This window comes from Hemiscyllium ocellatum (assembly GCF_020745735.1).
Source record: "Hemiscyllium ocellatum isolate sHemOce1 chromosome 27 unlocalized genomic scaffold, sHemOce1.pat.X.cur. SUPER_27_unloc_12, whole genome shotgun sequence".
Classification (NCBI taxonomy): domain Eukaryota; kingdom Metazoa; phylum Chordata; class Chondrichthyes; order Orectolobiformes; family Hemiscylliidae; genus Hemiscyllium; species Hemiscyllium ocellatum.
The window spans coordinates 794,793-866,881 of NW_026867479.1; the positions used below are offsets into that span (position 1 = coordinate 794,793).

The 72,089-nt window shown below is 47.3% G+C and overlaps 2 pseudogenes; one reads left to right on the forward strand and one right to left on the reverse strand.

Annotated features, from left to right (window-relative positions):
- Positions 1–11,386: 11,386 nt before the first annotated feature.
- LOC132807289 (zinc finger protein 91-like) lies at positions 11,387–59,121 on the reverse strand (annotated as a pseudogene).
- On the forward strand, positions 32,983–35,920 carry LOC132807271 (zinc finger protein 835-like; annotated as a pseudogene).
- Positions 59,122–72,089: the final 12,968 nt, after the last annotated feature.

Below are 72,089 nucleotides of genomic sequence, written 5' to 3' on the forward strand. Positions count from 1 at the left end.
AGGGCCCTAACCTTATCTGGACAATGCTGCCCTTCCTTGTTTTAGCAAAATGTAACCCCTTGCTTGTATTAATACCTCTCTCACACATGCTCCCCCCTCAGACATGCACATTTTTCCCCCCAATACTCTCTCAGGCTTTTCTCCATCACAGTCACATTTTACCAAGCATGTACACATTCTCACACACAAACTCACATGCACGCACACACAATTCTTTGGGGTGAATTTGTATTGGCAGAATTTATTTGCAGATACATTCAATTTTGCGCAAAAAGCACACAATTTCCAGGCAGTCAATCCATGTAATATTTTATGAATTCCTCCTTTGGAAATAGAACCAGTCTGATTCAAGATTGGAATACTAACAGACTCAAATCTCACACCTTTAAATGCATTGTCTGAGCTGAGATATTATCTTTTTTATAAAACCTTAAGTCGTCTCAAGAATGTGACTTAAAAGATGTTCTGGCAGTTACTCGTTAATGAACCAAAACCTGCACCCATTCTAAGAGATGAAAGACTTGACAGCAATCTAGGCTTGTTCAATATATTCGATCAGTTGCATGATACTGATCTTTTGAGATACGTTCTGTCTTATGATGCTGGTCCACAGCTGCCCGATGAAGGGGCAGCACTCAGAAAGCTAGTGCTTCGAAATAAACCTGTTGGACAATAACCTGGTATTGTGAGATTTTTTTAACTTTATCAACCCAGTCTAATCCCGACACCTCCATATCATTTCTAGTGACCACAGCCCACACCTCCTGGTGCTGCCAGTAAACTTTACAATGCTCATGAAGCAACGCAGTACCTGAAAGATTTACAATTTCTAATGATACTAGCTACTCATTCACCGCTCCATCTGATACATGACATTGGAAACTCTGCAGGAGGCTGAAAGAAAGGAGCAGCTTTAAACAAAAAACCTCTTGGAGCTGAAAGTTTTCAATGAGAGTCTGTTCCTCGTGGTAAATTCAGGTAACCTTTACTGTGACAGCTTCAGATCCCGCCTGCAAAAAGGCATAGACAAAGTAGCAGCTTTTTAAACAGCTCAAGGTCAAAGCCCACACACTTCACACACACCCCAATGTCTTTACTATTGGGCAGCACCAGGTTGTGCCTTTGTAATTGGGTCCCTGTTACAGCCGTCACCCGGAGGAAGTATTGCCTCACTCAGCAATTTCAACCCATTCGCTCTCTCCTAGTAAGTTTCTCCCCGCTCCTTTGCCAGTGGGGGGAGGGCAGTGTGGAGTCAACCAGACTGATGTGGGTCTGGAGTCACGTGTAGGCCAGACTGGGTAAAGGATGCAGCTGGGACGACCGAGTGAATCCTTTCCCACAATGGCGGTTCCCTTCCCTAACAAGGGAGAGAGGGAATCAGATGGGGGCTTTCTCCTCCGAACCACCCCCTCCCTGAAATGGTCTCATCGTTAGATTCTGAACTCCACATTTCTGACCGAATACCAATTCTGCCATCTGTCATGGGGGGATTCGAACCCAGGAATCCACGGAACCGGGTTGATAGTCCAATCGATAATGGGACTCGGCCGTCACTTCTTCAATCCTCCTGCGATGGCACATGAACTCGCTGGTGCTTCTGCAGGTGGGAGGAGCGGGTGAAGCCTTTCCAGCACCGAGGGCAGGTGAACGGCCTCTCCCCCGTGTGGATCTGCTGGTGCCTCAGCAGGGTGGAGACCTGGGTAAAGGCCTTCCCACACTCGGGGCAGCTGAAGGGCCTCTCCCCCGTGTGCACACGCTGGTGGGTCTGGAGGTTGGAGTAATTGCTGAAGGCCTTCCCGCACTCGGGGCAGCTGAAGGGCCTCTCCCCTGAGTGAACCCGTTGGTGCCTCAGCAGGTCGGAGGAATAGTTGAAGCCCTTCCCACACTCAGAGCAGCTGAATGGCCTCTCCCCCGTGTGGATTCGCCGGTGGGCCAACAGGGCAGAGAAAAACATGAAGGCCTTCCCGCACTCTGGGCAGCTGAAGGGCCTCTCCTCCGTGTGGTCCCGCTGGTGGGCCACCAGGTGGGAGGAATGTCTGAAGGCCTTCCCGCAGACAGGGCAGGGGAATGGCCTCTCCCCGGTGTGACTGCGCCGATGAGTCTCCAGGGCAGATGGGAAACGGAAGCCTTTCCCACAGTCGCCACACTTCCATCGTTTCTCTGCAGGGCGGGATTCCTCAGGTTTCTCCATGGCCGAAGCTTCAGCTGCACACAAACACGTGTAGAGCCCCTACCCGCTGTGAATTCCTCTTCCCAGACTGTATAACTTTTTCAGGCTCCACACTCAGTGCTGCAATAGTGGGGTCTCTCATCCAGTCCCACTGATGCTGAAAACATACTCAGATAGGAACCAAAAAGCTTTGATCCCTCTCACAGAAATCACAGTCAAAAATCGTTGCGGTCCTGGTGGATTGAGTGACTGTCAGACATTGATGTTGAAGTGAGGACCGCAAATGCTGGAGAGTCAGTCGAAAAACGTGGCACTGGAAAAGCACGGGGATGTCAGACAGCATCTGGGGAGCAGGAGGGTCAATGTTTCGGGCATAAGCCCTTCATCTGTTGATTGAGAAACTTCTGCCGTCAGATCTTCAAATACGCTGTAAAAATAGATTACAAAAGTCACCACTGTCAGTCCCAGGGTAGAAACTCTAAACAAGCAATTCTACTTTGTGGAATTTTCTTTTCTTTTATTATTCCACAAAATTGAAAGCACCATCCCACTCTCTCCCTCTGTTCTCACTCCGTTCTAACTCATTCTCCTGAAGGTGCTGATTCAGGATCTTACAGGGGCAGAGAAGCAAAAACATCAAGACTGATGTCTCTCTGAATTTTGGGTACCTCCACCTGAAAGTGAATATCTTTCCCAACACTGGGAACGCTGAGAGTGAGCAGGTCTGATTTTGGGAAGCAAATAAAATGTGGGTCAATTCAGGATGAAGCTGCCACGCAGCTTCTTTCGGAACAACCAGACACAAAATGGTTACCATCCCTGGGAAGGGGAAGCAAAATGAGACATCAAGGTCTTAACACTGACACCAGAGAGAAACTGAATATACTGACGTGGCAAACGTTAGTGGAAAGCCAGAGTCATAGAGATATACAGCACAGAAACAGTCCCTTCAGTCCAACTCGGCTGTACCGACCAGATATCGTAAATCAATCTGGAACCATTTGCTCACACGTGGCCCATAGCTGGGGTCATCCCCACCCCCTGTCCCGAGTCCTTGATGCCTCCAAGCTGACCCTCAAAGGTTCGGTTTGTCCCTCCATCCTTTCCCAGTTGTCTTTTGCAGGTTTTGAAAACTTTCCCAATTCTCCGAGTATAGGATTTGGGAAGTTATGTTGTAGCTGTACAGGACATTGGTTAGAGCTGAAAATATGTTGCTGGAAAAGCGCAGCAGGTCAGCCGACATCCAAGGAGCATGAGAGTTGACATTTCGGGCATGAGCCCTTCTTCAGGACATTGGTTCGGCCACATTTGGAATATAGTGTGTGCAATTCTGGTTTCCTTACTATCAGTAAGATGTTGTGAAACTTGAAAGGGTTCAGAAAAGATTTACAAGGAAATTGCCAGGGTTGGAGGATTTGAGCTAAAGGGAGACTAGGGCTGTTTTCCCTGGAGCGTTGGAGACTAAGGGGTGACCTTATAGAGGTTTATAATATCATGAAGGGCATGGATAGGGTAAATAGGCAAAATCTTTTCCCTGTGGGGGGGGGCGGGGGGGGGGGGGGGTTCCGGAACAAGAGGGCATAGGTTTAGGGTGACAGGGAGAAAGAAACAAAAGAGATCTTGGGGTGAACCTTTTCATACAGAGGGTGGTACATGTATGGAATGAGCTGTAGGAGGAAGTGATGGAGGCTGGTACAATTGTAAGATTTAAAAGGCATTTGGACAGGTATATGAATGGGAAGAGTTTGGAGGGATATGGGCCAGGTGCTAGCAATTGGGACTGGATTGGGATGGGATATCTGGTCGGCATGGACGAGTTGGACCGAAGGGTCTGTTTCCCATGCTGTATATCTCTATGACTAGTTGGACATAAGGGTCTGTTTCTGTGCTGTATGACTCTGGAACTGTTCTTAAAACCATGTTCTTGCCTTCCCCCACAAACATCACTTCTTTGTTGTTCAAAAATCAGATGAACTCAGCCTTGAATATATTCAATGACCCCCTAACTGCAGGAAGACATTCCTACTTCTGAACTCAATTCCTGTTGCTAATATACCACTTGCCTTGCTGATTGCTTGCTGCACCTGTCTGACAACTGGCAGTGACTGGTGTAGAAGGACACTGAGGCCCCTTTGTCCATCCACACATCATTCCTGATGAAGGGCTCGTGCTCGAAAATTCAACTGTCCTGCTCCTCGGATGCTGCCTAACCTACCGTGCTCTTCCAGGAACACACCTTTTGACCCCGATCTCCAGCATCTGCAGTTCTCACATTCTCCACATCCAATTACATCTCCATTTAAACAATGCACCTCCTTTCTACATTTTTGCCACAGCAAAGGCTATAACTTCATATTGTGGAACTGCATTTGCCATGTGTTTGCCAGTTGTGGTCTTCTCTATATCGGAGAGATTGACCTCAAACTTGGGGAATGGTCCACTGAGCATCATATCTGGGTCGACAGAGCCGACCAGAGTTCCCAGTCACCACCCATTTCAATTCCCCTTCCCACTCCCTTTCTGACATTACCATCTTTGGCCTCCTCTATTGCCACAACGAATCAAATTGGAGGGACAACACCTCATCTTAATTGGGAAGGAAGTAAGCAATAAATAATAGATCACTACAGAGTGCTCAGGAACAAAGGGACCTTACTGTCCAAGTTCAGAGATCCCCGAAGGTATCAGTACAGGTCAAACGGGGGATGAGGAAGGCATAGATTGGTACTTTTTCACACAGAGGGTGGTGCGTGTGTGCAATGAGCTGCGAGAGGAAGTGGAGGCTGGCACAAATACAACTTTTAAAGGGCAGCTGGATGGGTATGTGAATAGGTAGGGTTTAGAGGGATATGGGCCAAGTGCTGGTAAACAGGATAGATTAATTTCAGATATCTAGTCAGCATGGATGAGATGGACTGTTTCTGTGCTTCCACAGAAGCACGGTGTTTCTGACCATCCACTTCATTTTGAAATGTTTTCACTACCACTTGGAACACCCTGTTAGGGTTCAGAGTGTGCCAGGTCCTGACATCTCCTTCCTCACGTCTCCTGTGTATTTTAAATCAATTATACCAGTCGTATGTTACTGGGTTAGTACTTTAAACCCACAGACACATACAATATAAACCAGAATTTCTATTCGGTACGGAAAGTGATGACTTGTTTCAACTTTGCTGACAGGGTATCAGAAGGGCAGGATCTGCAAATTCCATAACGAGATCTGACAGGGTCACTCAATATCATTGGGGGGGAGGGGTTGAATTTGGAAAGAGAAATCCATTCGACCTGCTTCAAAAGGTACTGGACATCAGTGTGAGCAGAGAAGCACTCAGAAAGGAACCACCAGTGAACTGAGATTTAACTGGTTACACAGAATGAGTGTATGTGTCCCAGGGAGCTGACTATGGGAAGGAGCTTTAACCAGTTACACAGACTGAGGGCGGAACTGGGGCATTTATTTTACCCTGGAGCATCCTGGGGGGTGACCGTGGAGAGGTTTATAAAATCATGAGGGGCATGGATAGAGCAAATAGCCTAGGTCTTTTTCTCCAGGGTGGGGGGAGTCGAAAACTAGAAGGCATAGGTTTAAGGTGAGAAGGGAAAGACTTAAAAGGGGCCTAAGGGGCAACTTTTCATGTCGAGGGTTGTACATGTATGGAATGAGCTGCCAGAGGAAGTGGTGAAGGTGGGTACAATTGCAACGTTTAAGAGGCATTTGGATGGGTATATGAATAGGAAGGGTTTGGAGGGATATGGGCTGGGTGCTGCCAGGGGGGATGAGATTGAGTTGGGATATCTGGTCGGCATGGGCAGGTTGGACCGAAGGGTCTGTTTCCATGCTGTACATCTCTATGACTAGCACTCGCTGCGTGGCTCCTTCATCAGGTGATTGTGGAGAATAAAATCATAAGGCACAGAATGGATGGAAAAACATTACAGTGCACCGAAATGATATATCGAAAAACCGTGGATTGTTAAGTCTTTCATCTTTTAGTATGGGCTGCTCGTATCGTTCATTTGTAAATCCCAGAATTTCCTCAAAGACATTTTCTTGAGATAACTCAAAGTTTTATAAGAAAAGGTGACATCTCAGCTCTGACAATGCATTAAAGGTGTGAAACCAGGGTCTGTCTGTATCACAATCTTGAGTCAGATTGGTTCTATTTCCAAAGTGGAATTTACAAAATATTACATGGATTGAACAGCCTGTATATTGTGCATTTTTGAGAAAAAATAGAATGTCTCTGCAAATACAAATTTACCCCCATGGATGTATGTGTGTGAATAAGACAGAGAAAAGTCTATTTTGTGCTGTATATCCCTATATCTAATTGATAATCGATGCTTTATTTCTGTTGGTGTAAATATTATTGTAAACCATAGCTGCGTATAAATAGTTAGATATTAGGGAGAGAGAATGCCTCAAGTTGGGCACTATAAGAATCCTAGGAGAGCCCTATTTCTGGTTTACTTCCTCATGAACAAACATTAAGCATGAGAATGAGCATTTATTGATTTCTAATTTTGTTCTTTTCTTTTGTTTGATTCCCAGCTAGGACTACACTCCGTGCCTGGATGGTTGACAGGCTGGGGGATTGTGGCTTGAGTCTTGCATAACTGAATGTTTTATTGTTCCAGAAGGTGTGGGGGTGGGGGTCAAGGCTTCAGCAGAAATCTAGCAGAGCAGAGAACAGACCAATATCTTACTCTGTGGGAAACTGAAATCCGAGCTGATCATGGCTGATATATTCATTGTCCCAACTATCCTTAACTCCCTGACCATGAAAACCCATCCAATTGTGTCTTGAATATACTTAATGAAGATGCCTCTACTGCTTCCTTGGGCAGAGAATTCCAGAGATTGATTACTCTCCAGGAAAAGCAATTCCTCCTCATCTGTCCTAAATGGCACTGTGGCACAGCGAGCAGCACTGCTGCCTCACAGCGCCAGAGACCTGGGTTCAATTCCTGCCTCGGGCAACTGTGTGTGGGTTTCCTCCGGGTGCTCTGGTTTCCTCCCACAGTCCAAAGATGTGCAGGTTAGGTGAATTGGCAATGCTAAATTGCCTGTAGTGTCAGGTGAAGGGGTAAATGTAGGAGGGGGGGTTGCTCTTCAGAGGGTTGGTGATGTCTTGGGGTGAAGGGCCTAAGTAATCTAATATAATCTAAAATCTACTCCCTTCAACTTGAGGCCTGGTCTCATCCACCAGCAGATTTGACTGGATAGGGTAGGGCTTCATTCCCACAGTGCAATGAATTCCCACTTTCCACCAAACTCCCAGATGTATTCCCTCACTCAGTTGCTGTCTCAAATGAAAGACTTCATTGTAACTTATTTTGTTCCCAGTAAGAGCAAAACATCTTGGGAAGCTGCTCTGAAAGTCCAACCACACTTCTGCATTCACCAAAGACAATTCCAGTATTACAGCACAGAAACAGATCCTCTGGCCCAACTCGTCCGTGCTGACCAGATATCCTAAACTAATCTTGTCTCAGTTGCCCACATATGGCCCATATCCCTCTCAACACTTCCTATTCACATACCTATCAAGATGGGTTTTAAATGTTGTACTTGTTCCAGCCTCCACCACTTCCTCTGGCAGTTCCACACATGCACCACCCTCATGTTGCCCCTCATGTCCCCTTCCCCGCTCACCTAAAAGCAAGTACTTTAGTTCTGGACTCTCCTACCCTGGAGAAAAGACCTGGGGTATTGACTCGCCATGCCCCTTAAACATTTATAAGGTTAACCCGCAGCATCCAAATAGAGAAATGAGACCTGCAGCTGCTGGAATCAGAGTCTAAAAGTTTGGGGTTGGAAAAGCACAGCAGGACAGGCAGCATCTGAGGACCAGGACAGCCAACATTTCCAGCCCGAGCCCTTCATCAGGAATGATATGTGGATGTACAAAGAGGCCTCAGTGTCCTTCTTCACCAGTCACTGCCAGTTGTCAGACAGGTGCAGCAAGCAATCAGCAAGGTAAGTGGTATAAATCACAAAATGAACTGGGATTAGAAGTGGGGATGTCTTCCTGCAGTTAGGGGGTTATTGAATATATTCAAGGCTGAGTTCCTCTGATTTTTGAACAACAAAGTGTGGGTATTTATGTTGTGTGGTTGAGGTGAGGTTTTTTTTGAGTGATTTGTGTGTTGGAAGCAGGTACAGTAACCGCGTTTAAAGTGGAAGGCAAGAAAATGGTTTTAAGACCACAACAGAACAGTTACGGTCAGACAGCACAGAAATGGACCCTGCAGCCCAACTATTCCACGCTGAGTATGTTCTCAAGCTAAACTAGTGCCACTTGCCAATGTTTGGCCCATATCCCCCCGCACCTTCCCTATTCATGTACTTATCCAAGTATCGGTTAAACGTTGCATCTGTCCGTGCATCCACCACTTCCTCTGGACATTCATTCCATACATGAACCACTCTCTGTTTGTGAAAACCTTGTCCCGAATCGGTCCACGCCGTGCATTCATTTGCAGCAACCGAAAGGAAAGGGAAGTGAAAGATTGAATCCAAGAATGAAATAAAAGGAAAAGGAGTTGAGAAGAGAGTGCCGTACTCACAGATGGGTGACGGAGTGAGGAGGTTACAGTCTGGAGCAAACTCAATCTTCATTCAGAGAGAGGAGCAGCAGCTTCCGAAGCTCGTGTTCCAGCTTCTGGATTCAGACAATAGGAAGGCTCTGATTGGCAGGAGGACTGGTATCCTTCCGGTCCTCCAGGGCTTCCGATTGGTCCACCAAAAGAAAGTCGTGACGCGTGCTTTGCGAGGAGCATGCGCAGTTTCATCCTCGTAACGGCGAGCATGCGCAGTATGCTCTCTGGAGATGCTGTTACTGACAGAATTGAAGTGTCCAAATGCCAAGAGAAGTAAAAAAGAAGGGGAGATGCACCCTTTCTCCCCCCTGTGATATTTACCTTTCCTACACGCCCCATGGCTTTATCAATCGAAATAAGGTTACCCGACAACTTGTGGTCGTCGATAGGGCGACCAGAAGTGTACTCATTACTCTACACGTGGTCTCACCAATATCCTGTACAACATCAACGTGATGTCCCACCTCCTGCACTGAACGGCGTGAACAATGAAGGAAAGTGTGCTAACCGCCTCCTTCACCACCCTGTCTACCAATGATGCAACTTTCAAAGAACTATGTCCCCGATTTGGAGATGTCGGTGTTGGACTGGGGTGTACGAAGTTAAAATTCACACCACACCAGGTGATCCTCCAACAGGCTCATTTGCAAACATAAGCTTTTGGAGCGCTGCTCCTTCATCAGGTGGTTGTGTCTTATGATCCTGCTCCACAAACACCCCATGAAGGAACTGCACTCAAAGCTCATGCTTCCAAATAAACTAGTTGGACGATAACCTAGTGTTGAGAGATTTTTAACTTTATGTACCTGAACCCCTCCCCCACCGTGTCTCTGTTCTCCAACACAACGCAGAGCCCTACCATTAACTGGACAAGTTCTGCCCTTCCTTGTTTTAGCAAAATGCAACACCTTGCCTTCATCTGTCACGCTCTCTCAGACACTCACACACACACCCTAACACTCACACTGTCTCACAAGCTTATACTCCAAACACACATTTCATTAGCATGCATGTACAAACTCACATGCGCGCACACTCTCGTGCATACACAGTCTCACATAAGTCTATGGGGTGAAATTGCATTTGCAGAATTATATTTGCAGATATATTCAATTTTGTTCAAAAAGCACACAAACAGCATGTAATATTTTATAAACCATGTAATATTGTATAAATTCCCACTTTAGTTAATAGAACCAATCTGATTCAAGATTGGGATACAGACTCGAACCTCACACCTTTTGTGCAGGATCTGAGCTGAGATGCCACCTTTTTTTATAAAACCTTAAATCATCTCGAAGGTGAATTCAAAGTAGTTCTGGGGTTTACATATTAATGAACTGAAACCTGCAACCCATGGTAAAAGATGAAAGACTAATCCGCAATCTAGATTTATTCAATATCTTAGCAGTTGCATGACACCATCAGCTTTTGCTATAAATTCTGTGTCTTATGATTCTGCTCCACAGCTACCTGATGAAGGAGCAGCACTCCGAAAGCCAGTGCTTCCAAATAAACCAGAAGGAAGATAACCTGGTGTTGTGTGATTTTTAACTTTATCCATCCCAGTCCAACACCGGCACCTCCAGATCGTTTGCAGTGAACACAGCCACCACTTCCCAGTGCTGCCAGGAAACTGTACAATGACAATGGGATGATATAGTACCTGCACTCCTGAAAAATTCACAATTTCAAACAATAGTGGCTACTCATTCACTGCTGCAACTGATACACAACATTGGAAACATGGTACAGGAGACTGTCAGAAATGAGCACAACAGGTAAGGCAGCAATCTGAGGAGCAAAATCAACATTGCCCGAAAAATGTCGATTTTCCTGCTCCTTGGATGCTGCCTGACCTGCTATGCGTTGACAGCACCACTCTAACCTTGACTCTGATCTCCAGCATCAGCAGTTCTCACTTTCACCTGTAAGAAATGAGCAGTTTTAAAACAAAAACATGTTGCAATTCCAAGCTCTCAATGAGAGTCTGAGCTCGGTGGGAAGTTCAGGTAATCTTTATTGCGACCCAACTTTGTTACAGCTTCAGAATCTCCCAGCAGAAAGGCGTAGAAAAAGTAGCAATGTTTTAAAAACAGCTCACAGTCAAATTGCACACACTCCCTCCAACCCTTCACTTTCTTCATTATTGGTCACCACCAAGTTGCCCTTTGGAATTGGATCCTTGGTACAGCCTTAACCCGGAGAAAGTATTGCCTCACTCAGCATTTTCAACCTGTATCCTGTATCCAAGTTAGTTGGATGGGCAGTGCAGAGTCGATCATACTGCTGCGGGTCTGGAGTCATGTGTAGGCTAGACCGGGTAAAGGATGCAGCTGGGACGACTGAGTGAATCCTCTCCCACAACGACAGTTTCTTTCCCTAAAAAAGAACGGGGACTTCTTCCACCCCCACCCCACCGACAATGGTTTCACCGTTAGATTCTCAACTCCAGATTTCCGACCAAATTCCAATTCCACCATCTGTTGCGGTGGGAATCCAACCCGGGAGTCCCCAGAACCGGGTTGATAGTCCAGTCGATAACGGCACTCAGCCATCATTCCTTCAATCCCTCTACCATGGCACATGAACTCGCTGGTGGCTCCGCAGGTGGGAGGAGCGGGTGAAGGCCTTCCCACACTCGGGGCAGCTGAAGGGCCTCTCCCCCATGTGGACCCGCTGGTGCCTCAACAGGTGGGAGGAAATGCTGAAGGCCTTCCCGCACACGTGGCATGGGAACGGCCTCTCCCCTGTGTGGACCCGCTGGTGGGTCAGCAGGTTGGTGGAATGGCTGAAGGCCTTCCCACACTCGGGGCAGCTGAAGGGCCTCTCCCCGGTGTGGACCCGCCAGTGGGTCAGTAAGTGAGAAGAATGCCTGAAGGCCTTCCCACACTCTGTGCAAGGGAACAGCCTCTTCCCAGTGTGGACCTGCTGTTGGCTTAGCAGGTTAGAAGAATTGTTGAAAGCCTTCCCGCACTCAGGGCAGCTGAAGGGCCTCTCCCCCGTGTGGATCCGCTGGTCCCTCAGCAGGGCGAAGGAATTACTGAAGGCCTTCCCACACTCAGGGCAGCTGAAGGGCCTCTCCCCCGTGTGGACCTGCTGGTGCCTCAGCAGGTGGGAGGAATTGCTGAAGGCCTTCCCACATTCAGGGCAGCTGAAGGGCTTCTCCCCCGTGTGGACCCACTGGTGACTCCGCAGGGTGGAGGATCTGCTGAAGGCCTTCCCACATTCAAGGCAGCTGAAGGGCCTCTCCCCCGTGTGGATCTGCTGGTGGGTCAGCAAGTGGGAGGAATTCCTGAAGGCCTTCCCACACTCGGGGCAGCGGAAGGGCCTCTCCCCGGTATGGACCCGCCGGTGGGTCTGGAGGTTGGAGGCCTGGGTAAAGGCCTTCCCACAGACAGGGCAGGGGAATGGCCTCTCCCCAGTCTGGCTGTGCCGATGAGTCTCCAGGGCAGATGGGAAACGGAAGCCTTTTTTGCAGTCGCCACACTTCCACAGTTTCTCCACGGGGCGGGATTCCTCTGGTTTCTCCATGGCCGGAGCTTCAGCCACACACAAACGCAGGTAGAGACTCTCTCCACTGTGAATTCCTCTTTCCAGGCCAAAAAACTGCTTCAGGTTCCACACTCAGTGCACTGCAATGGTAGGGTCTCTCATCCAGTCCCACTGATGCTGAAAACGTACTGAAACAGGAACCAAAAAGCTTTGCTCCTTCTCACAGAATCATAGTTGTGGTCCTGATGGACTGAGTGACTTTCAAAGTGAGCGCTGCAGACGCTGGAGAGTCAGATTTGAAATGTGCAGTGCTGGAAAAGCACAGCAGGTCAGGCAGCACCCGAGGAGCAGGAGAGTCAACATTTTGGGCAAACAGCCTTCATCTGTTGATTTTGAAACTTCAGTCTTCAGATCTTCAAATACTCTGTAAAAAGAGATTACAAAGGTCATCACCGTCAGTGCAGGGTAGAAATTCTGAACAAGGAATTCTACTTTCTGTGGAATATTCTTTTCTTTTGTTATTCCACAAAATTGAAAGCACCATCCCACCTCTCTCCCCCCCCCTCTGTTCTGACTCCACTCTAACTAATCCCCTGAAGGTGCTGATTCAGGATCTTACAGGGGCAGAAATGCAAAAACGTCAAGACTAACATCTCTCTGCATTTTGGATAACTCCACAACACTGGGATACAGTTGACAGTGAGCAACAGTCTGAATCTGGGAAGCAAATATAAGTGTGTCAATTCATGGGGTAACCTGCAATGCAGCTATTTGTGGAACAAAATGGTTAACGACCCCAGGAAGGTGGGAGCAAGTTAAGACATCAAGGCATTAACACCAATACACTTCAGTGAAACTCTTCTGCTCCCAGTCAGGGCAAAACATCTTTAAAAGCTGCTCTGCAAGTCCAGTCTTCACAACCACACTTCTGCTTTCACCAAAGACAATTAGAGTCATACAGCACAGAAACAAACACTTTGGCCCAACTTGTCCAAGCTGACCAGATATCCTAAATTAATTTAGTCACATTTGCCATCACTTGGCCCCTATATGGGCCGGGTGGTGGCAGCTGGGACTAAATTGGGTTGGCTATCTGTTCGGCAAGAATGAGTTGGACCAAAGGTCTTGTTTCCGTGCTGTACATCTCTAAGACTCCAGTCGCATTTGCCATCACTTGGCCCCGATCCACTAAACCCTTCGTATTCATGCACCCATCCACATGCCTTTTAACTGTTGGAATTGTACCAGACCCCACCACCTCCTCTGGCAGCTCATTCCATAACTGCACTACCCTCTCCATCAAAAATGTTGCCCCTGAGATCTCTTTTACATCTCCCCCCACTGGCCTCACCTGAAACCTATTACCCTCTCGTTCTGGACTCTACCATCCGAAGGAAAAGACCTTGAGTATTGACCCTATCCATGCCCCTCAGGATTCTATAAAAAGTCTGGAATGTCACCCTTCAGCCTCTGTGGAAAACAGTCCCACGCCATCCTTCCGTCCCTCCTCGCCCAGGTTATGAAGTTTGCAGAATCTGCTCCCTCCCTGGATTCACTCCAGCTGCTACAAGTGAACAGATTCCCCCCTCTCCCGTCTCTCTCCTTCCCAGGATGAACAGTTGTCCAGAGGGAGGGAGTTTCACTGTGAAACTGACAGGGCCACTTCCGCGCATTGTGACGCCATCAATGGGTCGAAGGTGGGGGAGGGTATGGGAGGCGGGGCAAGAGATAGGGGCGGGACGAGACGCGAGACTGGACCGATAGCGGGACCCCGCACTGCGCCTGCGCTGCCCTGCACAGTTCGCAGGAATTCCTTCCCTTCAGAGAATCCCCAGTGCAGAAGCAGGCCACTCGGCCCAACGAGTCCACACCCACCCTCCAAAAGGGTAACTCACCCTCAACCATTGCTCAATATTAATCCTCCTGACTAATACACCTAACCTGCACATCCCTGGGCACTATGGATAATTTAGAACCGCCAATCCACCCTAACCTGCACATCCCTACGCACTATGGATAATTTAGCATAGCAAATCCCCCCTAAAATGGATAAAGTTAAAAATCACACAACACCAGGTTGGAGACCAACAGGTTTGTTTGGAAGCACTAGCATTTGGAGTGCTGCTCCTTCATTAGGAGAAGGGCATAAGACACAGAATTTATGGAAAAACATGACAGTGTCCTGCCACTGAAATGACATGTTGAACAATCCATTTTCGAATGGGTTGCAGGCGTCATTAACATGCAAATCCCAGAACTACCTGTAAGGCACCTTCTCAAGAGAACTGAAAGTTTTATAACAAAAAGTGACATTTCAGCCCAACTTTGCAATTATAATTCTGCAAACATACACAAACAAGTCCACGGGAGTGAATGTGTGTGTGTGTGTGACAGAGAGTGTGTGGTGTGTGCATGCATGAAAGAGAGAAAATGTCTATTTCCATTCTGTATGTCTCTACCTATTTGAGAACAGATGCCTTACTTCTGTTGGTGTAAGTATTGTTGTAAATCATAGCTGGGTACTAATAGTTAGATATAAGGGAGCAGAGAATTCCTCAAGTAGGGCAGTATAAGAATCCTGGGAGAGCCCTATTTCTGGTTTACTTCCTAATGAACAAACATTAAACACAAGCACCTACCTATTTATTTCAAATTTGGTTTCATTTTTCATGTGTGATTCCCTGCTGTGACTACACTGCCTGGATGGTTGACAGGCTGGGAGATTGTGGGTTGGGGCTTGATTGGCTGAATGCTTTATTGTTCCAGAAGGTTAGAAGGGAACAGGGAGATCAACAGTGGACAGAGAAATCAGGACCTGAAATCCGAGGTGACACCAGACTACCCTGTGATCAGTGCTTTCAGTAGCAGTGCCAACCCTCCACCTTTACCTAGCTTCCCATTTGAGGACACCCTCAGTATTCAGGATCCAATCCTTGAAATCCTGAAGCCATGTCTCTGTAGATCACAATCATTCACTTCAATGTGTGTAGTTAATTCCTTCACTTTTGTCACAATGCAGCACACATTCAGACACACCATTTTTAATTTCAATTTTTGTGATGTTTAGAATCCAGTTTTGATTGCTGGTACATTTACTCCCCTTGTCCCTTTCTATTGCTCTCTGATGTTCATTTCCCACATCACTGCATTACTCACCAGCCTTGATTTGGATTCGCCATAATGTCCTGGGAAGGTTAGGTGGGTTAGCCATGGGAAATGCAGGGTTATAGTTTCGGAGTAATAGAAGCAGGAGTAGGCCATTTTGCCCGTCCAGCCTGCTTCACCATTCATTATGATCATGGCTGATCTATCCATTGTCTCAGCTCCTCCTCCCTGCATTGTCCCAACTACCCTTAGTTCCCCTATCATTGCAAAAACCCATCCAACTTGAATATACTTTACAAAGTTGCCTCTACTGCTTCCTTAGGCAGAGAATTCCGAAGATTCACTACACTCCAGGAAAAGCAGTTCCTCCTCATCTCTGTCGTAAATTTACTCCTCCTAATCTTGAGCCTGGTTTCATTCACCAGCAGAAAGGACTGGATAGGGTAAAGCTTCATCCCCACAGTGCAATGAATTCCCACTTTCCACAAAAACCTCGGATGTACTCACTCACTCAGTTGCTGTCTCACAAATGCAAGATTTCATTGTAACTTCTGCTCCCATTAAGGGCAAAACATCTTTGAAAGCTGCTCTGAAACTCCAGCCTTCACAATCACACTTCTGCTTTCACTGAAGAAGATTAGAGTCATACAGCAGGGAAACAGACCCTTTGGTCCAACTTGTTCAGCCAAACAGATATCCTAAATTAATCTACTTCCAATTTGCCTGCATGTGGCTCATATCCCTCGAAATCCTTCCTTTTCATGTACCCATCCAAATGCTTTTTAAAATTCCCTCTCACCTCAAACATATGCCTTCTAGTTTTGGACTCTGGGGAAAAGACCTTGGATATTCACCCTATCTATGCCCCTTACGAATGTCTATAAGGTCACCCCTCAGCCTCCAATGCTCTAGGGAAAATATCCCCAGCCATTTCAGCCTCTCCCTATAGCTTGAACCCTCCAACTCTGACAGCAGCCTTATAAATCTTTTCCAACCCCTTTCAAAGTTTCACAACATCTTTCCTATAACAGGGAGATCAGAAATGAATGCAGTCTTCCAAATGTGGACTAACCAATGTCCTACACAGCCACTACATGACCTCCCAATTCCTGTATTCTCTGCTCTGACCAATAAAGGAAAGCATACCGAATGCCTTCTTCACTATCCTGTCTACCGGTGACTCCACTTTCGAGGAACTATGAACCTGTACTCCAAGGTCTCTTTGTTCTGCAACATCCCCCTTAACTGTGTCAGTCCTGCCTGGATTGCTTGACCAAAATGCAAACCACACACTTCTCTAAACTAAACTGCTATTCCTTGGCCCATCAGCCCACCTGATCAATTCTCATTCATAGTGAGCTTTCTTTCCTCTCTTATTCCTTTGAAGTTGAAAATCTCCACCCCACACACTCTCCCTCCATTCTCAGTTTGCTGACCCTAATCCCTGCTGTAACTCATCCTGAAGGGTCTGCTTCATGCTGATTAACAGGCCCACACTCGGTGGGGGACCTAATTGAAACAAAGAATACTGAACAGCCTGGACAGAGTGGAAGTTGGAAAGGTGTTTCCATTGGTTGGAGGGACTAGAACCAGTGGGCACAGCCTTAGAGTAAAGGGAAGACCTTTCAGAATGGAGGTAAGGAGAAACTTCAGCCAGAGAGTGGTGAATATATGGAATTCACTGCCACAGAAGGCTGTGGAGGCCAGGTCACTGAGGATATTTAAGATTGAGATGGATACACTGACCCACCGAAGTGCAACCCACCCATACCCCTACATTTACCCCTTACCTAACACTACGGGCAATTTAGCATGGCCAATTCACCTGATCCACACATCTTTGGACTGTGGGAGGAAACCGGAGCACCCGGAGGAAACCCACGCAGTCACGGGAAGAACGTGCAAACTCCACACAGTCAGTCGCCTGAGTCAGGAATTGAACCCGGGTCTCAGGCGCTGTGAGGCAGCAGTGCTAGCCACTGTGCCACTGTGCCACCGTGCCGCCCACGACACACACAGAGCACATCGGAAGCAGGAGTGGACTGTTTGGTCTTTCAAGCCTGCACCAACATTCAACAGATTGTTGGCAGATTCACAACCATCGAGATTAATAGGTTGGGACTTGTTCACTGGATCACAGGAGGTTGACAGGTGACCTGACAGAGGTTTATAAAATCACGAGGTGCATAGATGAGGTGACCGCTGGGTATCCTTTCCCTAAGGTGGGGGTTTCAAGATTAGGCAGCAAATTTGAAGGTGAGAGGAGAAAGATTTTAAAAAGGCGGGGGGGCACTTTTCTTTTTACACAGAGTGGTTTGTATGTGGGATGGATGTGGATGCAGGTTGAGAAACAACGTTTAAAAGACATTTGGATACGTATATGAATAGGAAAGGTTCAGAGGAATATGGGCCAAACACAGGCAGGTGGGACTAGTTCAGTTTGTGAATATAGTCGGCCTTAGACTAGTTTGACTAAAGGATCTGGTTCTGTTGGTGTCTGACTCTGTAACTGTTCTATACTGGTGTTAAATCATTTACTTGCCTTCCCCCAGAAACATCCACTTCTTTGGTGTTCAAAAATCAGATGAACTCAGCCTTGAATAATGTTCAATGACCCCCTAACGCAGGAAGGCATCCCCACTTCTGAACTCAGTTCCTCTCGCTAATGTACCCCTTGCCTTGCTGATTGCTTGCTGCACCTGTCCAGGCAAGAGTGAGGACTGCAGACGCTGGAAATCAGAGTCTAGATTAGAGTGGTGCTGGAAAAGCACAGCCGGTCAGGCAGCATCTGAGGAACAGGAAAATCGACATTTCAGGCAAAAGCTCTTCACCTGCACCTGTCTGACAACTGACAGTGACTGGTGTAGAAGGACGCTGAGGCCCCTTTGCACATCCACACATCATTCCAGATTAAGTGCTCAGGACCAAAATCTCAACTCTCCTGGTCCTCGGATGCTGTCTGACCTACTGCCTTTTTCCAGCACCACACTTTGACTCTAATCTCCAGCATCTGCAGTTCTCACATTCTCCACATCCCAATATATCACCATTTAAACAATACACTGCCTTTCTGCTTTTTTTCACAGCAATGGCTATAACTTCACATTGAGATACTGCATTTGCCACGTGTTTGTAAATTGTGGTCTTCTCTACATCGGGAAGACCGAGTGTAAACTTGGGGAACAGCTGGCACGCGATGAGCATCCCCCAGAGTTTTGCTGGCACCAGTGGGCATGCGTACTGTGTTACTGACACCGGATAACATGCGCAGTATGCTCACTGGGCATGCAGGTGTTCGTGTCAGATTTTAAGAGTCCAAGTGCCAAAAGGTAAAAAAGGGGTAGAGCTGCAATTTGTTTTTTCCCTGTGGTTCGACACTTCATTACTTTAGCATTCTGTCTGGCTGCTCAACTTTTGTATGTCTTTTCCCCACGTTGGGGGGTGAGCCCAGAACTGGAGGGCACGGGTTTAGGGTGAGAGGGGGAAGGTTTCTGAGGGGTAACCTTTTTGCACAGACGGAGGTGCGTGTCAGCCAGAGGAAGTGGTGGAGGATAGTACAATGATAATATTTAGAATGCATCTGGATGGGGATATGAATAGGACAGATTCAGAGGGATAAGGGGTCAAATACTGGCAAATGGGTCACCAGATTAATTCAGGATACCTGGTCGGCATAGACCGAAGGGTATGTTTCTGTGCTCTGTGACACTATTTCTAGATAGTTGGAACAACTTCACTCGGCCATTCACCCCTTACAATCAAGATCAGTGTGGTGCTGGAAATGCACAGCAGGTCAGGCAGCATTCGAGGGAGCAGGAAAATCGACATTTCAGACAAAAGCTGCAAATGTGTTGCTGGTCAAAGCACAGCAGGTTGGGCAGCATCTCAGGAATAGAGAATTCGACGTTTCGAGCATAAGCCCTTCATCAGGAATAAGAGAGAGAGAGCCAAGCAGGCTGAGATAAAAGGTAGGGAGGAGGGACTAGGGGGAGGGGCGATGGAGGTGGGATAGGTGGAAGGAGGTCAAGGTGAGGGTGATAGGCCGGAGTGGGGTGGGGGCGGAGAGGTCAGGAAGAGGATTGCAGGTTAGGAGGGCGGTGCTGAGTTGAGGGAACCGACTGAGACAAGGTGGGGGGAGGGGAAATGAGGAAGCTGGAGAAATCTGAATTCATACCTTGTGGTTGGAGGGTTCCCAGGCGGAAGATGAGGCGCTCCTCCTCCAGCCGTCGTGTAGTTGTGTTCTGCCGGTGGAGGAGTCCAAGGACCTGCATGTCCTCGGTGGAGTGGGAGGGGGAGTTAAAGTGTTGAGCCACGGGGTGATTGGGTTGGTTGGTTCGGGCGGCCCAGAGGTGTTCTCTGAAGCGTTCCGCAAGTAAGCGGCCTGTCTCACCAATATAGAGGAGGCCACATCGGGTGCAGCGGATGCAATAGATGATGTGTGTGGAGGTACAGGTGAACTTGTGGCGGATATGGAAGGATCCCTTGGGGCCTTGGAGGGAAGTGAGTGTGGAGGTGTGGGCGCAAGTTTTACATTTCCTGCGGTTGCAGGGGAAGGTGCCGGGGGTGGAGGTTGGGTTGGTGGGGGGTGTGGATCTGACAAGGGAGTCACGAAGGGAGTGGTCCTTGCGGAACGCTGATAGGGGAGGGGAGGGAAATATATCCTTGGTGGTGGGGTCCGTTTGGAGGTGGCGGAAATGGCGGCGGATAATACGTTGTATGCGCAGGTTGGTGGGGTGGTAGGTGAGAACCAGTGGGGTTCTGTCTTGGTGGCGGTTGGAGGAGCGGGGCTCAAGGGCGGAGGAGCGGGAAGTGGAGGAGATGCGGTGGAGGGCATCGTCGATCACGTCTGGGGGGAATCTGCGGTCCTTGAAGAAGGAGGCCATCTGGGTTGTGCGGTGTTGGAATTGGTCCTCCTGGGAGCAGATGCGGCGGAGACGAAGGAATTGGGAATATGGGATGGCGTTTTTACAGGGGGCAGGGTGGGAGGAGGTGTAGTCCAGGTAGCTGTGGGAGTCAGTCGGTTTATAATAGATGTCTGTGTTGAGTCGGTCGCCCGAGATAGAAATGGAAAGGTCTAGGAAGGGGAGGGAGGAGTCTGAGACAGTCCAGGTGAATTTCAGGTCGGGATGGAAGGTGTTAGTAAAGTTGATGAACTGTTCAACCTCCTCGTGGGAGCACGAGGCAGCGCCGATACAGTCATCGATGTAGCGGAGGAAAAGGTGGGGGGTGGTGCCAGTGTAGTTGCGGAAGATGGACTGTTCCACATATCCTACGAAGAGGCAGGCATAGCTGGGGCCCATGCGGGTGCCCATGGCAACTCCTTTAGTTTGGAGGAAGTGGGAGGATTGAAAAGAGAAGTTATTCAGGGTGAGGACCAGTTCAGTCAGTCGAAGGAGGGTGTCAGTGGAAGGGTACTGGTTAGTGCGGCGGGAAAGGAAGAAGCGGAGGGCTTTGAGTCCTTCGTGATGGGGGATGGAGGTGTACAGGGACTGGATGTCCATAGTGAAAATAAGGCGTTGGGGACCGGGGAAGCGAAAATCCTGGAGGAGGTGGAGGGCGTGGGTGGTGTCCCGAACGTAGGTGGGGAGTTCTTGGACTAAAGGGGACAGGACCGTGTCGAGGTATTGGGAGATGAGTTCGGTGGGGCAGGAGCAGGCTGAGACAATGGGTCGGCCGGGGCAGGCAGGTTTGTGGATTTTGGCCTGCCCCACCGAAACAACCCCGCACCGCCCGTTTCTACCTCCTGCCCAAAATCCACAAACCTGCCTGCCCCGGCCGACCCATTGTCTCAGCCTGCTCCTGCCCCACCGAACTCATCTCCCAATACCTCGACACGGTCCTGTCCCCTTTAGTCCAAGAACTCCCCACCTACGTTCGGGACACCACCCACGCCCTCCACCTCCTCCAGGATTTTCGCTTCCCCGGTCCCCAACGCCTTATTTTCACTATGGACATCCAGTCCCTGTACACCTCCATCCCCCATCACGAAGGACTCAAAGCCCTCCGCTTCTTCCTTTCCCGCCGCACTAACCAGTACCCTTCCACTGACACCCTCCTTCGACTGACTGAACTGGTCCTCACCCTGAATAACTTCTCTTTTCAATCCTCCCACTTCCTCCAAACTAAAGGAGTTGCCATGGGCACCCGCATGGGCCCCAGCTATGCCTGCCTCTTCGTAGGATATGTGGAACAGTCCATCTTCCGCAACTACACTGGCACCACCCCCCACCTTTTCCTCCGCTACATCGATGACTGTATCGGCGCTGCCTCGTGCTCCCACGAGGAGGTTGAACAGTTCATCAACTTTACTAACACCTTCCATCCCGACCTGAAATTCACCTGGACTGTCTCAGACTCCTCCCTCCCCTTCCTAGACCTTTCCATTTCTATCTCGGGCGACCGACTCAACACAGACATCTATTATAAACCGACTGACTCCCACAGCTACCTGGACTACACCTCCTCCCACCCTGCCCCCTGTAAAAACGCCATCCCATATTCCCAATTCCTTCGTCTCCGCCGCATCTGCTCCCAGGAGGACCAATTCCAACACCGCACAACCCAGATGGCCTCCTTCTTCAAGGACCGCAGATTCCCCCCAGACGTGATCGACGATGCCCTCCACCGCATCTCCTCCACTTCCCGCTCCTCCGCCCTTGAGACCCGCTCCTCCAACCGCCACCAAGACAGAACCCCACTGGTTCTCACCTACCACCCCACCAACCTGCGCATACAACGTATTATCCGCCGCCATTTCCGCCACCTCCAAACGGACCCCACCACCAAGGATATATTTCCCTCCCCTCCCCTATCAGCGTTCCGCAAGGACCACTCCCTTCGTGACTCCCTTGTCAGATCCACACCCCCCACCAACCCAACCTCCACCCCCGGCACCTTCCCCTGCAACCGCAGGAAATGTAAAACTTGCGCCCACACCTCCACACTCACTTCCCTCCAAGGCCCCAAGGGATCCTTCCATATCCGCCACAAGTTCACCTGTACCTCCACACACATCATCTATTGCATCCGCTGCACCCGATGTGGCCTCCTCTATATTGGTGAGACAGGCCGCTTACTTGCGGAACGCTTCAGAGAACACCTCTGGGCCGCCCGAACCAACCAACCCAATCACCCCGTGGCTCAACACTTTAACTCCCCCTCCCACTCCACCGAGGACATGCAGGTCCTTGGACTCCTCCACCGGCAGAACACAACTACACGACGGCTGGAGGAGGAGCGCCTCATCTTCCGCCTGGGAACCCTCCAACCACAAGGTATGAATTCAGATTTCTCCAGCTTCCTCATTTCCCCTCCCCCCACCTTGTCTCAGTCGGTTCCCTCAACTCAGCACCGCCCTCCTAACCTGCAATCCTCTTCCTGACCTCTCCGCCCCCACCCCACTCCGGCCTATCACCCTCACCTTGACCTCCTTCCACCTATCCCACCTCCATCGCCCCTCCCCCTAGTCCCTCCTCCCTACCTTTTATCTCAGCCTGCTTGGCTCTCTCTCTCTTATTCCTGATGAAGGGCTTATGCTCGAAACGTCGAATTCTCTATTCCTGAGATGCTGCCCAACCTGCTGTGCTTTGACCAGCAACACATTTGCAGCTGTGATCTCCAGCATCTGCAGACCTCATTTTTTACATTTCAGACAAAAGCCTTGAACGCTGCCTGACCGTCTGTGCTTTTCCAGCACCACTCTAATCTTGACTCTAATCTCCAGCATCTGAAGTCCTCACTTTCGCCCATTCACCCCTCCCAGCCTCTCCTGAGCTGTGGCCTGACTGCGCTTACTTCAGTGAAAGTTTCAGAAAGATTTCAGCAGCTCTTCGAAAAACTTGAATGTGCATTCTGACTTTAATGATGTTTCTGAAAGTATCATTTTAGGTATTCTCAATTTTGAAGATCAGCCATTTCTCACCCCTCCCGGCTCCCAGGTAGAGTCATCACCATCCATTTTGTGTGTGTGTGTGTGTGTGTGTGTGTGTGTGTTGTGTGTCCGTCTGTCCTTTGGAGAGCTTGATACAGCGGTCAAAGCTGGTTCGAGGCATGAGAAAGGACGGGTGTGGTGGGGGCTGGGGAGAAAAGAGACAGAATGGATGGGGTCAGAGGGGGAGAAAATGTACGGGGTAGAGAGAAACTGTGGGGGAGGGGAACAGAGAGAGAGAGAAAAAATAAGTGGGGTTGATAGAGAGACTGGGCGGGGGAGAGAGTGGGCGTGGCGGAGAAGTGGGAGCTGGCACAGGGCAGGGTGGCACTAGGTACACGGATGCACAGGATACACTGAGCCATCAGTTGGCCAAATTGACACACAAGATGGCCGCCGGATCACAATACTGACAGAAACAGCAGAGCAGATACAGACACTGCCCGGGGCCACCAGAATGCCAGCACAATGGACTCACAACCCAGGTGATTAGCTTAAGGCGGGTGGGGGAGAGAATACACATGAGTATTGAACACTGCCCGCCGAAGTGTCTGGGTCCAGCCAATACCCTTATAGAAATGCTAACAGCTTGGTACAGACTCAATCCCAAATGCTAATAGCCAGGCCTGCAAGAATCCTCCTTCTCAGGAAGAGCAATTAGCGCCCATTACTACAACAATGGATTTCCATGCAGACATTGAAATGGACAATGTCTTCACTGAAACTGACAACGACTGTGCGGAAATTAACAAAGGCTGTGCCTGAACTGACAATGATTGTATCAACTATCAACGATTCTGCAAGGACTACCATAAACAAATCATGATACAAAGACAATAATCTCATCCCTGACCGATTGTATCACAAGATGTATAAAAGTTTCTTGACGTGTGCTCCGGGTCGAGAGAAGTCTCGCAGCTGACACTGTGCTGTTGGTGTCTTTCTCTCCCCGGAGCCCCGGGATTTCCTTGTGCAATCAACTCTGTCATTGAACCGCAATTCTGACTCCGAGCCTGGTGTTTTTCCCCACAACAGGGGAGAGAGAATGGGGGTGGGGGGATGGGGAGAGAGAATGGGTGTGGGGGGTAGGGAGAGAGAATGGGGGAGGGTGGGGAGAGAGCATGGGGGGTGGCGGTGGGGGGGGGAGAGAGAATAGGGGAAGGGAGAGGGAATGCAAGGGTGGGAGAGAGAGAATGGGGAGGAGGGGAGAGATAATGGGGGTGGGGGAGAGAGAATGGGGGGAGGGGAGAGAAAATGGGAGGGTGGGGGAGAGAGAATGGGGAGGGGAGAGAGAATGGGGGAACGGGGAGAGAGAATGCGGGGGAGGGGAGAGAGAATGGGGGAGGGGAGAGAGAATGGAGGAGGGGAGAGAGAATGGGGGAAGGGGAGAGAGAATGGAAGAGGGGAGAAAGAATGGGGGGAGAAAGACTGAGGAGAGAGAGACTTGGGGGAAGGGAAAAGAGAATGGGAAGGGGAGAGAGAATGGGGAGGGGGAGAGAATGGGGGAGGGTAGAGAGAATGGGGAGGGGAGAGAATGGGGAGGGGAGAGAATGGGGCGAGGGGAGAGAGAATGGACATTGAACAGAGGGTGTGGTGAGAGGGAATACTGGGGGGGCAGACGGTGGGGAGAGAATAGATGGAGGGGACAGAGGACGGGGAAAGAAACGACAGGGATGCAGAGGGTTGCATGACAGAGAATGGACAGGGTGTTCAGAGGAAAGAGAGAGAATGGACAAGAAGCTGGGGCTGGAGAGAGAATGGACGGGGCGCTGCAGTTGGTGGGACAATGGACAGTGAGCACTGAGGGCGTTGGGTGGAATAGACGAGGGGCTGTGAGTGGCAAGGGAGAGTGGATAGAGGGTGCTGGAGTGGCGGGGTGAATGGACGGGGTGCTGTGGGTGGCGGGGGAGAAATGGACAGGAGGCGCTCTGTGTGGCCAAGATCAAAAAGGGTTAATGACAGTCAACACTTATCAGATTGTTCCTGGAACAGAAAAACTTGCACTGAAGGCTCCCAGAAGAGAGGTGTCTCATATGTATTCCATCAATTAGTTTTGAAATATTATTGTGTATCTTAAGTGTTAAGGTATATCTGGCACATAGAGAGATGGCTGTGGTTGTTGGAGGTCAGTCATCTCAGTTCCAGGACAACTCTGCAGGAATTCATAGGGTAGTGTCCTAGGCTCAACCATCTTCATCAATGACCTTCTTCCATCATAAGGTCAGAGGTGGAGATATTCGCCAATAATTGCACAATGTTCAGCACAGTTCACAACTCCTCACAAACTGAAGCAGTTCAGTTTGAAATGCAACAAGATCTTAACAATATCCAATGGGCTGATGAGTGGCAAGCAACATGTATGCCATTCCAATGCCAAACAATGACTCATCCCGAAAAGAAATAATCTGACCACTGCCCCATGATATTCAACAATGTTACTGTCACTAAACACCCCACTATCAACATCCTTGGGGTTTACCATTGACCAGAAACTCAAATAGACTAACAACAGACACAATGGCAACAAGAGCAGGCAACAGGTCAGGAATACTATGGCTAGTAACTCACCTCCTGACTCCCCAAACCCTGTCAATCTTCTACAAGACACAAGTCAGCAGTGTAATGGAATACTCTCCCACCAGCTTGGATGGGTGTAGCTTCAACAACATTCAAAAAGCTTGATCCAATCCAGGACAAAGTCACCTGCTTGATTGGCACCATCTCCACATACATCCACTCCCTCTGCCCACTGTTAAGAAGCAGGAATGCGTACAGTGTACAAGATGTACCATGGAAATTCACCAAAGATCCTGAGAAAATACCTTCCAAACCAACAACCACTTCCATTTAGAAGGACCAGGGCAACAGATACTTGGGAACACAACCTCTTGAAAGTACCCCTCCAATCCACTCACCATCTTTACTTGGAAACATATTGCTTTCCTTCAGTGTCCCTTGGTCACCACCGCCTTCTCAAGGGGAACTAAAAGCTGGCCAGCCAGCGATGCACATGTACCATGAGTAACTTTTAATAAATGATTGAAACAGAGGTTTGGAACCCGCAAACTAAACAAAAATCGAGGTTCAGGTGGAACAGTTATAGGGCATTGATTCTGTCCTGATGTGAGGACAAATAAAGAGTGCTGCACTGACACCGAATTGGAAATAGTGTTTAGAGTTGAATGCCTGCAGTGTTTCACTCAGTGTATCAATCTAATATCGATTAAAGATTAGTTCCTGACGTATACATCACCAACATACAAAAAACGGCAGTTAAGACGGCATATGGAACACTTGAGTTCATCTCTTTAATGGCTGATGTAGCACCCACAATCACATGCGATAAATAAAGCGTTCTATCGGCAGTGAGCAGTACTGATGGTGCGCATGTGTGAAATCGACTTGGGGCCCCGCCCCTCAACGCTCTGATGGACGGAGAGACGAACCTTTGGGAAACCCTGAAGGACCGGAAGGAGCCTGGTCCTCCTGCCAATCAGAGCCCTCCTGTTGTCTCAATGCGGATGGTTTTGACCATGAGCTTCTGAAGTTGCTGCTCCACCTCTCTCTCTGAATGAAGGTTGAGCTTTATTCCAGACTGCAACTTCTTTCCTCTGTTTAACATCTGGGAGTACCGCACTCTCTTTTCTCGCCCCCTTTCCCATTTCTTTTCACATCCTTGGGTTCACCTGTCGGTTTGTAGGAGCTGAGAGAAAAAGAAAGTCAATCGAGGTGAAGGGACAGACTCTGGAAAAGGTTGGTCTACATCTGTGTCTATTAATGTTTGACAGACTTTGTTTCCTGAGCTTGAGACATTTACTTGTCTGGCAAAAAAGGATGGCCTCTTGATCCATGTTGGGGATAGAAGTGAATTATGCTGTGGGCGACTTGCTCGTAGTAGTCCAATAAGTATTGGATAAGTAATCATGACTCACAAACCTTGAGTTATTGACTGTTTATTCGGGAGCTCACAGGGAGAACCAAGACGATCTAATAATCACAAGTCACTCCGATGACAAAACAAAGTTGTGTGATTATATAGGTCATAATCATTTAACAATTAGCAATCTGTTAATTGCAGGATATTGAGCAAACTGAGGCACTTTGCCGAGTCACGTAGTGTCTGGACAGTTTTGGTTAGAATCTGATAAGTATACAATTGGTCCTTGCAAAGAGAAGGATATTCCCATGGAAGGAAAGAATTTGTTTATCAGGTAGCAGTACAGCTGCAAGGCCGAGTGTCTCTATTGAGTCTGGAAAACACAATCTTAGCCTGGGAAACAGAAGCTTTGGCAAGCAGGCACTAAGCTGAGATTGAATGTGGTTTCCGGGTTTTTAACATGTGATAAAATAGCTGACCAGAATATAATAATTCTCCCACAATTCCTTCCTTCTTTCCTTTCACCAAATCAGGAGGTCAGTTCAGAGAAACCGGCAAAAGGAGGGATGTAGCGGACCCAGTGGGGCTTGTTGGCGATGGGGGTTTAGAGTTGCCAAGGTAACTGTCATAGTCCAGGTCACCAGGATCAGGAGAGAGAGTGTCAGTGAAACCATCCATTGGTGCGGAAATGTCAGAAATGAGAAGCCACACAAGTTGGAAAGATGCTGGGATATTCGGCATCAGAAGGCAGCTGAAATGGGCACAGCACTGTTTCAGGAAAATAATGCCATGTGCTCGCAGAACAAAACCAGCAATGAGAAGCACAAGGCCCTGGAAGAGAGTGGAAGCCCAAGAGCCAAGCAGCCACCCATCCATGTCCAAAGGTCCCAACGGGGAGTAGTGTCATGGAGGGAGGAGGCCGCCTTGCCAATGTGGGCGGCAATGTTAGTAATGTTGTCACTGAAGTCAGGGACGTAGGTACAGCAGTCAGAGCCGATAAGGGCACAAGTGCCTCCTTTCTCGGCTAACAGGGAGTCGAGGGCCATGTGACTTTGGAGAGCAATGGTGCGGACAGAGACCATCCCTGCATTGAGCAGGTCAAAGGCTGAAGATGTGGCATTGGCAATCTCTTCCAGAGTGGTAGCAATTCACTAACCCTCAACCTCAAGGTGGAGGGTAGCATAGGGAGGGGAGAAGGTAGAGAAAATGTGCTGAAAGGTTGTGAGCGCTCTCTTGATTTGTGGTTTGGAAGCCTCAAAAGGCAAAGTGTGGGAGTGGTAAAGGAAAAGGACAACATAACCTAAATCCCAGCTGCCAGTCCAGGAGGTAGACAGCCAGGGGGAGGCCGTATGGCCACAAATGAAATCAGTGCCATTGAAGGGCAACAAATGATTGCATTGGGTTCCAATCCAAAAGGTGGGAAATGGGGAATTTTTGGCGGTCTTGTTGGGAATGCTGAGGTTAAGTATGCTCCTGTCTGCTGTGGGCTGGTAAGCAGTTAAAGGAAGGAGTAGGGAGTGCAGACACTTACTGAAACCAGCCTGCCATCCTGAGGGATGCTTACTCTTGATGCAAATACTTCCTAGATATGGAGTCATGCCAGTGAGATCGGTGAGGAACAGGGAGGGGGGTGTACGGGAGGGGTTGCATTTTTTTTCTCTTCTCTACCCCCACACTACTGCCTAACTGCAGGAGTGCTTATATTTCCCCCACACCCATGTTGTGTGTGTGCAGGTGTGAGACACAGTGAAAGACAACAAGTGCACAAATCTTTATTCAATTTCCACCACCAGGAAGAAAGGAAACACCTGAGTGGCCAGTGACAAGCAGTGCCCCTCTCAGAGGGCAATGCTGCATGATCAAATAGTGAGGGGGAGGGCAGCGATCAAATCAAAATAGAGTTGGAGGGGGAAATAATACACTCCACTCCCTGCGGGGCCCAACTCTCTCTGAACAGCCCAAAGGTGTTGGTGGGCACCGCGTGCTCCTTCTTTCGAGACACCCCGGCTCTGACATACCCACAGAGGAGGGGCAGGCAGTCGGCCCTAATGACCCCCTCCACGGCCTGCTGCCTGGACCTGTTTATGGCCAGTTTGGCCAGGCCCAGGAGCAGACCCACGAGGAGGTCCTGTGACCTGTCCTCCCCACTTCGCATTGGGTGTCCAAACATCACAGGAGTGATAGTATTGAGGCTGGAACCAACCCTTGAATGTATCCATTGTATATCCCACTGATTGCCAGCGGAGATGGGTATTATCCCTGTCAGAGTTTGGGGTGCTCACCCTCTTACGAAACCAGACGGATGTGAGAAGTTGTGACAGCAGCAGAATGACCCTGATGCAGCCCCCATTCAGCAGGGTCAGATTCATTAAAAGGTATGGATCTCAGGGGGATCCCTCCCTTGGAGTGAGTGGGAATATGGGCACAAACCCAGCAGCTGGAGAGGTTGTCCTTTTCTGCATAAAGGTATGTCCTGTACAAAAAAGTATTAAACTGTAATTTCTGTTTACTAGAGGTTATCAGGCCCAATCAAACATAGTTAGAGAAAGAAAGATAAGGAAGAGTACAGTGAAAGGCAGAATGATGAGACTGAGCCATTCACGGATGAAGGCTGAAGATGTGTCTCTGACGGGGTCTTCTGGTGTTCCTCCAGGAGGTGGCGCTGGTTTGCATTGTGCTGTGTGTGTCCATGCGGCCTCCCCATGACCTTGCCTGCTGAACGGGGAACCAGCAGGACTAGGAACGGGCCTTTCCATCTCAGCTCCAATATGCCCCAGTCCTAATGCTGAGAAACTTGGCGGACCCGTGAATGTAAACTTTGAAGAGTTTTGGTGAACTGATGCAAATATTTCCCACTTGTCCAACACTAGAGTGTCAGCTGTTTCAGCCATTGGGATTGTTTTGATTTATCTACTGAATACATCTACTCTTATTAGATAATATTCATAACAATGTACGCGAGGTGATTCTATAAAAGCAAGTTGTAGATAGCGGAAAACGGCCTACCAGGCAGGGAGGTGTTTAACAACCTCAGGGCATCCCTCTTACAGCATGCATCCTGTATGTTTACAAATTAAATACACTTCAGCTCTTTTCCTCGCTGCTTTCTGGAAATCTGGGTGACATCAGGTTTGTAATACAGTATTAACCATTCCCTCCTTGCCCAAGTATGTACATTAAAGCACATAATCAATTGAAAAAGGCTGCAGCAAAGAAGGAACACAAACCAGTCCATCAGGGATCACTCACATTTCGCTTTGAGTATCGAGGGAGTACCCTATTTGAGGCCATAGTTTGTGGTCTTCAACAGGGGGCCTCTCCTGTGATTTCAGTCCCATACCCAGGCCTGACATTCCTATCTCCATATTGTCTCTATCCGGGTTTTGGGGTGTAAGGCTGTCTGCTTGGCAGCAGTATTTATCTGCTCATTCCTTTGGAGGCTGTATCCATTGCCTCAGCGTGAGCTGAACATCTTGATAGCTGCAAGATTGATTGGACAAAACGGCATTACTATTAGTCTGCCCCATGGGGGTTAAAAATCCTCTACGTTCCCACAAGTCTCTGTAATCATGGCTCTCGCCAAAAGCACAGTGAGAGTTGAAGATCTCAATCCCCGGGAGGGGTGTCTCAGTTCCGAGATCAGTTAAATGAACACTAGGAGTATGGTCTGCTTCAGCAAGGTTTCACACTTTAATTAGTAACGGCCGGGCAAAGATTTGTCCAGCAACACAGATATTAAAAGATTCTGTGTACCTTGGAGAAACTGCGTGATTAACTTGGAACAAAAAGCAATCTTTATATGTTTCTTCAGAGACAGTACAGCTGTAAGTACAGAGTAAATCCAATAAAATGTAACAAAATTATATAATGGACAACAGGTTAACCCAATGATATTTCCTGGGAAACAATGTAGTTTCACATGCATTATCTCCTCATACTTGTGCTTCAAGGTTAGCTAGGATGGTCAGTAATGTCCTATCTAGCTTAATTAGATCCATACTATGAAGAAGGCACTGTTTGCTTAATCTGTAATTCAGTTAGCTCAGGAATGCAGAAATGCAGCTTTTAGCCATTTTGAACACCGTGTTAATTTGCAGCCTGAAGCCATATTGTTCTATTACTTTATATTGAGATGCCATTTTGTGGTTAATAAAAGCTCCTGACAATAGCCTAAATCCAGGTATTAGATCCTCATCTGGTGTAGATCTGCTCCGTCACACAAAAGAAAACTAGATTTAAAGCCATACGTGCTATTCTGCTAATTTAATCCAGTTGATTTGTTTTTGTTTAAAAATGTGAAAACCTCGTGAACAGTCCTTCCAGTTAATCACTGGATATTCAAATTTCTCTTCAAAATTAAAAATCATAACAAAACTGGGTGTCATTGTGGGATGTTGAATCTGTAGTATGTGCTTGGTAAAGTTTGGAAGAACAGTATTTCAAAGTGAATGTTATCGTGTTCAGTCTAAGACTTTCTTGAGATGAAAAATTTGCCCTTGAGTGTTTTGCAACACTTAATCAAGGTCAGTTCCATACAATATGCAGTCAGGTTGATGCGAGAGTTAAGAGCTGGGGCAAACATCAGAAATAATGGAGGCAGGAGCACAGCAATTAGAGGTAGAAAGTTAGCCAAAAATATAAAAACAGGAAGGAAAGTTTTGTCAGCTTTTCTTTAAAAAAGTTAACAAAGTAAGTGTTGGTTCATCAAAAAAAATGTGTGGAGATTCAATAACAGAGGATAAAGAGATGGTCAGAGTATTGAAAAGAGCTTGAATCTGTCTAGCGAGGATACAAGTAACAGCCTGGAACTAGATGGAAATCAGGAATTGAAAGGGAAGGAGGAACTGAAGACAACTACAATTATCAGGGAAGTAGTGTTGAGTAAACTGTTGGAACTATGAGTTCACAAGTCCCAGTTGGCCAAAGTATTTCATTCTAGAACCTTAAAGAAAAACTAGCTAGTGAAATAGTTAATGCATTGGTTTTAATTTTACAAACCTCATTAGTTTCAGGGGAGGTTTCTTTAGATTGGAAAACTCCTTTCTTCAAAACGGCAGACCGAGAACAGGAAACTGCAGACCATTTACCTTAACATATGTCATAGGGAAAATGTTCAAAGCTATGATTAAAGATGTGATGACAGGGCACTTGTGTAAGTTCAGGCAGCGTGAATCTGTTTTTGTCAATGGGTAATAATGTTTTGAAGAACTGCCTTTCCGCATTGCGACTGAGCTGATGAATGTCCAGTGCCGACAGGGAATGGAATCCCTTCCCACAGTCCTCAGGCTTCTCCTCAGTTCTGGTGTCCTTTTAGCTCCCGGTTTCTGATGAACAATTGGAACTGTGATCACACTCAGGAAACGTGTACAGTCACCCCCTGCTGCGAACAGTGTAATGTTTCTTCATCTGTGTAACTTCCCACAGCTCCTTCCCACAGACAGCTCACTGGGGCACACTCTCTCCCAAAATGGGGAAAAGACATACAAAAGTTGAGGAGTCAGACAAAATACGCAAGCAATAAAATGTCGAAATACGGCGGTGGGGGTGGGGAATTGTGGCTCTCCCGCTTTTTTCACAGTTGCCATTTGGACACTCAAAATCCCAAAGAGCATACTGCGCATGTTTGCCGGTGTCAGCAACGCAGTGCACATATTTGCCGGTGTCAGCAAACATTTGGGCATGCTCGTCACTGTGCGTTTAAAAAGGGCAGGACCTTTTCTTGATTGCCCAATAGGAACCTCTGGAGGACCGGAAGGACGTTGGTCCTCCTGCCAATCAGGGTCACCCCATTGTCTGAATGCGGAAGTTGGACCGTGAGGTTCTGTAGCTGCTGCTCGTGTCTGAATGAAGGTTGAGCTTTATCCCAGACTGCAAATTCCTCTGTCCATTATTTGTGAGTACGGCACTTTCTTCTCTTGCCACCTTTTCAATTTAATTTTCATTCTGGGGTTCAGTTGTTGACTTGCAGCAACTAAAAGGAAAGGGAGTGTGTCGGGGTGGGGACAGACTCTGGAAACGTCGCTCCAGGTCTGTGTCTTAATTGGCAAAATAGACAGGCAGGAAGTTGGAAGAACACAGCAAGCCAGGCAGTACCAGGAGGTGGAGAAGTCAATGTTTCGGGTGTAACCCTTCTTCAGGATTGGGGATGGGTGTAGGGGGTGATGTAGATAAAGGGTGTGCTGGGTGGTGAAGTGGGCATAGGTGTAGACAGGTAGAGGGTTCAACCTAGACAAAAGGGAGGACTGCAGATGCTGGCAACCAGAGGTTACTCAGGGTGCTGCTGGAAAAACATAGCAGGTCAGGCAGCATCCAACACCAGGAGAATCAACGTTTCAGGCGTGAGCCCTGAAGTCCTCCCTTTCTCCTCACTGGAAGCAGAAGAGTTTGACTGAAGTGTATTGGTGTTAATGCCTTGATGTCTCATTTTGCTCCCACCTTCTCGGGGTCATTAACCATTTTGTGTCTGGTCCTTCCTCAAGAAGCTGCATTGCAGGTTCACTCTGAATTGACACTATCTTTTTGCTTCCCGAAATCAGACCTGCTCACTCTCAGCAGGATCCCAGTGTTGTGAAAGATACTAACTTTCAGGTGGAGGTATCCAAAATTCAGAGAGATGTCAGTCTTGATGTTTTTGCTTTTCTGCCCCTGTAAGACCCTGAATCAGCACCTTCAGGAGAATGAGTTAGAGCGGAGTGAGAACAGAGGGGAAAGGAGAGTGGGATGGTGCTTTCAATTTTGTGGAACAACAAAAGAATATTCCACAGAAAATAGAGTTGCTTGTTCTGAAGTTCTACCCAGCACTGATAGTGATGAGTTTTGTAATCTCTTTTTGCAGAGTATTTGAAAATCTGAAGACTGAAGTTTCAAAATCAACGGATGAAGGGCTTATGCCTGAAACATTGACTCTCCTGTTCCTCGGACGCTGCCTGACCTGCTGTACTTTTCCAGCGCCACATTTTTCGACCGACTCTCCAGTGTCTGCAGTCCTCACTTTGATGTCAATGTCTGACAGTCACTCAATCCATTGGGACAGCAACGATTTTTGACTGTGATTCCTGTGAAAGGAATCACCGCTTTTTGGTTCCAGGTTGAGGACGTTTTCAGCATCAGTGGGACTGGACAGGAGACCTCACTGTTACAGCGCATTGTGTGCTTGGAGCCTGAAACAGTTATAAGGCCTGGGAAGGGGATTTCACGGCAGGGAGGGGCTCTACACGTGTTCCTGTGCAGCTGAAGCTGTAGCCATGGAGAAACCTGAGGAATCCCGTCCTGTGGAGGAACCGTGGAAGTGTGGCGACTGTGGGAAAGGCTTCCGTTTCCTGTCTGCCCTGGAGACTCATCGGCGCAGTCACACCGGGGAGAGGCCATTCCCCTGCACTGACTGCGGGAAGGCCTTCAGACATTCCTCCCACCTGCTGGCCCACCAGCGGGGCCACACGGGGGAAAGGCCCTTCAGCTGCCCAGAGTGCGGGAAGGCCTTCAGCACTTCCTCCACCCTGCTGAGCCACCAGCATGTCCACACAGGAGAGAGGCTGTTCACCTGCCCTGAGTGTGGGAAGGCCTTCAGGTATTCCTCCACACTGCGGACCCACCGGCGTTTCCACACAGGGGAAAGGCCGTTCAGCTGCTCCGAGTGTGGGAAGGCCTTCAGGTATTCCTCCGCCCTGCGGAGCCATCGGCGCGTCCACATGGGGGAGAGTCCCTTCAGCTGCCCCGAGTGTGGGAAGGCCTTTACCCGCATCTCTGCCTTGCGGAGCCACCAGCGGATCCACACCGGGGAGAGACCCTTTACCTGCCCCGAGTGCGGGAAGGCCTTTACCGACATCTCCTCCCTGATGAAGCATCAGCGGATCCATACTGGGGAGAGGCCCTTTACCTGCTCTCAGTGCAGGAAGGCCTTCAGCACATCCTCCCACCTACTGATCCATCAGCGTGTCCACACAGGGGAGAGACTGTACACCTGCCCTCACTGTGGGAAGGGCTTCAGGTATTCCTCCTCCCTGCTGACCCACCAGCGGATCCACACGGGGGAGAGGCCTTTCAGCTGCCCCGACTGTGGGAAGGCCTTTTGCGATTCCTCCACCCTGCTGACCCACCAGCGTGTCCACACAGGGGAGAGACCGTACACCTGCCCTCAGTGCGGGAAGGGCTTCACCCGCTCCTCCCACCTGCGGAGACACCAGCGGATCCACACGGGGGAGAGACCCTTCAGCTGCCCCGAGTGCGGGAAGGCCTTTACCGACATCTCCTCCATGATGAAGCATCAGCGGACCCACACCGGGGAGAGACCGTACACCTGCTCTTAGTGCGGGAAGGGCTTCACCCGCTCCTCCCAACTGCGGAGCCACCAGCGAGTTCACGTGCCATTGCAGGGGGATTGAAGGAGTTACGGCCGAGTCCCATTATCGATTGGACTATCAACCCAGTTCCGGAGATTCCCGGGTTTGAATCCCCCCACGACAGATGGCAGAATTGGTATTCGGTCAGAAATGTGGAGTTTGGAATCTAACAATGAGACTGTTTCAGGGAGGGGTGGTGCAGGGGGGAAAGCCCCCATCTGATTTACTCTCTCCCTTGTTAGGGAAGGGAACCGCCATTGTGGGAGAGGATTCACTCAGTCGTTCCAGCTGCATCCTTTACCCGGTTTGGCCTACACATGACTCCAGACCCACAGCAGTCTGGTTGTCTCTACACTGCCCTCCCCCCACTGGCAAAGGAGCGGGGAGAAACTTACTTGGAGACAGGGTATGGGTTGAAATTGCTGAGTGAGGCAATACTTCCTCTGGGTTACGGCTGTACCAAGGATCCAATTACAAAGGGACAACTCGGTGATGGCCAATAGTAAAGACAGTGAGGGGGGGCACAGGGGAGGTGTGGTGTGTGCACTTTCACCTTGAGCTGTTCAAAAAGCAACTACTTTTTCTCTGCCTTTTTGCTGGGGGGATCTGAAGCTGTAACAAAGTTGGGTTGCAATAAAGGTTACCTGAACTTACCACCGGGCTCAGACTCTCATTGAAAGCTTTGAGCTCCAAGAGGTTTTTTGTTTTAAAGCTGCTCATTTCTTTCAGCCTCCTGCACTAAGTTTAGAACATAGAACAATCCAGCGCAGAACAGGCCCTTCGGCCCTCGATGTTGCGCCGACCTGCGAACTATTCTCAGCTTGTCTCCCTACACTATCCCAAAATCAACCATGCACTTACCTAAGGATTGTTTAAATCTCCCTAATATGGCTGAGTTGACTACCTTAGCTGGTAGGGCATTCCACTCCCTTACCACTCTCCGTGTAAAGAACTTGCCTCTGACATCTGTCTTAAAGCTATCACCCCTCAATTTGTAGTTATGCCCTCTCGTACAAGCTGACATCATCATCCTAGGAAAAAGTCTTTCTCTGTCCACCCTATCTAATCCTCTGATCATCTTTTATGTCTCTACAAAATCCCCCCTTAGCCGCCGCCTTTCCAATGAGAAAAGACCCAAGTCTCTCAGCCTTTCCTCATAAGACCTTCCTTTCAGACCAGGCAACATCCTGGTAAGTCTCCTCTGCACCTTTTCCAATGCTTCCACATTCTTTCTGAAATGGGGCAACTAGAACTGTACACAATATTCCAAGGGTGGCCGCACCAGCATTTTGTATAGTTGCAGCATGATACTGCGGTTCTGAAACTCAGTCCCTCTACCAATGAAACCTAACACACCATATGCCTTCTTAACAGCACTATCCACCTGGGTTGCAATGTTCAGGGATTTATGCACATGGACTCCTAGATCCCTCTGCACATCCACACTACCAAGAATCTTTCCATTGCCCAACTACTCTGCCATCCTGTTATTCTTCCTGAAGTGCATCACCTCACATTTAGCTGCATTGAACTCCATTTGCCAACTTTCAGTGCAATTCTGCAGTTTATCCAAGTCCCCCTGCAATCTGTAACATTCTTCCAAACTGTCCAGTACTCCACTGACTTTAGTGTCGTCTGCAAATTTACTAATCCATCCACCTATGCCTGTGTCTCAGTCAGTTATAAAAATAACAAACAGCAGTGGTCCCAAAACACCCTTGTGGAACACACTGGTGACTGGACTCCAGACTGAATATTTACCATCAACCACCACTCGCTGCCTTCTTCCAGTTTCTAATCCAAACTGCTAAATCACCCTCAATTCCATGCCTCTGTACTTTCTCCATCAGCCTAACATGTGGAACCTTATCAAAGGCTTTACTGAGGTCCAAGTATACCACGTCAACTGCCCTACCCTCATCTACATGCTTGGTCACCTTCTCAAAAAACTCATTGAGGTTTGTGAGACACGACCTGCCCTTGACGAAATCATGTTGACTATCTGAAATCAAATTGTTGCTTGCTAGATGATTATAAATCTTATCTCTTATAATCCTTTCTAAAATCTTTCCTACAATAGAAGTAAGGTTCACTGATCTATAATTACCTGGTCATCTTCTGCCTTTCCTGAATGAGGGCACAACATTTGCAATCCTCCAGTCCTCGGGTACTAAACCCGTAGACAATGACGACATCTCCTCCCTAGCTTCCCAGAGAATCCTCGGATAACTCCCATCCAGCCCAGGGGACTTGTCTACTTTCACTCCTTCTTGAATTGATAACACCTGTGCGTAACTAACCTTGATCCTTTCGAGTCTAATATCTCGTACCTCATTCTTTTCCTGAGTGAACACCGATGAGAAATGTTCATTTAGCACCTCTCCGATCTCTACAGGGTCCACACTCCACTTCCCACTTCTGTCTTTGACTGGCCCTATTCCTACACTAATCATCCTTTTATTCCTCACATACCTATAGAAAGCTTTAGGGTTCTCCTTTTATTCTATTTGCTAAAGATTGTTCGTGTCCTATCTTTGCACTTCTTAACTCTCTCTTTCAATCCTTCCTCAGATCTGATCTGAAATTCTCCATCGCCTCATCTGTACCATCTTGCCTCATCAATACATAAGCCTCATGGAACAACATCATAAGACACAGAATTTCTATCAGTTGCATGACACTGATCTTTTGATATAATATATTAAACAAACTTAGATAGTCTTCATCTCTTAGAATGGGTGCGGGTTTTGGTTCATTAATATGTAACAATGTTCTTGAGATGACATAAGGTTTTATAAAAAAAAATCTCCGCTCAGACAATGCATTTAAGGTGTGAGATTTGAGTCTGTCAGTATTCCAATCTTGAATCAGACTGGTTCTGTTTCCAAAGTCGGAATTTGTAAAATATCACGTTCATTGACTGCCTGCAGATTGTGTGCTTTTTGAACAAAATTGAATGTATCTGCAAATATAATTCTGCCAATACAATTTCACCCCAAAGAGTAGTGTGAGTGAGTGAGTGTGTGTGTGTCTGTCTGTCTGTCTATCTGTCTGAGAGATCTGAGTATGTGTGTGTGAGAGAGAGAGGCTTAATAAAGGGGTTGTACAGATAATGGTCGGGCCATGAGTCATGTTATAGAACAGACAGACGGGCGGTGTGTTCAGGTACATAATTCTTTGGAAGTTGTGTCACTGGTAGACAAGGTGGTTAAGGTGGCATTTCGCAACATTGCCTTCATTGTTCCCACCATTGAGTATAGGGGTTGGGACATCACGTTGAGGTTGTACAGGATGTTGGTGAGGCCACTTTCAGAGTACTGAGTACAGTTCTGGTGGTCCTGTATGAGGAAGAATACTATTAGAGAGGGTTTAATAAAGATTTACCAGGATGTTGTAAGGACTGGAGGGTTTGAGTTATAAGGAGAGGCTGGGACTTTATTCACTGGAGCACAGGAGGTTGGGGGGTGACCTCATTGAGATTGATAAAATCATGAGGAGTGGAGGTAAGGTGAATAGAAAATGGCTCTTGCTTAGCGCAGGGGAACTCAAAACTAGGGGGGCATTATTTTTTAAATATGAGGAGAGAGATTTAAAACAAACCGGAGGGGCAGCATTTTGAAAAAGGGTGATTTGCATGTGGAATGAACTTGCTGAGGATGTGGTAGATGCAGGAACAGTTACAACATTGAAACAGCATTTGGATGGGTACATGAATAGAAAGGTTTAGAGGGAATGGGCCAAATGCAGGCGAGTGGGACTGGGTTTAGTTTGGAATCCTGGTCGGCATGGACGAATTGGACTGAAGTGTCTGTTTCTGTGCTGTATACCTCTATTGAAACCGGTAGAATTCTGAAAGGGGCTGAACAAGATAGTTGCAGATAAAATGCCCCTTTGTGGGGAGGGTCTCGAAATCCGACAATGTGGAAGCAGACCATTCAGCCCATCTATTTCACTCTGGCCCTCTGAACAGTATCCCACCCATACCCAACCCCTTACTCCGTATTTCCTATGGCCAAGCTACCCTAACCTGTCCATCCCTGGTCACTATGGGTAACTTAGCACGGCCAATTCTCCCTAACCTACACTCTAATCTATAAATTACCTTCTCAAGAATGTAATTTAAATGCAGAGCTTTCTAAGAAAAATGTCAGTTTGACTCAACATTGGGACACAGACAGAATTCACACCGATTGTCTCTACTTATAAACAGGGCAACGTCTCTTCGAAATGTAGATTCATTTAGATATAACTGCGTCACTTTACATATGAAGATATCCCTTTGAATATGCCACATCCCTTTGAATATGCCACATCCCTTTGAAATATAATTTCGTCCATTTACATCTCTGTATTTGCGGAAATACCCGTTAAAATGTCCATGTCCCTTTAAAATGCAGATTGCCCCCTTTAGATATGAGGCCGTTCCGTTAGATGTCGGAATATCTGTTTAAATGGAGCGGTGAGCTTTCCCAATGTAGACAGGGCTCCTCGAAACGTGGCAGTGTCCCCCCCTGCAGCTGCAGAGCGAGACAGGAGAGTTTGTTTTTGTGAATGAGCAGTTGTAGCGCGAGGTGGCTGTTGCTTGGTGACGGTGAGGCTCCCCCGGCCCCGCCCATCCCCCCGTGCAGACGTCACGCGGGGGTGAAGGCGGTTGGGAGGAGAAGTCGCTCGAGCGGGGAAGCGGCGGCCGTTAGGAAAATGGCGCCGTGCGGCCCGGGGCAGACCCCCGTCACTGGTCACCGCCGCCTTCCTGGTGCAGCTGCTGTGTCACGGCCACACCGGCCGGCTGTACAGCAGGCAGGAGCCGGTGACCATTCTGGAGGCGGATGGGGTTAAGGGCCTGTTTGGGAACTGGTCGGCCGCCTGGGTGGTGGAGTTCTACTGGTCGTGGGGCGGCCCCTGTGTCAACTATGGGGCCACCTGGAAGGTACTGGGCCCGGGAGGTGAAAGGTGAGGCAGGTTGTGGGGGGGACGGAGGGGAAGGAATGTGGGGCCTGTCCTGTCATAGTCACATTTTACACTCACTTTCCATCTGCTTTTACTGGCGCTTGTGCTGTTTACCCCTCACTGTTACTTGTACAATTGCTGAGGGTAGTGTGTAAATACTAGTGAAGGATACTATGCACCAGCATGTATATGTTCCTCAGTCATTCAAGGGGCAGGACCTGTTGAGAATGGTTAGTAAAGCACATGGTGCACTAAGCCTTGTTAACATGGAGATAGTTTGTTATTTGGAAAAATATACTTTTTATTATTTAGAGTCACGGATGTACAGCACGGAAACACCCATTCGGTCTAACCTGTCTATGCCAACCAGATACCCTAAATTAATCTAGTCCCATTTGTCAGCACTCTAAACCCTTCCTATTCATATACCCATCCAGATACCTTTTAAATGCTGTAATTTTACCGACCTCTACTACTTCCTCTGGCACCTCATTCCATACGTGCACAACCCTATGCGTGGAAAAGTTGCCCCATGGGTACCTTTTTATATCTTTCTGCTCTCACCCTAAACCTATGCCCTCTTGTTGTGAACCTCACCCCTATACTGACGAAAAGGCATTTAAAAAAAGTTAAGCAGCCAGACAAAATGCAAAAGCTATAAAATGTTGAGCCTTAAGGGGGAGAAAGAACTGTGGCTCTACCCTTTATTTCTCCTCTTGGCATTTGAACATTTAACATCTGTCAATAACACCAGCATCGCCACAGAGCACATTGTGCCTGCTCCTCGGTGTGAACAACAGCGCACCTGCTCGCTGGTGTCACCAGTACATTGTCCATGCTCCTCGCTGTCGGCAGAAAAGGAGACATCGCTTATCTCTGTTCCTAAAGGTCTTCCCTTTATTCTTAAAGCTGTGTCCTCTGGTCCTAGTCTCTCCTACCAATGGAAACATCTTCCCAATGTCATTGCACTGTGGGGATGAAGTCCTACCCTGTCTGGTAATTTCTGCTGGTGGGTGAGACTAGGCCTCAAGGTTAGAGGGAGTAGCTTTCAGACAGAGATGAGGAGGAACTGCTTTTCCAGAGGGTTGTGAATCTATGGAATAGTCTAGATTAGAGTGGTGCTGGAAAAGCACAGCAGGTCAGGCAGCATCCGGAGAGCAGGAAAATCGATGTTTCGGGCAAAAGCCCTTCATCAAAATCTAGGGAATACACTGGCTAAGGAAGCAATAGAGGCAGCTTCATTAAGTATATTCAAGACACAGTTAGGTGGGATTTGGCCTGGTTGGGGAATTAAGGGGTTCCTTGTGACAGTGCAGGGAGGAGAAGATGAAATGATGGATAGATCAGCCATGATCTTAATGTATGACGGAGCAGGCTCACTTGTAGCAACTGGAGTGAATCCAGGGAAGGAGCAGACTTTGTGACCTCAGGTATGTGTCTTGGTTACCTGGGTGAGGAGAGACAGAAGTTCAGGTTGGGACTGTTTTCCGTAGCTTGCCAGAGTCTGAGGAGTGATCTTATACACTTTTATATCATCATGAGGGGCATGGATAGAGTAAATTGACGTGGTATTTTCCTTCGGATGGGGCAGTACAGAACTAGAGGGTAATGGGTTTAGGATCGAGTGTGGAGCTGCTGCAAGTCAGGCAGCATTCAAGGAGCAGGAAAATTGACATTTCGGGGAAAGGCCCTTCAGGGAAGTGTGTGTGTGTGTGAATTTGTGTATACGACTGTGCGTGGGAGTGTGTGTATTTGCATGAGTGCCTGCTTGATAAAGTGAGATTGTGATGGTAATGAGCCTGCGAGAGGGTGAGAGTTTTGGGGGGGTGGTGTATGTGTATGTCTGAGAGAGAGTGTGTGTGTATGAGAGAGGTACGGATATCAGTGAGGGGTTGCATTTTGCTAAAATAAAGGAGGGCAAGACTTGAACAGGTAACGGTAGGGCCCTGGGTCATGTTGTAGAACAGAGACCTGGGGGTGCTCAGGTTCATGGAAGTTACATCACTGGTAGATGGGAGGGGTGAAGTAGGTGTTCAGCATACTTGCCTTCATTGTTCACATGCTGAGTACAGGAGTTGGGACATCATGTTGGAGATGCACACAGAAAATATGTTACTCATTAATGCATTACCAGCAGAGATAGTAGAGGCAGGGACGGTAGATTCATTTAAGGTGCATCTGGACAGATGCATGTGTTGTTGGAGAGCAGAGGGATACAGATTCAGGAATTGGGCGATAGGTTTAGACAGGGGATTTGGATCAGCTTTGGCTTGGAGGGCTGTCGGGCCTGTTCCTGGGTTGTAAATTTTCGTTGTTCTCCATTGAGCAGCTTTCAAAGATGTTTTGCCCTTACTGGGACTGGAAGAAGTTACAATGAAATATTTCATTTGGGAGACAGCAAGCAACTAAGTGAGTTCATCTGGGATTTTGGTGGAAACTGGGAATTTGTTGCACTGTGGGGATGAAGAATGTCCATTCTATCTCTCTCGCCACTCCACCCTCTGACCCCTGTCCAGTCCATCACCCCATCCTGTCGCCATTCATTCTCTCTCTCACCCCCACCCTCTGCCCACCCGCCCATCTGTTCCCTCCCCCAGCACCTTTGCTTCTTGTCCTTTCTCTTCCCACCAATTGCCCCTGTCCATTCTCTCTATCTTCCCACACTCTGCAGTCCCCCCATTCGGTCTCGGCTCACATTCTGGACACGCGCTCTCTCCATCACCCACGTCAGCCCCTGTCCATTCCTCCAACCAGCCACAGTACCCTCAATCCATTCTCCCCCCCCCCCCCCCCCCCCCCCCGCCACCTACAGTGCTCCCTGTCCATTCCACACCGGCCACTTGCAGTGCCCCGTCCACTCCCCATCCACAGTACCCCTGTCCAATCCCCCCCACCCCGCCCAGTCCCCCTCGCCACCCACAGCACCGGCTGTCCAACCCACACTGCCATCCATAGCACCCCCTGTCCATTTCTCCCCCCCCCCCCATCCATTCAACCCGCCAGCCACAAGTCCCCCATTCATTCCCCCTGCCACCCTGAGCACCCCCTGTCCATTCCCCCTGACAGCCTCAGTGCCCCCTGTCCACTCCCCCCACCACCCACTGCACCCCCATCCATTCCTCCATGGACTATAACCTGGTGTTGTGATTTTTAACCATATTCAGAAACATCTGAAAGCACATACTTTTTTTTAAAAAAAGAGCTGCTGAAATCTTTCTGAAACTTTCATTGAAGTCTGCACAGTTAGGCTACAGCTCAGGACAAGCTATAAGGGGTGAATGGCCTATACTTAGTCTCGTGAAATTGGTTCCAACTATGTAGAAATAGAGTTGTAAAGCACGTACACAAAGACTTTCAGTCCAGGCTGACTCGATGTCCTAATTTAATCTAGTGACCCATTTGTAAGCATTTGGCCCATATCCTTCTAAACCCTTCCCTTTCATATGCTCATCCAGGTGCCTTTTAAATGCTGTAATTGTACCAGCCTCCACCACTTCCTCCGGCAGCTCATTCCAAACACACATCACCCTCTGTGTGAAAGAGTTGCCCCTTAGCTCCCTCATAAATCTTTTCCCCCTCATTCTAAATCTATACCCTCAAGTTCTGGACTCGCTCTCACTACCCTGGGGAAAAGGCTTTAAAAAAGTTGAACAGCCAGACAGAATGCAAGAGAAATAAAATCTTAAGCCACAGGAAAAAATGTGATTCTGTCCTTTTTTTTCCCATTTGCATTTGGACGCTTAAAAACGTCAGTAATAAAGCATCTCCACAGAGCATACTGCGCATGCTCCTCGGTGTCAGTAAGGCACAATGCATATTTGCCGGTGTCAGCAAATCACTGCGCATGCTTCTTGCTGTCTGCCGAAAAGGCACGCGACCTACTTTTGACGAACCAATACAATGCCAAGGAGGACCAGAAGAAGACCGGTCCTCCTGCCAATCAGAGCCCCCCATGTTGTCTGAATGCGAAAGGTGCTCCATGAGTTTCTGAACCTGCTGCTGATTCTCTGCCTCTGAATGAAGATTCACCTTCACGCCGGACTTCAACTTCCTTCCTCTATCCAACTTCTGTGAGTGCGGCGCTCTCTTTTGCCACTGCCGTTTTCCATTTATTTTTAACGCTGGGCTCAAGGGCCGTGGGTTTTACTCCCACAATCCAAAGATGTGCAGGTTAGCTGAATTGCCCAATTGGATGTGTAGGTTAGGTGCATTACTCAGGGGTAAATGTACAGTAATAGGGGAATGGGTCTGAATGGGTTGCTCTTCGGAGAGTTGGTTGGTCCGAAAGGCCTCTTCCCACACTGCAGGGATTCTATAAATTATTGACTTGTAGCAACTGAAAGGAAAGGGAGTGAATCCAGGCAGGTGTTGGACTCTGGAAAAGTTGGTCCAGATCTGTCTCTCAATTGGCAAAATAAACAGGCAGGAGGCTGGAAGAATACAGCAAGCCAGGAAGTGGAGAAGTCGACGTTTCGGGTGTACCCCTTCAGGACGGGGCGTGGGTGTAGGGGGAGCTGCAGAACAAGGGGATGCTGGGGACAGGATAGTGTAGTGGGGATAGGTGAAGACAGGTAGAGGATAAGACCTGGTTGATCAATGGGAGGAAGGAATCTGGTTGGCAGGGAGGGGGAGGAGCTGGGACAGGAGTTGGGGGATGGGAAGGGAGGTTATTTGAAATTGGAGCACTCATGTCAGAAAGGGATGGTGACTGGAAAGTCCGGTTGGCCGCTACAGACCCGGCTGTGATGCTCAGCGAACCATTTTCCAAGTTTACACTTGGTCTCTCCAATGTAGAGAAGACCACAATTGGCAAACACGTGGCAAGTGCAGTACCATCATATGAAGTGATAGCCTTTGCTGTGGGGAAAAAAAAGCAGAAAGGTGTGTTGTTCAAATGGTGATGTATGGGATGTGAAGAAAGTGAGAACTGGAGATCAGAGTCGGAAAGTCTGGCAAAGAAAAGCACAGCAGGTAAAGCAGCATCCGAGCAGTAGGACAGTCAAAGTTTCAGGTATGAGCCCTTCATCAGGAATGATGCGTGGATGTTCAGAGGGGCATCAGCGTCCTTCTGTGCCAGTTGTCAGACAGGTGCAGCAGGCAATGAGCAAGGCAAGTGGTGTGTTAGCAAGAGGAATGGAGTTCAGAAATGGGAATGTCATCCTGCAGTTAGGGGGTCATTTGAATAAATTCAAGGCTGAGTTAATCTGATTTTTGAACAAGAAAGAAGTGGATGTTTATGGAGGAAGGCAAGAAAATGGTTTTAAGACCAGTTTAGAACAGTTCCAGAGTCAGACAACACAGAAACAGATCCTTCAGTCCAACTAAACCGTGCTGACTGTGTTCACAAACTAAACTAGTCCCACCTGTGTGTATTTGGCCCATATCCCTCTGAACCTTTCCTATTCACGTACTTATCCAAATGTCTTTTAAACCTTGTTACTGTACCTACATCCACCACCGTGTCTGGACATTGATTCCACACACAAACTACTCTCAAAAAAAAGGCGCTACTCCAGTCTTTTGAAAATCTTTCTCCACTCACTTTCCTCATTTGTTCCCTAATCTTGAAACCCCCATCCTAGGGAAAGGACACCTGCGGTTCACCTCATCTACTCTCCTCATGATTTTATGAACCTCTTTTAAGGTCACCTGTCAACCTCATGTGTTCCAGTGAAAAAAGTCCCTGCCTATTCACCCAGCTGTAGGTATATTCATACCCAGTTATGAAATGTTCAATGCTGGTGTAGACTCGAAAGACTGAATGGCCTGGCCTTGCTCCCAACTCTCTCACTCTGTGTCCAGAAGAGGAAGAGGCCCTAAGTCAGAAATTAGGCCATTCAGCCCATCAGATCTAATCACCCCATTCAATTTTGGCTGCTAGATTTCTCAACCCCATTCTCCCCGTAACCCTCGATCCCCTTGATACTCAAGAACCCAACTGTCTCAGTTTTAAATATCCCCAGTGACCTGGCCTCCACAGCCTTCTATGGAAATAGATTCCACAGATTCACTGCTCTCTAGCTGAAGAAGTTTCTCCTTTCTAAAAGGTTTTCCCTTCACTCTAAGGCTGTGCCTCTGGTCTGAGTCTGTCCTACCAATGGAAACATCTTTGCAATGTCCACTCTGTCCAAGCTGTTCAGGATTATATATGTTTCAATTAGATCCTCCCCCGAGTGTGGGCCTATTAATCAGTATGAACCAGACCCTTCAGGATGAGGTATAGCAGGGATTAGAGTCAGCAAAGTGAGAATGGAGGGAGAGTGTGTGGGATGGAGATTTTCAGCTTCTAGGGAATGAGAGAGAAAAGTGAGTTTGCTATAAATTTGAATTGACCGGATGGGCCAAAGAGTGGTAGATGGAATTTAATTTTGAGAAAAGTGAGTTGTTGCATTTTGGTCAAGCAATCCAGGCAGGACTGACACAGTTAAGGGGAGTGTTGCAAAACAAAGAGACCTTGGAGTGCAGGGTCCATAGTTCTCAGGTAGACAGGATAGTGAACCAGGCATTTGGTAGGATGGCCTTTATTGGTCAGAGCATTAAGTAGATGAGTTGGGAGGTCATGTTGTGGCTGTCCAGGATGCTGTTTAAGCCAATTTTGGAATACTACGTTCAGTTCTGATCTCCCTACTGTGGAGTCAGACTGACATTTTCCTTAGAGAAAAGCTCTACATTTAAATGACATTTTTGAGAAGGTAATTTATAGATTAGGATGTAGAGGTTAGGGTGGATTGGCTGTGCTAATTATTGACTTCCATCAACCTATTCCATCCAGAGAAATTTCCTCTCTGCAAAGTGTGGTTTACATTGGCAAATTCAATCTTCCTCCGGTCCTCAGGAACACACTATAATGCGCAATGTTCTCAATGCCTGTTTAACGTTCAGTGGGGAAACTACTTTCAGTCCAACAATTAGACAGAATTCCTCCGAAATGTTTTTGGCAAATGCACTGCTCCCATGAGAGCTCATGGGCCCACAGTTCAAATGCTTTTAACAGCTTTTTTTTTCTAATTTCCCTGCCTTCCCAGGATACAGAATTTCTCCCACCAGAAATTGTTTGCCCTGAAAAAAATCCAGCAAGAACATGATTATGGAGCTGTCAGTAAAAATGCTTCATATGGGTCACCCAAGGTTAGAAATGGAAGAACATCACTGTACAAAGCTACTGTTCATTTGCCCTTTCAAAATTCCTTGAATTTAAAGTGTTCCATTATAGCATTTAATTATGATCCATTAAAAGCAGTATCCAGTCTCATCTGCTGAAAATGTGTTGCTGGTTAAAGCGCAGCAGGTCAGGCAGCATCCAAGGAACAGGAAATTCGACGTTTCGGGCACAAGCCCGTCTTCCTGTTCCTTGGATGCTTCCTGACCTTCTGCGCTTTAACCAGCAACACATTTTCAGCTCTGATCTCCAGCATCTGCAGACCTCACTTTTTACTCCTAGTCTCATCTGAGTGAGAAACTGACTCAAAAAGTGAAATAACTTTTCTGTCTGCTCTTTAGATGTGACATCCTCTCCCTCTCTCTGTTGATGCAACAGGGTTACCAGAGCTGGAAGTATCACTCTCGGAATACAATTGCTGATCGACAATTTACTTCAACTGCTTAACATAAGGATTTAAAAGCTGCTAGCCTGATCTCGCACAAAGCACAAAAAACAAACTGTTCACCTGTGCCTGTGCAGAGGAGAAATAGATCACAAAATAAGAACTGTTACCAGTCCCACAACTGTTACCAAAGTCCCAGCCTCTCCTTATAACTCAAACCCTCCAGTCTTGGCAACATCCTGGTAAATCTTTACTGAACCCTCTCGAATAGAATTCTCATACTCTGCACTCCTGAAACATTTACAATTTCTAACGATACTGGCTGCTCATTCACTGATCCAACTGATAAGCGACATTGGAAGCTTAGTGCAGGAGGCTGAAAGAAATGAGTAGCTTTAAAACACAAACCACTCGGAGCTCAAAGCCTTCAATGAGAGTCTGAGCTCAGCGTTAAGTTCACTTCACCTTTATTGTGACCCAACTTTGTGAAAGCTTCAAATCCCCCTCAGCAAAAAGGCAGAGAAAAAGTAGCTGCTTTTTAAACAGCTCAAGGTCAAGGCACACCCACTCACGCCTATACCCCCACCCAACCTCACTGTCTTTACTATTGGTCAGCACAGAGATGTCCCTTTCTAATTGGATCCTTGGTACAGCCGTAACCCGGAGGAAGTATTGCCTCACTCAGCAATTTCAACCCATACCCTGTATAGAGCCATCTGCCGCAGCGGGATTCAAACCCGGGAGCCCCTGGAACTGGGTTGATAGTCCAATCGATAATGGCACTCAGCCGTCGCTCCTTCAATCCCCCTGCGATGGTACATGAACTCGCTGGTGCCTCCGGAGGTGGGAGGAGCGGGTGAAGGCCTTCCCACACTCGGGGCAGGGGAATGGCCTCTCGCCAGTGTGGACCCGCTGGTGGGTCAGCCTGTCGGAAGAATTGCTGAAGGCCTTCCCGCACTCGGGACAGCTGAAGGGTCTTTCCCCTGTGTGGACCCTCTAGTGAGTCTGCAGGGTGGAGGAATTGCTGAAAGTCTTCCCGCACTCAGTGCAGCTGAAGGGCCTCTCCCCAGTGTGGACCCGCTGGTGCCTGAGCAGGGCGGAGGAATTGCTGAAGGCTTTCCTGCACTCGGGGCAGTTGAAGGGTCTCTCCCCTGTGTGGACGCGCTGGTGCCTCAGCAGAGAGGAGGAATTGCTGAAGGCCTTCCCGCACTCAGGACAGCTGAACGGCCTCTCCCCAGTGTGGGCCCGCTGGTGTCTCAACAGAGAGGAGGAATCGCTGAAGGCTTTCCTGCACTCGGGGCAGCTGAAGGGCCTCGCCCCCGTGTGGACCCGTTGGTGCCTCAGCAGAGAGGAGGAATTGCTGAAGGCCTTCCTGCACTCTGGGCAGCTGAAGGGCCTCTCCCCCGTGTGGACCCACTGATGGTTTATCAGTCCAGAGACCTGGGTAAAGGCCTTCCCGCACTCAGGGCAGCTGTACGGCCTCTCCCCAGTGTGGATCCGCTGGTGGGTCAGCAGGGTGGAGGAATGTCTGAAGGCCTTCCCACAGACAGGGCAGGTGAACGGCTTCTGCCCGGTGTGACTACGCTGGTGAATCTCCAGGGAAGATGGGAAAGGGAAGCCTTTCCCGCAGTCACCACACTTCCACGGTTTCTCCAAGAGGTGGGATTCCTCGGGTTTCTCCATGGCCGAAGTTTGGAGCCACTCCCTGCTGTGAATTCCTCTTTCCAGGCCGTATAGCTGTTTTAGGCTCCACACTCAGTGCACTGCAATGGTAGGGTCTGTCATACAGTCCCACTGATGCTGAAAACGTACTGAAACAGGAACCAAAAAGCTTTGCTCCTTCTCACAGAATCATAGTTGAAAACCGTTGCAGTCCCGATGGATTGCGTGACCGTCAGACATTGACGTCAAAGTGAGGACTGCAGATACTGAAGAGTCATTATCGAAAAGTGTGGCGCTGGAAAAGCACAGCAGGTGAGTCAACGTTACGGGCTTAAGCCCTTCATCTGTTGATTTTGAAACTTCCGTCCTCGGATTTTCAAATACAGTAGCGCCTCGACTTACGAACTTAATCCAAAAAGTTCGTGAACTGAATCAACTTTTCCCATTGTTTGGGAAGCGTAAGAATGGTTGGACGGCTGTTCACAGCGCACACGCCAAAGACGAACTGAATGAGATCATGCGGGGTCCGAGCGCTTTTGCGTTCAACAAGCGCGTAGCAAAGCAGAATAATGAAACCACGTGGTCGCACATGGGCTTTTTGCGTTTGTACCTTGAATTTTGTACGTACGTTGAAGCAAAGTTTTACGTACAATCCTGTTCGTAAACCGATTTGTACATGAACGTGGTCATTCGTACGTCGAGGCGCTACTGTGCTCTGTAAAAAAAGATATTACAAAGGTCATCACTGTCGGTGCAGGGTAGAAATTCTGAACAAGCAATTCTATTTTCTGTGCAATATTCTTTTCTTTTGTTATTCCACAAAATTGAAAGCACCATCCCACTCTCTCTCCCCTCTGTCCTCACTTGGCCCTAACTAATTCTCCTGAAGGTGCTGATTCAAGATCTTACAGGGCAGAAAAGCAAAAACAGCAAGACTGCCATCTCTCTGAACTTTGAATACCTCCATCTGAAAAGCTAATATCTTTCACAACACTGGGATACTGCTGAGAGTGAGCAGGTCTGATTTTGGGAAGCAAAAAGAAAGTGTCAATTCAGGGTGAACCTGCCTCGCAGCTTCTTGAGGAAGAACCAGACACAAAATGGTTAATGTCCCCGGGAAGGTGGGAGCAAAATGAGATGTCAAGGCATTAACATTGACGCCTGAGTCATAGAGATATATAGCACGGAAACAGACCCTTCTGTCCAACACAACTGTACTGACCAGATATCCTAAATTGATCTAGTCCCATTTGCTGGCATGTGTCATCCCCACCCCCTGTCCTGAGATCTTGAGCCTCCAAGCTGACCGTCAAAGGTTTGGTTCGTCCCTCCATTCTTTCCCAGTTGTCTTTGTAGATTTTGAAAACTTTCCCAATTCTCTGAGTATAGGATTTGGGAAGTTATGTTGTAGCTGTACAGGACATTGGTTAGGCCACATTTGGAATATTGTGTGCAATTCTGGTTTCCTTACTATCGGTAAGACGTTATGAAACTTGAAAGGGTTCAGAAAAATTTACAAGGATGTTGCCCGGGATGGAGGATTTGATCTATAGGGAGGCTAGGTCTGTTTTCCCTGGAGCGTTGGAGGCTAAGGCGTAACCTTATAGAGGTTTACAAAATCATGAAGGGCATGGATAAATAGCCATGGTCTTTTCCCTGCGGTGGGGTGGTCAGGGTCCAGAACCAGAGGGCATAGGTTTAGGGTGAGAGGGGAAAGATACAAAAGAGATCTGAGGGGCAATGTTTTCACACAGAGGGTGGTACGTGTTTGGAATGAGCTGCCAGAGGAAGTGGTGGAGGTTAGTACAATTGCAATATTTAAAAGGCATCTGGACTGGTAAATGAATGGGAAGGGTTTCGAGGGATACGGGCCATGTGCTGACTGGTGGGACCAGATTGGGTTGGGATGTCTGGGCGGCATGGATGAGCTGGACCAAAGGGTCTGTTTCCATGCTGTATATCTCTATGACTAGTTGGACTAAATGCTCTTTCTGTGCTGTATGACTCTGGAACTGTTCTGTACTGGTCTTAAAACCATGTTCTTGCCTTCCCCCACAAACATCCACTTCTTTGTTCAAAAATCAGATAACTCAACCTTGAATATATTCAATGACACGCTAACTGCAGGAAGACACCCCAGTTGTGAACTCAATTCCACATCCAAATACATCTCCATTTAAACAATGCACCTCCTTTCTGTTTTTCTTTGCCACAGCCAAGGCTATAACTTCATATTGTAGTACTGCATTTGCCCTGTGTTTGCCGATTGTGGTCCTCTCTATATCGGGGAGAGCGAGCGTAAACTTGGGGAACGGTTCACTGAGCATCACAGCTGGGTCCACAAAGCCGACCAGACCTCCCAGTCACCATCCATAACAATCCCCCTTTCTGACATGACCATCTTTGGCCTCCTCCATTGCCACAACGAACCTAACTGCAAATTGGAGGGACCACACCTCATCTTCCAGGCAGCCTACAGCCCGAAGGACTCAACGTTGAGTTTTTCAATTTCAAAAAAACCTCTCTCCTTGTTCTCTGCCAGCAACCAGATCGTACCCTCTACCTGTCTTAACCTATCCCCGCTTCACTCCCACCCACTTTATCTGCAGCTTCTCCAGCCAGCCTCAGCCCCGAGGAAGGGTTACACCCAAAACGTCGACTTCTCCACTTCCTGCCTATCTATTTTGCAAATTGAGACACAGACTTGGACCAGCATTTCCAGAGTCTGTCCCCTTCCGGATTCACTCTTTTCTTTCAGTTGCTGCAAGTCAACAACGAACCCCAGAATGAAAAAGAAATGGAATGGGAGCAAGAGAGTGCCGTACTCTCATATCTGGGACAGAGGAAGGAATTCGCAGTCTGGGTAAAGCTCTATCTTTATTCAGAGAGAGAGAGAGAGTATTAGGAGTCACAGCTTGAGAAGCTCATGGTCCGACTTCCGCATTCAGACAATGTGCTGGCTCTGATTGGCAGGAGGACCAGTCTCCTTCCAGTCTTCCAATGTTGCCTATTGGTCAATCAAAAGAAGGTTTCGCGCCTTTTTTGCGTACAGCGATGAGCATGCTCAGTGTTTTGCGGACACTGGCCAGCATGCGCACTGGGTTGCTGACACTGGCAAACATGCGCAGTATGCTCTATGGGGATTTTGGTGTTTCTGACAGATTTTAAGTGTCCAAATGCCAACAGCGGAAAAAAGATAGAGCCACAATTTTTTTTTCCCTGCGGCACGATATTTTATTCCTTTAGCATTTTGTCTGGCTGCTCAACTTTTGTATGTCGTTTCCCCTTGTCGTGGAGGCAAGGCACCGAGACCAGAACTGGAGGGCAGAGGTGTAGGGTGAGAGGGGAAAGATTTCTGAGGGTCCTAAGGGGCAATCCTTTCGCACAGAGGGTGGTATGTATATGGAATGAACTGTCAGATTACATGGTGGGGCTGGTACAATTACATTTAAAATGCATCTGGATGGGGATATGAATAGGAAAGATTCAGAGACATAAGGGGCGACATCTGGTCGGCATAGACCGAAGAGTTTGTTTCCGTGCTGTACATCTGTGACTAGCACTCGGAGTATGGCTCCTTCATCAGGTGATTGTGGAGAATAAAATCATAAGGCACAGAATGGATGGAAAAACATTACAGTGCACTGAAATGTTATATTGAAAAACCCTGGATTGTTAAGTCCTTCATCTTTTAGTATGGGCTGCTCGTATCATTCATTTGTAAATCACAGAAATTCCTGAAAGACATTTTCTTGAGATAAGTTTCATAAGAAAAGGTGACATCTCAGCACTGAGAATGCATTAAAGGTGTGAAATCAGGGTCTGTCTGTATCACAATCTTGAGTCAGACTGGTTCTATTTCCAAAGTGGAATTTACAAAATATTACATGGATTGAACAGCCTGCAAGTTGTGCATTTTTTGAGAAAAATAGAATGTCTCTATAAAACTAATTCTGCAAGTACAAATTCACCCCCATGGATGTATATGTGTGTGTGTGTGTGAGAATGAAGCAGAGAAAAGTCTATTTCGTGCTGTATATCCCGATGTCTACTTGATAACAGATGCTTTAATTCTGTTGGTGTAAATATTGTTGTAAATCATAGCTGGGTATGAATAGTTAGATGTTAGGGAGAGAGAATGACTCAAGTTGGGCACTGTAAGAATCGTGGGAGAGCCGTAGTACTGGTTTACTTCTTCATGAACAAACATTAAGCACAAGCATTTATTTATTTCTAATTTTGTTCTGTTTTGCTTGTTTGATTTCCGGCTAGGACTACACTCTGTGTCTGGATGGTTGACAGGCTGGGGGATTGTGGCTTGGGTCTTGATTGACTGAATGTTTTATTGTTCCAGAAGGTGTAGGGGTGGGGGGTCAAAGTTTCAGCAGAAGTCCAGCAGACCAGAACAAAACAATATCTTACCCTGTGGGTACAGGGACATCAGAGGACAGAGAAATCAGGACCTGAAATCTGAGCTGACACCAGACTTCCCTGTGATCAGTGCTTTGATGAGCAGCGTCAACCCTCTACCTTCACCTAGCTTCCCATTTGACTATCACCTCGATATTCAGGATCCAATCCTTGTCATCCTGAAGCCATGCCTCTGTAAGGAGTCTCAGATCATAATTATTCTCTTCAATGTGTGCAGTCAATTTTGTTACAATGCACCACACTTTCAGAAACATCGTTTTTAGTTTCAAGTTTTGTGATCTTCAGATCCAGTTTTGATTGCTGGTACATTTACTCACCTTGTCCCTTTCTATCATTCTCTGATGTTCATTTTCCACATCACTACATTGCTCACTGGCCTTGATTTGGATTGGCCATGCTAAATTGCCCATAGTGTGCAGGTTAGGTTGGTTAGCCATGGGAAAGGCAGGGTTATAGTTTCATAGTAAAAGAAGTAGGAATTGGCCATTTGGCCCATCGAACCTACTCCACCATTCATTATGATCATGGCTGATATATCCATCGTCTGAGATCCTGCTCTCTGCATTGTCCCAACTACCCTTAATTCCCACACCATGCAAATACCCATCCAACTGTGTTTTGAATATACTTAATGAAGATGCCTCTACTTCTTCCTTGGGCAGAGAATTCCATAAATTGACTACTCTCTGGGAAAAGCAGTTCCTCCTCATCTCTGTCCTAAATCTACTCCCATCAACTTGAGGCTTGGTCGAATCCACAAGCAGAAATGACTGGGTAGGGTAGGGTAGGGTTCATCCCCACAGTGCAATGAATTCCTACTTTCCACCGAATTCCCACTTTCCACCAAACTCCCATATGTACTCACTCACTCGGTTGCTGTCTCACAAACGAAAGACTTCATTGTAACTTCTTTTGCTCCCAGTAAGGGCACAACATCTTGGGAAGCTGCTCTGAAAGTCCAACCACACTTCTGCATTCACCAAACAATTCCAGTATTACAGTACAGAAACAGCCCTTCTGCCCCAACTCGTCTGTGCTGGGGGGATATGTTAAGCTAGATTTGCTTGCAAGCAGTTACAAGTAGCTGCATCTTGCTTCTGCAAAAATCGCAAGGCAGAATCGTGAGGGTATATTCCAAGAAATAACTTATTAAAGGAGATGGTCGACTGATCGAAGCAGATGTATTAACATGACCGTAGCAATGGTCACGCATATAGGGAGTTAGTATGAACAAGATAACCAAATAAGACCCTGTGTTGCATCAGCAAAAGTAAAAAGACCCAGCTATCGGTTGGGGGGGGGGGGGGGTTGCACGCCACAGACAGATGTGGTAAACCGATCAGATTAGCAGAAGTCAGAGGGGAGTCTGGAACAAACTCAATCTTCATTCAGAGAGAGAGCAGCAACTTCCGAAACTCGTGTTCCAGCTTCTGGATTCAGACAATAGGAAGGCTCTGATTGGCAGGAGGACTAGTCACCTTCCGGTCCTCCAGCGCTCCTGATTGGCCCACCAAAAGAAAATCGCGAGCCGCGCCTTGCGTGCAGTGAGGAGCATGCGCAATTTCATCCTGACGCCGACGAGCACGCGCAGTATGCTCTCTGGCGAGGAGGTTGTTCCCGACAGAATTGAAGTGTCCAAATGCCAAGAGAAGTAAAAAAGGGGAGATGCATAATTTTTTCCCCTGTGATATTTACATTTCCTACAAGTCCCATAACTTTATAAATCGAAATAAGGTCACCCATCAACTTGTGGTCGTCGATAGGGCGACCAGAAATGTACTCAGTACTCTACACGTGGTCTCACCAATATGCTGTACAACCTCAACGTGATGTCCCACCTCCTACAGTGAACGGCGTGATCAATGAAGGAAAGTGTGCTAAACGCCTCCTTCACCACCCTGTCTACCAATGATGCAACTTTCAAAGAACTATGTCCTCGATTTGGAGATGTCGGTGTTGGACTGGGGTGTACGAAGTTAAAATTCACACCACACCAGGTGATACTCCAACAGGCTCATTTGCAAGCATTAGCTTTTGGAGCGCTGCTCCTTCATCAGGTAGTTGTGTCTTATAATCCTGCTCCACAAACACCCCATGAAGGAGCAGCGCTCCGAAAGCTTGTGCCTCCAAATAAACCAGTTGAACGATAACCTGGTGTTGAGAGATTTTTAGCTTTTATGTACCAGAACCCCTCCACACCGCCTCCCCCCATGAATCTGTTCTGGAACACGATGCAGGGCCCTACCATTAACTGTATAAGTCCTGCCCTTCCTTGTTTTAGCAAAATGCAACCCCTTGCCTTGATCTGTCACTCTCTCAGACATACACACCCTAACACTCACTCCATCTCACACACACACTTCATTAGCATATATGCACAAACTCGCATGTGCGCACACACAGTCACACATAAGTCAATGGGGTGAATTTGCATTTGCAGAATTATTTTAGCAGATATATTCAATTTTGCTCAAAAAGAACACAAACTGCATGTAATATTTTATAAATTCCTACTTTGGTGAATAGAACCAATCTGATTCAAGATTGGGATACAGACTTGAACCTCACACCTTTTATGCAGTATCTGAGCTGAGATATCACCTATTTTTATAAAACCTTAAACCATCTCGAGAAGGTGAATTAAAAGTAATTCTGGGGTTTACATATTAATGAACTGAAACCTGCAACCCATGGTAAAAGATGAAAGACTAATCTGCAATCTAGATTTGTTCAATACCTCATCAGTTGCATGACACCGTCAGCTTTTTCTATAAATTCAGTGTCTTATGATTCTGCTCCACAGCTAGCTGATGAAGGAGCAGCACTCCAAAAGCCAGTGCTTCCAAATAAACCAGAAGGAAGATAACCTGGTGTTGTGTGATTTTTAACTTTATCCACCCCAGTCCAACACCGGCACCTCCACATCGTTTCCAGTGGACACAGTCCACACCTCCCAGTGCTGCCAGGAAACTGTACAATGACAATGGGATGATGTCATCCTGAAAAATTCACAATTTCTAACAATACTGGCTACTCATTCACTGCTGCAACCGATACACAAAATTGGAAACATAGTACAGGAGGCTGTCAAAAATTAGCACAACAGGTCAGGCAGCAACCGAGGAGCAGGAAAATCAACATTGCCCAAAAAATGTTGATTTTCCTGCTCCTTGGATGCTGCCTGACCTGCTGTGCATTGCCAGCACCTCTCTAATCTTGATTCTGATCAGCAGTTCTCACTTTCACCTGTAAAAAATGAGCAGTTTTAAAACAAAAACCTGTTGCAATTCAAAGCTCTCAATGAGAGTCTGAGTTCGGCGTGAAGTTCAGGTAATCTTTATTGCGACCCAACTTTGTTACAGCTTCAGAATCTCCCAGCAGAAAGGCATCAAAAAAGTAGCAATGTTTTAAAAACAGCTCACAGCCAAAAGTGCACACACTCCCTCCAACCCCTCACTTTCTTCATTATTGGTCACCACCAAGTTATTCCTTTGGAATTGGATCCTGGTACAGCCTTAACCCGGAGAAAGTATTGCCTCACTCAGCATTTTCAACCTGTATCCTTTATCCAAGTTAGTTGGGTGGGCATTGCAGAGTCAATCATACTGCTGTGGGTCTGGAGTCACGTGTAGGCCAGACTGGGTAAAGGATGCAGCTGGGACGACTGAGTGAATCCTCTCCCACAACAACAGTTCCCTTCAGTAAAAAAGAACGGGGACTTCTTCCACCCCCACCCCACCGACAATGGTTTTACCATTAGTTTCTGAACTCCAGATTTCTGACCAAATTCCAATTCCACCATCTGTCACGGTGGGATTCGAACTCGGGAGTCCCCAGAACTGAGTTGATAGTCCAGTTGGTAACGGCACTCGGCCATCATTCCTTCAATCCCCCTGCGATGGCTCATGAACTCGCTGGTGCTTCAGCAGGTACGAGGAGCGGGTGAAGGCCCTCCTGCACTTGGGGCAGCTGAAGGGCCTCTCCCCCGTGTGGACCCGCTGGTGCCTCAGCAGGTTAGAGGAATTGCTGAAGGCCTTCCCACACTCGTGGCAAGGGAACGGCCTCTCCCCTGTGTGGACCCGCCGGTGGGTCAGCAGGTTGGTGGAATGCCTGAAGGCCTTCCCACACTCGGGGCAGCTGAAGGGCCTCTCCCCGGTGTGGACCCGCCAGTGGGTCAGTAAGTGAGAAGAATACCTGAAGGCCTTCCCACACTCTGTGCAAGGGAACAGCCTCTTCCCAGTGTGGACCTGCTGGTGGCTTAACAGGTTAGAAGAATTGGTGAAGGCCTTCCTGCACTCAGGGCAGCTGAAGGGCCTCTCCCCCGTATGGACCTGCTGGTGCCTCAGCAGGGCGGAGGAATTACTAAAGGCCTTCCCGCACTCAGGACAGCTGAAGGGCTTCTCCCCGGTGTGGACCCACTGGTGCCTCAGCAGGTGGGAAGAATTGCTGAAGGCCTTTCCACACTCAGGGCAGCTGAAGAGCTTCTCCCCGGTGTGGACCCACTGGTGGCTCCGCAGGTGGGAAGAATTGCTGAAGGCCTTCCCACACTCGGGGCAGCTGAAGGGCCTCTCCCCCGTGTGGACCCGCTGGTGGGTCAGCAAGTGGGAGGAATTGCTGAAGGCCTTCCCACACTCGGGGCAGCTGAAGGGCCTCTCCCCCGTGTGGACCTGCTGGTGCCTCAGCAGGTGGGAGGAATTGCTGAAGGCCTTCCCACACTCGGGGCAGCTGAAGGGCCTCTCCCCCGTGTGGACATGCCGATGGGTCTGGAGGTTGGAGGCCTGGGAAAAGGCCTTCCCACACTCGTGGCAGCTGAAAGGCCTCTCCCCCATGTGGACCCGCTGGTGGGTGTGGAGGTTGGTGGAATTGCTGAAGCCCTTCCCACAGTCAGGGCAGGGGAATGGCCTCTCCCCAGTCTGGCTGTGCCGGTGAGTCTCCAGGGCAGACGGGAAATGGGAGCCTTTCCCGCTGTCGCCACACTTCCACGGTTTCTCCACGGGGCGGGATTCCTCTGGTTTTTCCATGGCCGGAGCTTCAGCCACACACACACGTGTGCAGAGCCTATCCCCAGCGTGAATTCCTCTTTCCAGGCCATATAACTGCTTCAGGCTCCACACTCAGTGCACTGCAATGGTAGGGTCTCTCATCCAGTCCCATGATGCTGAAAACATACTCAAACAGAAACCAAAAAGCTTTGCTCCTTCTCACAGAATCATAGTTGAAAACCGTTGCGGTCCCGATGGACTGAGTGACTGTCGAAGTGAGGACTGCAGACACTGGATAGTCAGATTTGAAAAGTGCAGTGCTGGAAAAGCACAGCAGGTCAGGCAGCATCTGAGGAGCAGGAGACTCAATGTTTTGGGCAAACGGCCTTCATCTGTTGATTTTGAAACTTCCGTCTTCAGATCTTCAAATACTCTGTAAAAAGAGATTACAAAGGTCATCACTGTCAGTGCAGGGTAGAAATTCTGAACAAGGAATTTTACTTTCTGTGGAATATTCTTTTCTTTTGTTATTCCACAAAATTGAAAGCACCATCCCACTCTCTCTCCCCCTCTGTTCTGACTCCACTCTAACTAATTCCCTGAAGGTGCTGATTCAGGATCTTTCAGGGGCAGACAAACAAAAACATCAAGACTAACATCTCTCTGCATTTTGGATAACTCCACAACACTGGGATACTGTTGACAGTGAGCAGGTCTGATTCTGGGAAGCAAACATATGTGTGTCAATTCATGGGGTAACCTGCAATGCAGCTATTTGTGGAACAAAATGGTTAATGATCCCAGGAAAGTGGGAGCAAATTGAGACATCAAGGCATGAACACCAATACACTTCAGTGAAACTCTTCTGCTCCCAGTCAGGGCAAAACATCTTTGAAAGCTGCTCTGAAAGTCCAGTCTTCACAACCACACTTCTGCTTTTACCAAAGACAACTAGTGTCATACAGCACGGAAACAGATCCTTTGGCCCAACTTGTCCGAGCTGAACAGATATCCTAAATTAATCTAGTCACATTTGCCATCACTTGGCCCCTATGTGGGCTGGGTGCTGGCAGCTAGGACTGAGTTGGATTGGCCCAAAGGGTCTGTTTCCGTGCTGTACATCTCTATGACTCTAGTCGCATTTGCCATCACTTGGCCCTGATCCACTGAAACCTTCGTATTCATACACCCATCCACATGCCTTTTAACTGTTGGAATTGTACCAGACCCCACCACCTCATCTGGCAACTCATTCCATAACTGCATCACCCTCTCCATCAAAAATAGTTGTCCCTGAGATCTCTTTTACATCTCCACACCCCGCCTCACCTGAAACCTATTACCCTCTCGTTCTGGACTCCCCCATCCGAAGGAAAAGACCTTGAGGATTGACCCTATCCATGCCACTCAGAATTCTATAAAAAGTCGAGAATGTCACCCTTCAGACTCTGGGGAAAACAGCCCCACCCCATCCTTCCGTCCCTCCTCGCCCAGGTAATTAAGTTTGCAGAATCTGCTCCCTCCCTGGATTCACTCCAGCTGCTACAAGTGAACAGATTCCCCCCTCTCCCTCTCTCTCCTTCCCAGGATGAACAGTTGTCCAGAGGGAGGGAGTTTCACTCTGAAACTGACAGGGCCACTTCCGCGTTGTGACGTCATAGATGAAGCGAGGGGGCGGGGGAGTATGGGAGGCGGGGCAAGAGAAAGGGGCGGGACGAGACGCGGGGCTCGGCCGGCAGCGGGACCCCGCACTGCGCCTGCGCTGCCCTACACAGTTCGCAGGAATTCCTTCCCTTCAGAGAATCCCCAGTGCAGAAGCAGGCCACGCGGCCCAACGAGTCCACACCCACCCTCCAAAGGGTAACTCACCCTCAACCATTCCCCGAGCCGTATTGCTCAATACTGTTAGAAATGGGATAAAGTGTTGATTTTGCAGATATAGAAAAAGCATACAGAAAAAGGCTACAGCAAGAGAACTATTAACCCTGCAGCTATTTAGGGACTTTTCAGCGTATAATTGTGGTTAATTAAATACTAACTTTGGTGTGTAATTACTATAACAAAACGTTCTTTTTGTAAAAGTATGCTTTCAGCAAAAAGCTGAGATAACCGAAATGCTTGAGCTGTACAAAACGATACAAATTAACGAAATGTCCGAGGATGGAATGTACCAACAGAATTGATACAAAATGTTAAACTAGATCTTGACAAAATAAATGTATTTGTCAGCATTTACAGAAAGGAAGGTTGCCAACCTGGGGAAGGGGGAAGTAATAAGGGTGGGGCACAGCTGGGCAGTGGTCTGGTACAGTAAGAGAGGCTGGGTAATTAGGAGTCTGGAGAGATGACCTCACTCAGCTCAAAGGGGATAACTGTACACTAACCCAAGTTCTACTTTGCTCATTTGCTTCTGCATTTGATGCCCTTTCTTGCAAGATCATAGAATAAATTGGCTTGTTTCCAGTTTTGGTGGTCTCGTCTAAATGTTATTAAACCTGTTCCGGGATCCCAAGCTCCGGTCGCTCGGCATTCTTGGAGAAACGGAGAAGGTGCACCTCGCTGATTTCGGCGGTCTCTAGTTTCCCCTTGTTGCTGAGGTGGCTCTGGGAGAGCGTGATCCGGACCGGGAGACCCTGGAAACCAGACGGGCAGACGCGACCCGGCGGGTTCGGTCGGGTAACTCTTGTGCACAAGACCCGGGTCAGAAAAAGGTCTTAAATAAGTATTATCCGGGCGACCGGGGTAGGCAGCGGGTTTTGTTTTGTTGTCAGTCTTTGCCACGAGCGAGGCGCACTGAGACACGGCGGGTTGGTCGGGTAACTCTTATGGACTTAAGACCCGCATTCGCGGCCGGCCGGGATTTACAGCATTATTTGCTGTTTTGCCGTGGTTCTGGGTGTGTGGAGAGGTGGTGGGTTGGTCGGCATTCGCGGCCGGCCGGGATTTGTAGCATTACTTGCTGTTTCGCCGTGTTACGAAGGACACTAAGACGTGGTGGTTCGGTCGGGTTACTCTTGTGTACATAAGATCCGGGTAAAGGTAAATTTCGGGCGACCTAGATTGACAATGTATTTTGCTGTCTGGTATTACTGCGGGATGGGGCGCGCATTCGACCAGGTAACTTCTGTGCACAGACTAAGATACGAAAATTGACCTTTAAGTATTAGCTTGGTGGTCAGTTCTGTACAAGAAGTACAGAGGAATTGGCAACTTAAAAAGATAGAGAATAAAGGTCTTTAATTGGCTAGATTAATCTAACAAGTAAGGTGTCTAGCTGATTCGATAACCCAGCCTCAGACCGGTTATTAAGAGGGGAAACCCCCACCCGGAGATTAGAACCCTGAAGTGGGTGTGGAAGAAGGTAACACCGAACTTCAGAGAGGTTATATAAAGAAAATGAGTATTAAACTGGGAAATAAGAATAGCAATATAGATGTAGAAGGGGAGATGAGAGGGACGTCCGAGGACCACACCCCAACGGACAGTCCTTTAGGAAAAATGTGAAGAGATTGGAAGGACAATCCTCGGACGTGAGGAAAGGATAAAAAACAAATGATCAAATGTCAATGAAAAACAGCCTTCCAGTCAGGAGGAATCAGATTATGCTTCGTGTCAGAAGGGCTAGTAGCTGAAGGGCTACTAAGGGTGCACTTCGTAACTAACGTATGGCCAGACGCCCAGAAAAATATTCAAAAGCTAGAGGAGTCGTTGCGGGAAACTCCAAGTGTCTGTGAGACATGGTGTCTGTGTGTGTGTGTGTGTGTGTGTGTGAGAGAGAGAGAGAAGAGCTGTTCAGCTAGTCGAAAGTTTAACCCTTTGTGATTCAGTCTGAATGCACATTTGTTTGTTGGTGATTGAATATTCCCGGGAGCTTGAGATCCGGGACTGTTTTGAATCTGATTTCTATTATGGAAATTTTAGCATGATTTCTTTTAAGGTTAAGGATTTTGCAAGGTTATGAAATAAAATGTTCTTTTTACAGGTCATGACTGCCTTACTATCAGTTTCTAACTAATCTCTTTTATCCTTATGTAAAAGCGAGTTACGGAGGACAGTTGAAGTTTTAACTTGAATAGACAAATCCTTTTAAGGCAGCTCTGGTTATTTCACGACCTAGAGCATTGTAATTGAGCAATGACTGGTCAGGACTACTTGGGAGGACGAGTTTTGGATTTGAATCAGGGGACTGGAACCGGGTGATTGTGGTGGATTTCAGAGTTGGGAACTGTGCACATTTTGTATTTTGAATATTAAACACTGAATAAATGAATTTAGAATATATAAATATATATTTACAAGTAAGATTCCAAAATGTATAGTTAGGAACAGGCTTTAAAGAAAAGCAAGCATAAATTGATAAATTGTATTTGAGATTACAGGGAGCAAGAAATATTGCAATATTTCTTGAAAAGAATCAAGGTCTAAACAAAACATTGGGTGATGAGGAATGGCCATGAGGTGGCCCTAAAGCTGTTCAGTTGGTTAAACCGACTCAGCAATTGATCTGGCAACGTAACATCACAAACAGAGACAGAAGGCAAAAATAATGACAGTCACGGTTAGTGAGGTAATAAAGACAAAACTAAAAGGAGAAGGAAACCGGAATGGTGGCGGGCAGCTTGTTGAAGGATCGGGGAGGAGATGTTCAGGGGTTTGGTAGGAACAAGGATCAGAGTGGAACTCCCCACAGGCGGGATGTTATTACTGTGGAAAGACAGGGCACTGTAAGAGAGAGTGTCCAGATTCGTGTATGAACCTTGATGATAAATAGGGGTGTCAGGAGTTCCTGTTCCCGGGGACCCACCAGGAACCCTTGATAAATTTCAAGATGGGACCTTACAAAGAGGACGTAGTTTCCTAGTCGATACGGGGGCAGCAAGGTCATCCTTAAATTTTAAGCCCAAGGGAGTGGGAACGAAAAAGTTAATTGGATTATGGCAACAGTTTTGTGATGAGAGGCACGAAGAATCGGTTTTGTGCTCATGACGAGGTATTGCCACCAAATTGGGGATCGAATTAACTGCAAATGGTGCTGTGGAATCTGTTGAGGTTCTTAAAAATGAATGTGCTCGAGCAAAACAATGACAGAAACAGAATGAGAAGTCACAAGTGACTGGTAAACAGACAGAAGTGCGCGATTACAGGTTTTAAAATGTTTTCATCACTTGTTGTGTTTCCATCCTGAATTATATAATATATATGATTAATAATTAATATTTATAATAATTCAATTGTGTTAGCCTGAATCAATATTAATTGGCAGGATTCCTTCATACATTCTCAGTGACCTGTCATATTGATTCATGGTTAATTTAAACCATGACTGCATTAATTCATTGTTAATTAAAGAATAGAAAGCTACATTACTGGCCAGAGTGTGTGCAGGCAGTGGTAGCAACAGCCTGATTGGTAGAGGAGAGTCGGAAACTTACTTTTAGGGGAGCCTGAGTAGTCAGCACCCCACACCAGGTACGGTCAGGAGAAGAAAGGGGCATGGTTAGAAGAGCTGCTCTGAGGGAATGGAAAAGAGACATCCGGTGGGTGAGGGAGTGATCCCAGCCAAAAACAAATTCCCCAATGTGGACCCACGTTGGAAGGGTATGGATGAACATGGTAGAGGAAAAATTAGGGACTTTTGAGAAATGGTCATTTTGGGTATTAAAGAAGCAGCACCTAAATCTCAGAATTTTTTTAAAGCCTTTGAAGTAAGACAGGAAAAGGAGGAAGCCCCATCAGCCTTTTTACAGGGATTAAAATAAGCCAGTAGTAAATATTTGGGAATGAATCCCGATGATCCGGTGGCACAGGAACATTTAAAGGTCCAATATGTGACTAAATCATGGCCGGACATAAAAGAAATGACAGAAATTAGGTGGCTGGAGTGAACAACAGATCGAAGATCTGTGATGTGAGGCACAGAAAGTGTCTGTGAAAAGGGAAGAGAAGAAACAAAAACAAAAAGCTAAAATAATGGTTGCAGTGGTTGAAGAAATTACGATGAGAAAGTTAGAATCAGAGAACAGAGGAAGACAAGAGAGACAGAGAGCAGATGGCAGGGGGAAGGAAGCAACTGGCAGGATGTTATTACTGCGGAAAAACAGGACATTTTAAAAGACAATGTCCAAGGTTGGGACAACAAAGAGAAGCGGTATCATTGATGGTTTTTGGTGAAGATTAGGGGAGTCAGGGGTTCCCTTCTCCTGAGACCCACCGGGAACCCTTGATAAATTTAAAGGTGAGACCTGAAGGAGAGGAAACAGTGTTTTTAGTGGATACAGGAGCAGCACGATCATCTCTAAGCTTTAGACCTAGCGGTGTTAAATTAATTAACAAAAGTCTCAAGGTTTCTGGAGTAAAAGGCAAAGAATTCTTAAATCAGAATGCAGGACAATGGCTCACAGACTCTAGGATCTTAAAATAAGAGACAATCTTAATAGAACAGGATGACCTTGTGTTAGTCACAGACAGTTGCTTGAATCCAGCTGCATTTCTGTGGCGGAGAGAGAGGGGGGTGGCCCCTGGCAATCCAGAACATGACTGTCTTGATATTACTGAATATCAGACTAAAGTGCAAATGAACTTAAGAGACGTACCGTTGCATGCGAGAGCTCGGTTGCTTATCGACGGGTCCTCCCCGATGATTGAGGGTAAAAAGCACAATGAATATACTGTAGTAGACGGGATAGAGGGAAGCATTATCGAGGCTGAAAGACTGCCTAACGGCTGGTCAGAGTTCAATGAGAAGTTTTGAAAGAACTATATTGTGGCGCTCGGCTCGTCTTTGTCTATTCTTAGGAATACAGGCCTGTTGGTGCAGGCACTGCCACTTGAGTTTGCAGTACATCGAATACAACCGGGTGATTGGGTCCTGATCAAGACCTGGAAAGATACCAAACTGCACCCGCGCTGGGAGGGACCATTCCTAACCGTCCTAACTAGTGAAACAGTTATCCGGACTGCTGAGAAAGGGTGGGGTCATCACACTCGCGTTAAAGGTCCTGTGAACACCCCATTGGTGGAGTGGCACGCTCATCCTACAGACAACCCTCTGACAGTTCAGAAAGAAAGAATGAACTGAGACAAAAGACTCTTTTAACGTTTGCTGATATATGGGTTCAGAGATGGGTAGATATTGGTATAGTATTGTAATGTTAGTAGTACGAACCATTCAAGGAAGTGGGCAAAATCACTTCACTACGCTGTGCCAGAATTATGCTAAACAAGAGGGACTTGCCGACTGTTGGGTCTGTGCAGAGGTCCCACACCATGGCGAATCTGGAATCCCCACCTCAGTAATACTGCTCACTAAAAAGAAATATACGATGTACAATAATTTGATGTGGGTTCAAATAATACAAAGTGGAGATCTGAAAGGAGCAATTATAACTTTGCGGGATGGTTCCCAAGGCCAGCCCCGAAAAATCAGGGTGCTACTGATAGTCTTAGAGTTTCCCCACCGAAAGGAGCAGTGAATCCCACCTGTTTCTGTGATCAGAATGATGCTGCACCTTTCCAACTGGGAACATCATCTTGTGTCCACACCAGTTAAGCCACTGCCACGACCACTCCCCGAATATTAAATGGAACATATTGGGTATGCGGTCTGAAGGCCTATCCATTTATTCCCGGGGAAAAATATGTTGGTGTGATTGAATGTGTCATGTTATGAAGTTGACGAAACACTTCCTCAAAACCAGAAAGGTTGGAGTGGCTGCTGTTACCTCGCTTATATAGTCCCTCACCTCCGAATAGGAAAGCATGAGCCCAACCTGAGAAAGGAGACGGGGGATAAGACATAAGACCCGAGAGGTCTCAGAAGGAGACCGTCTACTGTGGACACTACTCCCAAACTACGGCACTACAAGGGCAGGGGTGGAAATACAGAAAGTGGCGGCTGCCATCGGTGTGATGGGAGAAACTCCATCCCAAATATCGGCCATAACCACCGAAATGATTGCCACAAGACTGACAGCTTTATGGAATTGAATGGCTTTAGACTATCTTTAGGCCAAAAAAGGGGGAACCTGTGCTCTGATTGGTAAAGAATGCTGCACCTTCATCCCAGACACCTCTTCCATAGTGGAAGGTAAGGCAGAAATAGTAAAGAAAAAGATAAGCAATATAAGAGAAATTGGAGATGAACTCCGAAAAGATGAAGGATGGGTATGAGGTAACCCGAGATTGACCGGGTGGGAAAATGGTGAGTGAATTTAGGCATTTATGTGCTTCTCATAATTGTAGGTTTACTGATAGGGTTTAATGTGTTAAAATGGATAATGACTAAGCTAGTAATGTCTTTGGGAGGACAACAACCAATAATGATACAAACTTAGAAGGACAGAAATGACGAGATTGTGAACCTTGACGCCATAGGGTGAAAAGAGGGCAGAAAATAAGATTGCAAAAACAACAAAGGGTTAAGAAAAGAAATGGGAAAATTGTTAGAAATGGAGTAAAGTGTTGTTTTTGCAGATATAGAAAAAGCATACAGAAAAGAGGTACAGCAAGAGAACTATTAACCCTGCAGGTATTGAGGGACTTTTCAGTGTATAATTGTGGTTAGTTAAATACTAACTTTGGTGTGTAATTACGATAACAAAAAGTTCTTTTTGTAAAATTATGCTTTCAGCAAAAAGCTGAGATAACCGAAATGCTTGAGCTATACAAACCGATACAAGTTAATGAAATGTCCAAGGATGGAATGTACCAGCAGAATTGATACAAAATGTTAAACCAGATCTTGACAAAATAAATGTGTATGTCAGCATTTACAGAAAGGAAGGTTGCCAATCTGGGGAAGGGGGAAGTAATAAGGGTGGAGCGCAGCTGGGCAGTGGTCTGGTACAGTAAGAGAGACTGGGTAATTAGGAGTCTGGAGAAATGATCTCACTCAGCTCAAAGGGTATAATTGTACGCCCTTTCTTGCAAGATTGTAGAATAAATTGTCTTGTTTCCAGTTTTGGTGGTCTTGTCTAAATTTTATTAAACTTGTTTTAACAATACTAACGCTCCTGACTAATACACCTAACCTGCACATCCCTGGGCACTATGGGTAATTTAGAACTGCCAATCCACCCTAACCTGCACATCCCTACACACTATGGATAATTTAGCATAGCAAATCCCTCCTAAAATGGATAAAGTTAATAATCACACCACACCAGGTTGGCGACCAACAGGTTTGTTTGGAAGCACTAGCATTTGGAGCCCTGCTCCTTCTTAGGTGGTTGTAGAGAATAAGGTCATAAGACACAGAATTTATGGAAAAACATGACAGTATCCTGCCACTGAAATGACATGTTAAACAACTCATTTTCGAATGGGTTGCAGGCATCATTAACATGCAAATCCCAGAACTACATGTAAGGCACCTTCTCAAGAGAACTTAAAGTTTTACAACAAAAAGTGACATTTCAGCCCAGCTTTGCAATTATAATTTTGCAAACATACACAAACAAGTCACTGGAGTGAATGTGTGTGTGTGTGTACATGGCAGAGAGAAAATGGCTATTTCCATCCTGTATGTCTCTACCTATTTGAGAACAGATGCCTTACTTCTGTTGGTGTAAGTATAGTGTAAATCATAGCTGGGTACTAATAGTTAGATACAAAGGGGAAGAGAATTCCTCAAGTAGGGCAGTATAAGAATCCTGGGAGAGCCCCATTTCTGGTTTACTTCCTAATGAACAAACATTAAACACAAGCACCTATTTATTTCAAATTTGGTTTCATTTTTCTTGTGTGATTCCTTACTGTGACGACACTGTGCCTGGATGGTTGACAGGCTGGGAGATTGTGGGTTGGGCCTTGATTGACTGAATGTTTTATTGTTTCAGAAGGTGTAGAATGGAACAGGGAGATCAACAGAGGACAGAGAAATCAGAACCTGAAATCCAAGCTGAACCAGACTACCCTGTGGTCAGTGCTTTGATGAGCAGTGCCAACCCTCCACCTTTACCGAGCTTCCCATTTGGGGACACCCTCAATATTAAAGATCCAATCCTTGTCATTCTGAAGCCATGTCTCTGTAGGGAGTGTCAGATTGCAATTATTCACTTCAATGTGTGTAGTTAATTCCTTCACTTTTGTCACAATGCAGCACACATTCAGACACACCATTTTTAGTTTCAATTTTTGTGATGTTTAGAATCCAGTTTTGATTGCTGGTACATTTATTCCCCTTGTCCCTTTCAATTGTTCTCTGATGTTCATTTCCCACATCACTACATTACTCACTGGCCTTGAGTTGGATTGGCCATAATATCCAGGGGCATGCTGGTTAGGTGGGTTAGCCATGGGAAATGCAGGGTTATAGTTTCAGAGTAATAGAAGCAGGAGTTGGCCATTTGGCCCATCCAGCCTGCTCTGCCATTCATTAAGATCATGGCTGATCTATCCATCATCTCAGCTCCTCCTCCCTGCATTGTCCCAACTACCCTTAATTCCCCTACCATTGCAAAAACCCATTCAACTGTGTCTTGAATATACTTAATGAAGCTGCCTCTACTGCTTCTTTGGGCAGAGAATTCCGAAGATTCACTATTCTCCAGGAAAAGCAGTTCCTCCTCATCTCTGTCCTAGACTTACTCCTCCTAATTTTGAGGCCTGGTTTCATTCACCAGCAGAAACGACTCAATAAGTAGAGCTTCATCCCCACAGTGCAATGAATTCCCACTTTCCACCAAAATCCTGGATGTACTCACTCACTTAGTTGTTGTCTCACAAATGCAGGATTTCATTGTAACTTCTTCTGCTCCCATTAAGGGCAAAACATCTTTGAAAGCTGCTCTGAAACTCCAGCCTTCACAATCACACTTCTGCTTTCACTGAAGAAGATTAAAGTCATACAGCACGGAAACAGACCCTTTGGTCCAAGTTGTTCAGCCAAACAGATATTCTAAATTAATCTACTTCCAATTTGCCTGCATGTGGCTCATATCCCTCGAAATCCTTCCTTTTCATCTACCCGTCCAAATGCTTTTTAAAATTCCCCCTCACCTCAAACATATGCCTTGGACTCTGGGGAAAAGACCTTGGATATTCACCCTATCCATCTATAAGGTCACTCCTCAGCCTCCAGTGCTCTAGGGAAAATATCCCCAGCCATTTGAGCCTCTCCCTGTAGCTTGAACCCTCCAACTCTGACAGCAGCCTTATAAATCTTTTCTGACCCCTTTCAAAGTTTCACAACATCTTTCCTATAACAGGGAGACCAGAAATGAATGCAGTCTTCCAAACATGGACTAACCAATGTCCTACACAGCCACAACATCACCTCCCAATTCCTGTATTCTCTGCTCTGACCAATAAAGGAAAGCCTACCAAATGCCTCCTTCACTATCCTGTCTACTGGTGACTCCACTTTCAAGGAACAATGAACCTGCACTCCAAGGTCACTTTGTTCTGCAACATCCCCCTTAACTGTGTCAGTCCTGCCTGGATTGCTTGACCAAAATGCAAACCACACACTTCTCTAAACTAAACTGCTATTCCTTGGCCCATCAGCCCACCTGATCAATTCTCATTCATAGTGAACTTTCTTTCCTCTCTTATTCCTTTGAAGGTGAAAATCTCCACCCCACACCCTCTCCCTCCATTCTCAGTTTGCTGAACCTAATCCCTGCTGTAACTCATCCTGAAGGGTCTGCTTCATGCTGATTAACAGGCCCACACTCGGTGGGGGACCTAATTGAAACAAGGAATACCGAACAGCTGGGACAGAGTGGAAGTCGGAAAGGTGTTTCCATTGGTTGGAGGGACTAGAACCAGTGGGCACAGCCTTAGAGTAAAGGGAAGACCTTTCAGAATGAAGGTAAGGAGAAACTTCTTCAGCCAGAGAGTGGTGAATATATGGAATTCACTGCCACAGAAGGCTGTGCAGACCAGGTCACTGAGGTTATTTAAGATTGAGATGGATACGTTCTTGAGTCTCAAGGTGATGGAGGGTTACGGAGATAAAGTGGGAGAATGTGGCTGAGGAACCTATCAGCCATGATTGAATGGCAGAGCAAACCTCGAATGTAACAATTTCTGCTCCGATGTCTTATGTTCTCTTGCTGTCCTGGACACACACACAGAGCACATCAGAAGCAGGAGTAGACTGTTTGGTCTTTCAAGCCTGCACCAACATTCAACAGATTGTTGGCAGATTCACAACCATCGAGATGAATAGGTTGGGACTTGTTCACTGGATCACAGGAGGTTGAGAGGTGACCTGACAGAGGTTTATAAAAGCACGAGGGGCATAGATGAGGTGACCATTGGGTATCCTTTCCCTAAGGTGGGGGTTTCAAGATTAGGCAGCAAATTTGAAGGTGAGAGGAGAAAGATTTTAAGAAGGCAGGGAGGGGCACTTTTCTTTTTACACAGAGTGGTTTGTATGTGGGATGAATGTGGACGCAGGTTGAGTAACAACGTTTAAAAGACATTTGGATAAGTATATGAGTAGGAAAGGTTCAGAGGAATATGGGACAAATGCAGGCAGGTGGGACTAGTTTAGTTTGTGAATATAGTCGGCCTTAGACTAGTTTGACTAAAGGATCTGGTTCTGTTGGTGTCTGACTCTATACTGGTGTTAAATCATTTACTTGCCTTCCCCCAGAAACACCCACTTCTTTGGTGTTCAAAAATCAGACGAACTCAGCCTTGGATAATGTTCAATGAGCCCCTAACGCAGGGAGACATCCCCACTTCTGAACTCAATTCCTCTCGCTAATGTACCCCATGCCTTGCTGATTGCTTGCTGCACCTGTCCAGGCAAAAGTGAGGACTGCAGACGCTGGAAATCAGAGTCTAGATTAGAGTGGTGCTGGAAAAGCACAGCCGGTCAGGCAGCATCTGAGGAACAGGAAAATCGACATTTCAGGCAAAGGCTCTTCACCTGCTCCTGTCTGACAACTGGCAGTGACTGGTGTAGAAGGACGCTGAGGCCCCTTTGCACATCCACATATCATTCCTGATGGAATGCTCGGGACCGAAATGTCGACTCTCCTGGTCCTCGGATGTTG